The following is a 72,089-nucleotide window of genomic DNA, read 5'->3' on the forward strand; positions in this document are numbered from 1 at the left end:
ATAAAAAGTGAAAATAACTAGAATATTTTGTGGTTGATTGTTTTTAAAAAATATGGAAGAAAAATTAAATTTTTTTGTGTTACTAGCCAAACAAGGCCTTAGAGCACTAGCAGCAGTTACCTTATATTGATTCTCTTTCTTATATTTATGAAAAATTTAATGAAAAACATTAAAAAACTTTACATAGCAGATGCCTTATATTTAGATGAGGGAGTTGAGAATGAATAATAATTTTTTATGTATATATATCTACTATTCTTTTCCTATGTATTATTTTAATATAAAAAAATATATATTTAATTGATATAGAAAGGAGAGAAAAAGTAGGAAATAGAGAAAAAGAATAAAATAAGAGTAAAAAAATAATATTTAATTGATATAAGGAAATGTAAGAGAATCTATAATGAGATATTTTTTTATAAAAAAATAAAAATTAATTTTATTCCCTAAATATAAAAAAAAAATAATGAAAACTTGCTGCTAGTTCTTTTAACTAAATAATAGAGGAGTAATGCTACACATCATCTTCTTGTCCTCCTTTTATCACCCCAAAATTGATGTGGCTCTTAAAATCACCATTGAATTTTTGATATATCACTCTTGGATTTTAATCCAATGGTAATTTTAAGAGTCACATCAATTTTGAGGTGACAAAAGAAAGACAAATGGATGATGCGTAGCATTACTCATAATAGAGTAACAGCAAAGCACACATACTCGGATCACTGTCCCCAACTAAATAATCTATTTTTGTTTTTCCCTCTCTCTCTCCGATTTTACCGAGTCATGAATCCAACGGCTAATCACGACCCGTTTTCTTTGATAGTATCTCCACTCCACCCTACCTTCATCATTTTTTTTTATTGGTCGACAACCAGTTCAGAAGAGTCAAGGCTTGCGTTTTTGTCAATGGCGTTGGGGAGGAAATGGCTGTGGAGCTGATGCTGGGATATGGGGGCAATAGTGCTCTGGCAGGGAAGATTGAAGAGGACGCTCTTGCCGTGAAGGAATTCAGAGCGTTGAGAAGCTTAATGAGATTGATGTCTCAAGAACAATAATACCAGGAGGCCGTGGCTGATTCTGCCACGAACAAAAGCTTCTACGGAGGTCGGTGCTGTTGCGGATGTGGCTGTCGACAAGTTCGATCAAGAAGGTAATCTCTTGGCTGATCGATTCTCAAGTTTACTAAAAACCAAAAAGATTAAATAAACTGGTCTCAGGGCATTGTTGTCAAACCATGTCGTTTCACAACACCATTGTTGCTGTTAGTCTAAAACTATGTCGTTTTTAGACTAACAGCATCGAAGCCGGATCTTTAGGGTTTTAGCTCGTATTCTTCTCTGACCAAACGGCAAACCCACTCACACGATGAGATCTTCACTCACTTCTTCTCCGATCCCTCCATGTCTTCTCCGCTCTTTCTTAAACCCTAAATCTCTCTGCTCACAACCACAATTTCCCAACGAACCGTCCATCCCAGAACCTCCATTTTCCGAGAATCCGAATCCAAACACCAATTGTCACGAGAAAATCACTTCAGAATCCAACTTTCCGGCGATACCCACTTCAGACCCTGAATTTTCTGTCGCCCCATTTTCCCCAGAACCCAAACGCGCCGACTTCACCGCACCAATTTCACAAGACTCGGTTTTGACTCAAACCCATGTGATAAACACTCTTCTGAGCCACAAGAGCGAGCCAAGATCGGCTTTGAAGTACTTCAACTGGGCCGAGGGAAAGCGAGGCTTTGTTAAAAGCGTGGATGCCTTCTGTGTTTTGCTTCACATTTTGGTGGGCATTCCCCAGACTCATAAACTTGCTCAAAATTTGCTTAATCAGTGCGTCTCGGGCGATTCGGGTCCCGCGCCGCGTGTTTTTGTCGATCACTTAGCAGAATGCGCCAAAAGGTTTGGTTTTGTGTTAGATTCGCAGGTTTTTAATTATTTGTTGAACAGTTATGTTAGAGCTAATAGAATTGAAGATGCTGTACTTTGTTGTAATAGAATGATAGAGAGTGATATAAGTCCTTGGGTACCATATATGAATATTCTTTTGTCAGCATTGGTTAGGAGAAACATGTTTGGTGAAGTGCGAGATTTGCATGGTAAGATGGTATTGAAAGGAATTAGTGGCGATTGCTATACGGTGCATGTGATGATGAGTGCATTTTTGAAGGAAGGGAAGGCTGAGGAGGCGGAGGAATACTTCAGAAAGGCGAAAGATAGAGGGGTTGAACTTGATGCAGCGGCATATAGTATTGTTATTCAGGCTGTTTGTAAGAAACCCAATTCGAGTTTGGCTTCCGGGTTGTTGAAGGAGATGAGAGAAATGGGATCAGTTCCTTCAGAGGGTACTTATGCTTGTGTTATTGGGGCTTGTGTGAAGCAGGGGAATATGGTAGAGGCATTGAGGCTTAAAGATGAAATGGTGAGTTGTGGGAAGCCAATGAATTTGGTCGTGGCAACGAGTTTGATGAAGGGGTATTGTGTGCAAGGTGATCTGAATAGTGCTTTGGATTTGTTCAATAAGATTGGTGAGGATGGGCTTTCACCAAACAAGGTTACATACTCAGTCTTGATTGAATGGTGTTGTAAGAATCGGAACATGGAAAAGGCCTATGAGCTTTACACCCAAATGAAAGACAACGGTATCCAGCCTAGTGTCTTTAACCTTAATTCCTTGTTACGTGGATTCTTGAAATCTGGGATGCTGGAAAATGCGTCCAAGTTGTTTGATGAGGCAGTTGAATGCGGTATTGCTAATCTTTTCACATATAATAACTTTTTGTCATGGCTCTGTGAAGAAGGTAAGGTAAATGAGGCTCAAAGTCTATGGGTAAAGATGATTAGTAAGGGTGTGGTACCTACTGTAGTTTCATACAACAACTTGATACTTGGCCACTGCAGAGAAGGGAATACGGATGTTGCAAATACATTATTTCTGGAGATGGTAGAGAATGGCTTAAAGCCTAATGTGATCACGTATTCAATTTTGATGGATGGGTATTTCAAAAAAGGTGACGCTGAGCGTGCCTTAGATTTGTTTAACCAAATGTTGGATGTAAATATTGTTCCCACAGACTTCACATTTAACACTATTATCAATGGCTTTTGCAAAGTTGGCCGCACAACTGAGGCAAGGGATAAGTTGAAGAGCTTTGTTGAGAAGGGTTTTATTCCCATCTGTTTAACTTACAACAGCATTATAGATGGATATGTCAAGGAGGGTGCCATAAATCCTGCACTGGCTGTTTATAGAGAGATGTGTGAAAGTGGAATTTCCCCCAATGTTGTAACTTACACCAGTTTGATTAATGGGTTTTGCAAAAGCAATAATATTGGTCTTGCTCTGAAAATGCGGAATGAGATGATAAATACGGGTCTTGAATTGGATGTTACGGCATATAGTGCTCTGATTGATGGATTTTGCAAAAGGCGAGACATGGAAAGTGCACGTGAACTGTTTGCTGAACTCCTTGAAGTTGGTTTGTCTCCAAATACAGTTGTGTACAATAGCATGATTAGCGGATTCAGGAATCTAAATAACATGGAAGCAGCCCTTGACTTGCACAAGAAAATGATAAATGATGGGATTCCTTGTGATTTGCAAACTTACACTACATTGATAGATGGATTGTTAAAAGAGGGTAAATTACTCTTTGCATCAGATCTTTACTCAGAGATGCTTTCCAAGGGTGTTGTGCCTGACATCATCACATATACTGTTCTGATAAATGGCCTTTGTAACAAAGGACAGCTAGAAAATGCACGCAAGATTTTGGAAGAGATGGATAAGAATAGCATGACTCCTAGTGTTCTTATTTATAATACTTTGATTGCTGGACACTTTAAGGAGGGGAATCTGCAAGAAGCGTTTAGACTACATGATGAGATGCTTCACAGAGGTCTTGTACCTGATGAAGCTACTTATGATATTCTTGTAAATGGGAAGGCCAAGGGAGTAAATACTCTTGCTGGAGCCTTGCAAGTGTAAATAACTGGGACGGTTATTGTTTCAAGTTGCTTTCAAGCTTTTGCTTGGTCCTTCAAAGGAGAAATATATCATGACCTGCAATTTTGTTATATCCTTCACCATCAAGCTGGGAAGGTAAGGTCCACGTTGGCGTCACATGACTGTTTTTAATTCAGTACTCTGATGACTTTGTGGATGTTTATAAGGTATGCATTTTCTTCTTTCGTTGACTAGGCCTAGGATCATCATCACTCTCTGGCTTACTAGAACATAAAGCAAAAGTACCAAGTTAAAACCATTTCTTGATCTTCAATTGCAGTGCACTCTTTAAAGCACATTAAAAGTGTAAAAAGCGTGTGTTTTTTTGTAGATATACCAGATGCAGAAAAGCACCTTATTTATTTATTTGTTTTTAATGTTAAAATAATGACTTGTCAGCAACCAATTGAAAATGACCATTGCTAGAGAAACTCCCGCTATGTTTCTGCACTTTTTTGGTTATGTTTTGTAAAACCGTTTGCTTGAATTTGACCTTTTTAATATAGTTGGGTATATTTCCTAATGCACATAAAAAAAAACTTCTGTAAAGTACAAGATAATGGTATCTGCTGTTATGTTTAAGTTTATTTGGTTTGTTTAGTACTTTGCTGCGCATTGATGATTTTATTCAGATGTGTTTATAGATATTTTAAGAAATTGAGGGCTCGTTTGGATATGCTTTCAATTTTGCTGCTTTTGAAAAGCTAGTTCTGAAGGAAAAAAAAAAAAAAAAAAAGGTTTTGAGATGTTTTGAAACATGACAAAGTGGTTGGCAACTATTGAGAAAAAAAAAACTGATTGTTTGCGCAAAAACCAGGAAGTGCATTTGGATCCAGACTGGTTTCCCCGTTTCTTCAAGTGAAATCCATTTTTAGGTTTTGAAAACATCTAAAATATGTTTCCAGTTTCAGGCCATTTTTTGGGAACTGGTTCCAGAAAACCAGTTTTCAGAAACCCGAATGCATGTTCCTTTTCCCAAAAACTATTTTAAAAAGAGAATAACTTATGTTCGATCGTGGCAGAAAGGAAGGGTATTTTGCCAACCAATAAGAAATCGACAAATCAGCTAAAACTCAAAAAATGAAATTCTGCTGCCCAAGAAAATCATGATCCAGCCTGAAGAAATACTCCCCCAAGGCCCCAACCGGAAGAGCACCATCACCGCAGCCCCAGGCCGGAAATCCGCCGCCATCGGGCTGCGCGGCCACTCCACAGAGGCTGGGAGTGGCCGCGCGGCTACCCCTGGTCCATGGGGCGGTCGCGCGGCCATCCTCGGGGTCTGGGGGTGGCCTTCGGGCCAATCCTAGATCCATCTAGGGCTGGCCCGATGGTCACCCCAGGCTCTGCGCGGCTACCCCCGATCCATGGGGCGGCTGCACGGCCACCCCCGGGGTCTGGGGTTGGCCCGAACCTGGGGGTGGCCTTCGGGCCAACCCTTCTGTCCGGGCATCACTCATCGTCGGGTTTGGCCTGACTGTGACGGCGTCTTCCGACCTGGACAGTGGCGGTTTTCGACCGACGGTGTGGTCTGGCACGGGCGTTGGTGGCGTTTTTTGACCTGGGCGTTGTCGGAAGCGTCCAGACCCACGCCGGAGGAGTTGGGGTTGGCCTAGCTGTGGCGGCATGTTTCGACCCGGCAGGTGGTAACGTGGTCCAGTACGGGCGTTGGCGGCGTGGTCTGGCCTGGGCGGTGCCGGCGGCGTCCGACCTGGCTGTGGTGGTGCGGATTTGGGCAGGGGCGTTCTCAGCGTGGTCCAGATTCGGTGTTTCAACAACACTTTAGTTTTTTGAGTTTTTTTTTGTTTTGAGATGATGTGTCAATATATTATTGGTGGACAGAAAACCCTTGGTTTTTGCCATGACCTGACAGAAGGGGCTTTCTTTTAAAAAACGAAATAGAAACATGATTTAAATAGCCTAAAAACTATTTGACCTAAAAGCTGAACGCGAAATAGATATTACTGCCTATATTTCAAATAGAAACTCACTGGAGCCACTACTTTATTCGTTATTTGAAATATATAGACATACATCTTATATGATTCACAATATAGTAAGCTAACAAAAAAATAAAATAAAAAAGGACGCATAATAAAAAATAAAAATAAAAAATCATTTTTTAATCCAATACAATTGATAAGGGTCATTGTCAGATCGAGATAGACTATAATTTGTTAATCAAATTGCAACTTGTTGAGCCCCTAGGGTCCGAATGTGGCCTATATAAGTGCACAAAGAGCTGCTCCAGCACATAAATCTCGTTAGAACCTTCTCTTAATTCACCACAATCCATTAGAAGAAATTCTAGTTCCTCATTGTCAATAGTATAGTAATTCTTCTCCCTTAATAATAATAATAATTTTTTTTTTTAAAAAAAAAAAAAGAAAAAGAAGAAAGAAAAAAGAAAAAGAAAAAAGGAAAAAGGAAAGTGTTAGCACCGAGCATGTGCGCACTACACACCCCTCTTTTATGCTTGAGATTTAAACTTGACCACCACGTAAAAAAATAAAAAAAAATAAAAAAAATACAATATATAAATTCATGACAATTTATTATAGTAATTAATTATGCGCATTCTTGTTCTCTCAAACCTTAGCTTTTAATTTCCCCTTTCAACTCACGATCGCAAAAAATTAGGCTTGGCAATTTTGACACGACCCGCGAATCCAACATGAACACGACACGAATATATAGGGTTTGGGTTTAGGTTATAACTCGTTTATGATCCGTCAACCAGTTTATGACACGTTTATGACCCGTTAATGACTCGTTTATGACCCACCAACCTGCTTATGACACATTTATGATCCGTTTATGACCCATCAATCCGTTTATGACGCGATAATTACACAATTTTTATCAAATTAGTTAAATGAGTTTACATGCTAACTCGATGGATTGACACGCAAACCAAATGGGTTGACACGGCAATCCGAATTGTCAAGCCTTCAAAAAAACATAAATCTGATAGATGGAGAAGCAGAAATCGATCAAGAAAAGCAGGATTCTTGAGTGATCGAATTAAGCACGATCATCGCACGTGTATTTTTTCTAGAGACAGATGGACTCACTTTCATGGGCCAGTTTGGCCTAAAAGCGTTCTAAGCCCAGGTGGGCTTCGTCGGCCAAGCAGCCCAACATTTAGTGGCCCTGTCCATTTGTAGCCCAATAGGGTTTAACGTTCTAAAGATCAAAGATCAGGGCAGGGATTCAGGATTCGGCTCCTCCATTAACATACTTTCCGGTCTCTGCTTTTCTGTCATTGAAATTCTCTTCCTAGAACTTGCTCGTAGCACTATAAGGGTGCATGTAGGCCAGAAATGTCATCAAAGAGAGCTACGATTCTGAGAAACAACTTCCTCATAGCACTATCCAAGGTATGTTCTTCACGCAACTCATCATATTCAATCAAAACTGTCACTTTGCTGAGAAATCTCAGCACTGACGCTGAAAGATCAGATTTTCAAAATGCTAATGGATATTACTCAGATAATTATTTAGAATATCCGCAAGACCCTAGCGGGTATTTCGGTGATAGCCGAAATACTAGAGCTTTTCACAATAAATCAACTGGTTCTATTGGTGGAAGCTCAGTGGAGGTTCAGCGTGGCTCAAATCCCGTTGGCACTTGTAGGGAAAGCACAACATACGATTCTGTGGAGAACCCAGTTGGGCAAGCTGGAAGTTTTGGTGGGGTTTATGGGCAAAATTCAAATGAATATGATCAGAATCCTAGTGGGCCTTATAGGCAAATCTCTAGCAGTACATATCAGAGCAGGCCAGTTGAAGGAGGAGGAAACTTTAGTGGGAATAATGGTCGAAATAGTGGAAAGGCGCAGCAAAACCCAAGTGGGTTTTATGCAAATAATTTGAGAGGGTTCGAGCAGAATTCAAGTGGGTTTCATCAGAATAATAGTGAAGTTTATAGTGAACGCACAATAAATGAAATGCAGAGCAACCAAGTTCAGCAAAATGGAAATTTTAGTGGGCATCATCGGTATAACAATGGAGAGTTCTCACAGAACTATAATGGGGTTAACGTGCAGAGTACAATGAATTTACAACATAGTATGAATGGGTTCAATGGGAGAGATAGAAATATACAAAATTCATATGGGTCTTACCAGGAGGGACCTGGAGAAGTGAGGCAGAATCCTTATGGGTTTAATTCCCAAGGCCTTTCAGAATCTCATGGAAGCCTAAATGGGAATTACATCCAAAATTTTGGGCAAGCTCAGCAAACCCTGTATGACCATAACTTGGGGAATGTTGGACTGAAGCAGCAAGTTCAAAGTGGGTGTCAGCAGAGCTCTAGTGCTGGTCAATATCTGCCTAACTCTAATGCTTTTCATAATATGACAGGGATTTCTCAATTATCAAGTCATACAACACCTGAGGGGGAATCGGTTGAGACATCTGACAGTCACCCAAATGTTGGTACTCTTGAGGAGCTAGATGTCTTTTGCAAAGAGGGGAAAGTGAAGGAAGCTGTGGAAGTTTTGGGGTTGTTAGAGAAGCAGTGTATTCCTGTGAATTTGCCTCGATATTTACAGTTAATGCAGGCATGTGGTGAGGCTCAATCTATACAGGAGGCAAAATCTATTCACGAACACATCTTAAGATCACATTCCCCTCTCAAAGTGAGTACCTATAACGGAATCATAGAGATGTATTGGAAATGTGGTTCTATGGATGATGCGTTCACAGTGTTTAACACAATGCCGAACAAGAATTTGACATCTTGGGATGCTATGATAACGTGGCTTGCTAAGAATGGTCTTGGGGAGGACGCCATTGATCTCTTCACTAAGTTTAAAGAAACAGGACTGAAACCTGATGGTCAAATGTTTATTGGGGTTTTCTCTGCTTGTAGTGTTTCGGGAGACATTAATGAAGGAATGTTGCAATTTGAATCTATGAGCAAAGATTATAGCATTGCCCCATCCATGAATCACTATGTTAATGTGGTAGACATGCTAGGTAGTACAGGGTATCTGGATGAAGCTTTTGAATTCATTGAAAAGATGCCATTGGAACCAAGTGTTGATGTATGGGAAACCTTGATGAATCTCTGCAGAGTTCATGGGCACATAGAGCTTGGTGATCGTTGTGCTGAGTTTGTTGAGCAGCTGGACCCCTCACGTTTGAATGAGCAATCGAAGGGTGGCCTTCTACCTGTGAAACCTTCAGACCTTGCAAAACAGAAAGAGAAGAAGAAACTAGCAAGTCAAAATCTTTTAGAAGTTAGGAGCCGAGTCCATGAATATCGGGCGGGGGATAGATCTCATCCTGGCACTGATAGGCTCTATGCGGAACTTAGGGCTTTGAAGGTACAGATGAAAGAGGCTGGTTATTTACCAGATACTAGATTTGTGTTGCATGACATAGACCAGGAATCCAAGGAGGACGCTCTTCTTGGGCATAGTGAGAGACTTGCTATTGCTGATGGTCTTCTTAATAGTCCTGCTAGGTCGCCTATTAGGATAATCAAGAATCTTCGTGTTTGTGGTGATTGCCACACTGCTCTGAAGATCATCTCAAAGCTTGTTGGCAGAGAACTCATTATACGAGATGCCAAGAGATTCCACCATTTTAAAGACGGGTTGTGCTCTTGCAGGGATTATTGGTGAACAGACTGAAAATTGAGGTACTATTTTATCATACTTTTATTTATTTTTTATAATATATTATTATAAATTTTTTAAGAAGAAAAGAACATATTGAAGCTTCTATTGTATGTTCATGCTAGCTTCTGAATGTGGTCATATATTCTTGTTAAGCTTGTTAGTAATGCCTGCTCTTGTTAGTAATGTCTCCTTCCTTCTTGTTGAGATGATTTGTTTCTAATAATGTAGCTGGGTTATTATACCTTTAGCTTTAGTTTTCTACGATTTTATCTAAAGTATGCTTCATCTTCAGCTGGACAATTCTGAGTAGAGAACAAATGGAACTGTCTGGTTGCTTTTATCAAAATGTTGATTATATATTTGATGCCTGTGTGAGATTGCTCTTTTTCGGTGTTTGCCTTTTGTGGTGAGAATTGAGTTGCATGTAATTGCAGTTATGCATATGCAAAGCCCATGGGAAGTGCTACTATTTGAAGCAAGTTTTTGAGTACTTGGAAGTCAGATTTTAAATTGACTATGACACCGTTTATAGGTACTGAGGAGGGTGTCACCGTGTCGAGTTTGTTGATTTGTAGTATTGACGTGCATGAGTTGGTTACAACCAGTGTTGTTAAAATTGTGCCTAGGCTTGCTTAAAGCGCATAGTACCAAGTTAAAAGCATTTCTTGATCTTCAATTGCAGTGCACTCGATAAAGCGCATTAAAAGTGTAAAAAGCATGTGTTTTTTTGTAGATATACCTGATGCAGAAAAGTGTAAAAAGCATGTGTTTATTTATTTTTAATGTTAAAAATAATGACTTGTCAGCAACCAATTGAAAATGACCATTGCTAGAGATACTCCCGCTATGTTTCTGCACTTTTTTGGTTATGTTTTGTAAAACCGTCTGCTTGAATTTGACCTTTTTACTAGTTGGGTATATTTCGTAATGCACATGAAAAAAAACTTCTGTAAAGCACAAGATAATGGTATCTGCTGGTATGTTTAAATTTTATTTGGTTTGTTTAGTACTTTGCTGCACATTGATGATTTTATTCAGATGTGTTTATAGATATTTTAAGAAATTGAGGGCTCGTTTGGATATGCTTTCAATTTTTCTGCTTTTGAAAAGCTATTTCTGAGGAAAAAAAAATAAAAAAAAGGGTTTTGAGTTGTTTTGAAACATGAAAAAGTGGTTGGCAATTATTGAGAAAAAAAAATTGATTCTGTGTGCAAAAATCAGGAAGTGCATTTGGATCCAGACTGGTTTCCCCGTTTTTTCAAGTGAAATCCATTTTTAGGTTTTGAAAACATCTAAAATATGTTTCCAGTTTCAGTTATTTTTTTGGGAACTGGTTCCAGAAAACCAGTTTTCAGAAACCCGATGCATGTTCCTTTTCCTGAAAACTATTTTAAAAAACGAATAGAAATAGGACTTAAATAGGCTCAGGTGCTGGAGCGTTGAATGTTCCTTGCGGATTTTTGGCTTAGGGCTTTGGTTATTGTGGGTTTGTTTGGGTTTCGTTCGTGTAGCTTTGAGTGCTCTTTGTGGGTTTCGAGTTGAGGGTTCAGGTTTGAGGGATTTTGGTTGTTGAGGGTTTGTTGGGTTTCTTTCTTTTTGTGGGTTGTCTCGTTTTTCGCTTTCTTGCTAGGTGATTCCTCTTGTATACTTCCGGTGTATTTAGGGGCGCCTTACGCTTTTAATAAGACCAGTTTATTACTTAAAAAAAAAAAATAGCCTACATTGGATTCAACATTTGGGACCTAAAACCTGCACATATTTGAGCTAATAATCTAAATAAATCATTATTTTGATTCTTTTCTAACTTTTCTGATCGTATATTATAACTATTTTCCTTGGAAACAAGTAATACTACATTAAAAAGATGTGTGCTTTACTTCAATCAGGTGCATGCTTGTACTTTGTTTTCCTTTAGAATAGGATATTCCATAATAGGCTTGAATGTCCTCACAAATCATTGTAAGAAGCAGGAGGAATGGTTGCTTTTTGTAGGATTGGTCTTTCTGTAGGATTGTATGCAGGAATGAATTTTTTCAGGCTCATCACAGTGTTCTTTTATTCCCTTTTCTTCTTTTTCCTTATGTGTATTCATTTATTTTTGGGAGGATTTTATTATATCTAATTATATTCAGATAAGATCTTGAAGTTCTTTCGAATCATTAGAAAGGTTTGGCTGCCATATCATGTGAGAAAATTCTTATTGACTTCTCTATCTGCAGCTCTTGGTTTTTGAAATCTTGCACCCAAAAAATAAGAAAAAAAAAATTGAATTATTCTGTATCTGATGTTCTGGATATGAGGATGACAAAGTTGCGATCTAACTATGTCTTTTTGCTTGCATAAAATGTTTGCCTGTCCTGCCTTTATTATGTTGGCTGGTTGACTAATTTGGCATTTATAAGAACATGGAAGCTCTTCGGTTATTTACTAGGTAATGATGGAATTTAAATTCTGACTATTGAGATTTTCTTCTATCCACTGGCCTATGCAAATTGTGCATATCCCTTCCCCCCATTATGTCTATTCCCTTTAATTTCATTCTGGTGATGTTATGACATCAATTGATTTGTTATGCATGCAGAAGAGTAATAAGAAAGCTATTTTTTGCTCCACTGTGTAAACCTTTTGTTGGATCTAAATTATACTATGGCTTGATTCTCTCACCATTTTGCACTGGGAGTTGTCTTTCAAGAATGCTATTGATGAATCCCCTACTTTTTCCAGGGCCAAAGTTGGCGGCTAGCATGTCTTGCTTCCAAAGGTCTAAAGTTGAAGTTGGGTTTTGCCGCCTTTCTCTTGGCTTAAACAATGGGGCTTTTTACATGAGACAATAGATGACCAGTGAATGGCATCATTATTTCATTTGATTCAATGATATAGTTCATTTCAGGTATGCTGGGAACCATGGACACATGTGCCAATGTAAAACCCAATCTTTAAAACCGCTGCAAGAACAATCTTGATTAGGAAGGCATTCTTATCAAACTTCTACTTCAGATAATGAACATCAGTATAGTTTTCTTTATATGGTATATTTATTTAGTGCATATTGTTTGTCTTTAATCACTCTGGATAAGTTTCACTTGTTTTGCTTAATTTCCTGTTATTTCCTCAAAATTGGAAAACAGGGGTTTGGATTTTCCCAGTTTTATGTTATTTTTAATATTTGAGAGATGTGAAGCTACTCACAGTGATTCTACATCCATATGATCTGCTTAACTGGTGACCGGTTGTTCTAGAAGTCCTATTTTGTTACCGGAATTGACCCTTGTTCCCTTGCTGTTATATTAAAGAATTGGGAGAAAACTTCAGTGCTCCTTTGGAACACCCTACTACCCACTTTCTTTCTTTTCGAGGACCTTTCCCCTTTATACTTTCTCTTGGTGTTTAACTGCTAATCACTAATCACTAGTGGCACACGGCCTGTTTCACTCTGTAACTTAGGCATAATGACTTGTATGTATGGTCGTAATTTGGATGCCCATATAGAATAGCAGTGCAATGCATTTATGGGACTACTGATTGAGCAGACATGGCATGGAATTATTTGGGAGTTCATAAGAAAGATAAACCTATTATTAAAAAAATTATCTGACTGGCTTACAAGTTCCATACAAAATTAAACTGCATCCAATGTATTTTTCATTCTCAAGAAAGTGTGATTAATTGAAGTTAGTACTTTTGAACTATGGCTGCTGAGTGATCTACTCAGGGTTGATTATGGAATTTCTAGAACACTTGCTGTTAATTTGCTTCACAACCTCAGAACATAATAACAGCTGGAGAGGGTTAACATTTCTTGAAGATTAGTGACGAACAATAGCCTGGTAGGAAAGAAAGAAATAGAAATATATTGAGTTTCAGGAATTGTAAATGTATGTTTGGAGACCAGGGGCACAGGGTATTTTGGTTTTCTGACTTTTACAAGTGATGGTTAACTCAACTACCCTTGCAACTACTCTTTTGTCCTTGTTACAAATGTCCATAAAGCTACTACATGATGAGATGCTTCACAGAGGTCTTGTACCTGATGAAGCTACTTATGATATTCTTGTACATGGGAAGGCCAACGGAGTAAATACTCTTGCTGGAGCCTTGCAAGTGTAAATAACTGGGACGGTTATTGTTTCAAGTTGCTTTCAAGCTTTTACTTGGTCCTGCAAAGGAGAAATATATCATGACCTGCAATTATGTTATATCCTTCACCATCAAGCTGGGAAGGTAAGGTCCACGTTGGCTTCACATGATGTTTTTAATTCATTACTCTGATGACTTTGTGGATGATTATAAAGTTTTTATTTTCCTTCTTTCGTTGACTAGGCCAAGGATCATCATCACTCTCTGGCTTACTAGAACATAAAGCAAAAGATGTCCAAATTTACTCAAAAGTATTTGCTGCACTTCTGCACTCTTTTGAAGTGAGAGTCATAAGTCAAATTGCAGGGTGTCTTTTTGTTTTTTGTATGAATTACAAGGTGTTATGACTGTGTCTATATATGTGGCTTTTTTGAAAATTTACTCCATTCTTAGTTTTCAGCGCGCACCCTAAGAATGTTCTTAACTACCCAAATTTTTTAACATTTGTTTAAGCTACCTGATTTCCAGGTGTGTAGAGTGATTGGCTTTAGGTTGAAGTTGAGTGATTGTCAATTGAATATTGTTGAAAAGGATGTCTGCTTGTTATATTTGATAATAATAAGTGTATAAGACATTTTTGGCACCTTTGGACCTACCTAAGGAGGAGAAACTAATCCTTGGACTTCACACTAGACATCTTTAATGTGTGTGTGTGTGTTCTATCTTATAAAGGTTTTTCCTCTTGGTGATCTGCTTGCTTTCACATGACTTTTTATGCAATCTTTGCATACTCTATTCCTTTGAAAGCTGCTTCTTTTTTCCTTCTTCGTAAATGACTCTTATCCTTTAACATGAAATATGCAGTTTAAGTTTTTGCATCTTGATGAAGATTAGGATATGATTATTGTGGTATTTAAACTTAAGTGACTCTATCAAAGGCTATATTTATTTGTTTTGGAGTTGGCGCCCAAACATGCCATTTTCTCAATTTAATTCCTCAATAACTTAACTTTAGCTTTGATTTTCTGTATCAGAGATGTTCAGATCACTGACCTTACTATAGTTATTTTTATTAAGTTGGCTATCGCACTTGCTTTCTTGCAAATAATTTCTCAATCTTTTGCCATTAATATTCTTCTTCTCTCCCAGAATGCCAAAATCAGTTCGCATGCATCAGTATTGGCTCAGTTTTCTCTTGTGTGGACATGGAAGTTTTTGTGAAGCTCAAAATGTCTAACCTCTAGCCTATTGTTGTCTGTTGGATTCCATCTTCAGTTCTTCTGCTATGAGAGGAGATCTAAAGGAGCTTCATATGGATTGTTATGGGTGCTCAATTTGCTCTATAGATTGTGGAATAAGCTATGCTTACTGGAATAAGGCATTTGTGTAATCATTTATTGAGTGAGATATTGTCCACCCAATTGAAGATATCAAAGAATCTCTCTCTCATTTTTCCTCAGTGGAGGTGGTGCATGTCTGTCGAGAGTCTAATAAGGCTGCTCATGTATTGGCAAAATGTGCAATATCTCAACTGTTGAACAACACTTGGGTGGGGGAGTGCCCTTCTTTCATCAAAAGTGTTGTAGCAGCAGTGTAGTTTTCCTGAATGAGCAATAATATTCATCTATATTTTCTTCAGAAAAAAAAAAAAAAAAATCTTAATGGAAAGGCCATGGGAGGTATAGGATGGTAGAAGATTCTATTATCCTACTGTCTCGGATAAGGTTATTTCAACTGTTTGGTAGTTTAATTAGTTAAAGATTATACATTATAAAGCGGGAGTTACTAGTTTGAATCTCTTATTTTCTCTCTCTTTAGAGTCAATTACTTATAAAATAAACTTCACTGAGTACGTGAAAGTTTATTTGAAGCTGAAAGCTATTGTACGCAAATCTCTTATCCCAATCTTCATCTTCTAGTGGTGGCTTCAGTCTGGCTAGTGCTTCTTGTTGTGAATGATTATAGATCATTGATATTGTATGGACATGTCAATAAGTGATTCAATAAAATTTAAACGATATTGAGTGTTTTAATAAAAGATTAAACGTCTTAAAGAAGTAACTCAATCGGCTGGAGACCATGCCTCATGAAGCGGAGGTCACTAATTCGAATCCTCATTCCCCCTTCTTGTATGGACATGTCAAAAAATAAAAATAAAAATAAAAATAAAAGATTAAACCTAGTTAAGAGCAACCATGCTAGACACATTAAAAGAGTCGTAAATACAACGACACATGGATTAGCAAAGGTTGCTATTAAACAAGTTATAGATCAGATCTAAATGGAAGAAATTTCTATTTGTATCTATGATACTGTTTTATTAGAGCAATCTTCTCTATTCTTTTGATTAACCAATGAAAGCTATTAATTCTTATAAAAAAAAAAAAGAAAAAAGGAACAATGCTTTAAACTTTTGTTTTGAACCCATTTCAAAGGAGATTTCAAAAAAAAGAAAAGAAGGCTAAGTCATGCGCATTTTGAGGTTTAGTCTACCTCAGTGAACGTAATCTGAATTATAATTTTTTTTTTTAAAGTAAAAAAAAAAAAACCTATTTAAGTTTAGAGAGCCCATTCTATAAAGATGAACTGTAAAAGTGTTGTTTTACAGTTTCCAATAAGAAGTTGACACATCATCTAAGAAGACTAAATATAATAAACATGAAAGCACCTAATCTCATGTAACAAAAAAGAAAAAGAAGAAGTAATTTCTGGTTTTTCCTTTCAATAGCCCAACCAGTCCTAAAAAATCACTACCTCCTCAGCCCAACACTGCTACCGGATTCCGTTGAAAGCCACCGTCATCCACGAATAGAGTCACCACAGAAGGCCACTGCCACCCACGAACAGAGCTAGTACCGCCGAAGGCCTAAGCTTTAGCCCACCACAAAACAAACCACCCTTGACTAGGAGTGAGCAATACCCACAAATATTTGCCTCGACCCGCCCCATCTACCAGCAAAACCGCACCCTTGGTGTGGGCCACTGGACTTTATTTGGGCCCTCCGCACGGTGCGAGGTGCGGGTGGGCCATTTGAAAAAAACTGGGGACCCACCCCGCATCGCCCCTACCCGCATGAATTATATATATATAATTAAAAAAACCCTACCCCCCTTCCTTAACCCTAGGCCGCAGCCGCACCCCCACCTTAACCCTAGGCCGCAGCCACACCCCCTTTTTCATGTTTCTCTTATTTTCTTCTCCTTCTAGCTCTTCATCTTCTCTTCATCATTGTTACTAATAAAGGAGGATGGCAGACCGGAGCCTGGAGGATTTGCAAAAAGAAGAATGGAAAAGAAGAGCCGAAGTTGAAACGGTGAAACCTGAAGGAAGAGAGAAGACTTAGAGACCATTGGACCACGTGTCACATGTAGGGTTTTTTTTTTTTTTTTTTTTAAAGTGTGATACAGCTATTAGTCATTATACTCCCTACTCCAAATGGTGCGTGATAGACGTTAAATATTGCACATTCAAGCCCCTTAACTTGCATATGTTAATTCCTTAGCATTGTTATTTGTTTGATTTTATGTTGTTTTATTGTTTTCAAGTTTTAAATAAATATGCAATTAATTTCATTAATTTTGGGCTTAAAGCACACTTTGAGAAGACCTATAAGATATGTTTAAGCTTAACCAATCATAATAGAAGACCTATATGATGTAGTTAAGTTTAATCAAATCAAGTGAATAATTAAATCGGAATTTCTCCACTAAGAGTCAAAATCGGATTGGATTCAAATTTGGATTCTGCACATGTCTCAGTATTTTGATCATAACTTTTGTCTCAGATATTGGATTATAATGAAATTGGTGGCGTTAGAAAGATAATAAAAAGTGAAACAAATATTCCAGAAATATCTTTTTCCCAATTTGAAAATTTACTATGCCAAAATCGCCTCTCAATAAAAGACTGCAATTCTTAACGAATTTAGAATCATTTTCCTACTTGGATTAAAGTTTCAATCTCCTATTTGGATAAGAAGACTCAAGAGACGATTTTTCTGAAATTCCAAGAACTTCTAGGCCTCTCCAATTCTCTATAAATAGACCCCTAAGCTTCAAGAGAAAGTGTTCTTGTGCTTGTACTTAGCTTTAGATATAAATTCTTATTAGATGCTTGACAAGTTGAAGAGGAGAAGAACATGGCAAGATGCCATCCCAGCACCACGATGAGCGGCTAAATTCGTACTAGGGTGTTGATGTAGCTATTTCCAAGTAACAATGGTTTAATTGTATTTTAATTTAGTATTTTCTATATGCATGATGGTTGTATAACTGTGAGAATTGATCTTAATGTTTATATTCAATCATTATAAAATTATTATCTTGTCTTAGAAAGTCTTTTATATTGATCGAACTCAATCATTCATATTTTCTGTGATTATGTGAATGATTGTTGTACAACGATTTTAATTGACATATGATCAAAAGGGTTAGATAGGCCATGCCTAGAGAAGACGGATTGTACTACACTCTAGTTTATTATCTTGTCTTATAAAGTCTTTTATATTGATTGAACTCAATCATTCATATTTTCTGTGATTATGTGAATGATTGTTATACAACGGTTTTAATTGACATATGATCAAAAGGGTTAGATAGGCCATGCCTAGAGAAGACGGATTGTACTACACCCTAGTTTAGTGTAATTTAGGTAGACAGTTCGTACCAACTGAAGATGGGTTATACTATTCCATTGATTGTGTGTATCCTATTAAAGACGTAGCTAATCTATACCTAGGGAAGACGGGTCGTACCGCATCTTTGTGGTTAGGTGGACGGTCTGTGCCAACCAAAGATGGATTATACTTATTCTTTAGAGGTAATTTATTGACTACTCGAGTGAGACGAGTCCTATATCATGCATAATATGAATTTTCCTTGTTAATTTATGATTGACCATTGTTATGCGGTGAGTGGTGAAATCAATCCCTAATTCTTTCTCTCATCCCTACTTTATTTACATTTATGTCTTTTACTTTTATGTATTTATTTTTAGAAAACAAAATCAAATCAAACATCTTGTAAATTAAGTTATATTTAATCTCAAAAAGCTTGATAATAACACATACGCAGTCATTGAGGTTCGACACCTTCAATATAGCCTTATCCTACAAGGGTTCGTTCTATTGCGAGTGGTTATTTTTTATTAATATATTTTGGTAAACAAAAGACCATATCAGTGCGTTTAGCCTAAATACTCATACGGTGCGTTTAGCCTAAATAGTAAAAACGCAACACTCCAGAAAAAAACCCTAAATTTTTCATCTTCCATTTTCTTCCCCTACACCACATAGAGTCACAACCTCGATCGATTGTTCCCATCTTCGCTGGCTCCGCCGGTCATGTGGCCTGTGGGGACGTCATGAACATGCGGTTTCAAGACTGGGAAGATCGACTTCAAGACCTTCAGTTGTGGCTCTGTAATTGCATCCTCGTCCATAGGTTAGTGTTTCTCTCATTCTCTGGCCTCTGTTGCTATCATTTCTTTATGAATATGGCTTGAATCTAGGTATTGATTCTATTGAATATGGGTATTGAATCTTTGGTAGCTTTCTAGGTATTGAATTTGGCTTTGGTTTGATTTTTCTCATGTTTTGACCTGAATCGGGGATACCCGCACAACCCACACAATCCACCCTGCACCACCCCTCCCCACACCACCCTCGCATTGCACGAATATCAGTGATTTTCAGCAGGCCACAAGTGTGAATTTGTGAGCCCGCAGGTGTGCGGGGCGGGGCCAAAAAAGGGGGAAACCTGCCCCCCCACCCCATGCTCACCCCTACCCACGACCCACAACCCATCACCCTCCTTAGCCCAACGCAGCCGCCGAATTTCACCAAAAGCCACTGTCACCCACGGACAGAACCACCGCATTTCCTAAGAGCCACCCCTAACCCACAACCCTACAGGATCATAAAATACATATAGGAGAAAACTATCTATGCCTAAAAGAAAATTACAGACTTGAAGTTGGAGCTAATTTTCATCTAAAAATAAGTTGGAGCTAACTACAGAGCCACACCTGACCCACAACCCTATAGATCCACAACCACAAAGCCAACCACAAGTAGCCGATTTTCGATTTCAAAAAAAAAAAAAAAAAACACCAAGAGTAGCATATGCTAGACCTATAGACCCAATACCCTCTCCGTAGTTCCTTAACATGTGGATCACTACGAGAAAGAGATCTAAAGAAAGCCTCATGTAGTACCAGTTGTTTCTGTGGGGTGGTTAGGGGCAGATCCGGTGGGGTTGAAAGGTGAAAAATTGTCTTATGATACTGTGTTTTTATGTCTACTTTATGTATACTATATTTGGTGTTTTTGGATAATGAGGCACCCTTTTATTGGAAGCAGTAAAACTGAGGTTTTACTGTCCATCCAAATTGAAGGATTTCCCTTAAGTTTAATGGATATGAGATTCTCATATTTTATATATATTTATTTATTTTCTTTCAATTCGGAACTCCACGGCACTAGGTGATTTTGTCGTGACAATTCTCTAACATCAAAATTAAAAGGTGAGATTTACCAAATCATAGTCTCAAAGTACCTAAATTTGAGGAGATTTATTTGATGTGATAACATCTTTTTTTTTTTTTTTGACATGTCCACACAAGAGGGGGATGAGGGATTCGAATTAGTGACCTTCGCTTCATGAGACGTGATCCCTAGCCGATTGAGCTACCCCTTGGAGACGATAACATCTTTTGGATTTGAGTATGATTGGTGAGTTATTATCTTTAGTTGGTGAGTTATTATCTTTAGTCTAGGTTTGAATTGTAAATTTTTTTTTACCATATGTAAATCTTTATGTATATCCATTATAATTATCTTAAACCGTTTTACTTAAATCTTTATGTAAATCCGTCTTCAAGGGGTAACTCAATCAGCTGGAGACCATGCATCATGAAGCGGAGGTCACTAGTTCAAATCCCCCCTCTCACCTCTTGTGTGGACATGTCAAAAAAAAAATCTTTATGTAGATCCATTATAGTTATTTTTTTATTCATCTCATATGCAAGCCACTCTCCACCACTTTCTTCTCCATAACCCAAACCTTTATTGTAATCTCTCTGTTTTTGCTAGAACCTAAGTTCTCGAATCTCAGCCCACACTGACCTTCGTCAATGCCTTTGTGCCAGCCACTGTGGCTAACCTCGGCTTCCTAGAGCTGCGCTGTCGATGATCTTGACAACTTCTGTCGCTCTCCGTCAACCTCAACGTCCACTCAGACCTCTCTTCTGTGCTTTCATTGTGTGTAAATATTTTTGGAGAAATAGATCAACAAAGAGAGCAAAAAAAAATCAATAAGAAACTTGTAGAGAATCCTAAGAGCAACTCCAGCAAACTCCAAAATTAGTAGAGCAATGGATAGTCTACTGTGGATGTGAGTTAAAGGGTTTTAGCCCATCTTTGGCTAAAAAGCTAAAAATTTTAGCTAGTGCAATAAAAATGCTCTAAAACCTTCATCATGCCTTTAACTTAGCATAAAGAAATACTAAACACAAAAAGATCAAAATGTTCAAGCCAATTTTGGATCTGTTTGTTAACGTGTTTTGAGAGATCTTTTGTTTTTTATTTATAAAAAAGTTCTGATATGACATAAAGATGAAAATGATTTTTGTGTTTTGATTGTGTTTGTTTTTAGAACATAAAACGAAAAACATAGAAGAAAATTTTAACAAACAGTTTATTTTTTTTTATGTGAGAGAATGCCATTTTTGAAGGCCAAGTTTGGTATGGGCACCAATCAATTCCCAAGACATATTACTCTATTGTTTATATTGCTAGGACCTAGTGGTAAGATATTCCATCCAACAACCAATGTGGGTAGCCCTAAAAATTTATTTGATATAAATTTTGAATCTGTGTAAAATATGCAAATTGAGAACATTTGAGAATTTATTTTCATAAAGTTTTCTTTGAAATTGGTTTCAATCTATTAAACTGTCTTTTATCCAAACGGCATATAATTATCATATACATTTTGGACAAATGTCAGTTTAATATATTGGATTAAGAGATTATTCTAAACCCAATTTGGAAGAAAAATTCACCTTTTGTTTTATTAGAGTCCGTTTGGCCCTACAATTTTGTAGGCTAAAAGTGCATTTTTAAACAAAATCACAAAAAGTATCTTGTTTGGAAGTGCATTTAAAAAAAAAATGACGGTTTGAAAACATTAAAAAATTCAAGTTTTCAATTAAAGACCATTACCGTAATTTTAAAAGTCAAACCACGATTTTATCAAATGTTTAAATTTTTTATTTTTATTTTTTACGTTTTCAAATTGTACATTTCGAAACTGCAAAACCAAACGGACTTTAAAGTAACACTCTCAAATACAATCAATTGTATTATGAAGAAAAATTAAATATCATTAAAATCTATGGAAGATTCTTCTTAGATTAGGAGTGCAATAGAAACAATGATCAAATTCTGTGCATTAAATTTGAGGGCAACGCAAAGATTTTGGTATATTTATGTTGTAAACATAGATAAATTTAGTGTCACGCCCCCGTTTTGGGATATAAGGGAAACGTGAGTTTGAGTACTAAAATCATATAAATGGAAGCGTGCATTTACAACATATAAATTTAAATCTCCTATTTTATTAAACCTTTCTATTAATAATTCTTTACAAGGTCATGAACTCCAAAAAGAACAAAACATACTATACAATACTAGGGTTTGGCCGGTTCATCACGAACTATCGCTCTCAGCGAGGTCTACGCCCTTACAAGGAAAAGACTTCGTCTTACTGTTGTCATCTGGAAAGGGGTGGAGGAAAAAGGGGTGAGTTCGACAACTCAGTAAGGAAAATACAACACTAGGGGAATAAAACATGTTATAAACCTTTATGCCATAATCTTTAATCATGCATAATGACAGATTTATTCTACTCACTGATAAGATTTATTTTCACATATGATATGATGAATTGCATAATGTAAATTGATTTATAATCTAAACCAATAGTATGTTGATTTTAATTTATTTTAGATGAATTAAGTGTTTTTGAGTATATTAAAATTTACGATGATGTTTAAAAGTATGAACATGATATGTGATTTTAGACTGAGTATAAATTGGAGGTTCAAGTTATGAAAATTGTCTAATAAGTGTTATGCTAGGCTGTTTATGTTTTATAAGAAAACACATATTAAAGCATGATTCATGGAATGTATTGTTTTAGGACAGGTGGCATAGCATATGAACAATGGTATAAGAATGACAGTTTATGCAGATTAACAAGATGAACAATTAAACAAATTTCTAATGATTCAGTAAATTCTTTTTATCAGTTTTCTCTTTAATCCTTTGTCTGTGGTTTAACCATTTACAGACTCTAAACCGCTGTTAACCGTGAGCGGAGCACGTTGGCTTTTGTCACACAGACCTATGGACTTAGCCTGTCGTCACAGGGGAGAGCCATTCCGAGTTGGGGATCTTCCCTAGGTGAAGGCCAACCTCGGCTAGTAGCACACACCAACTTATGGTATGCTTGCCATGCTACCCTATGGGTACCAATCCTAACTGTAATAGTGCCTCAGGGTTAAACAATTACTGCACATGGACGTTTTTCTGTAATACTGTAGGCTCTGCTTTATCTGTATACTTTATTTCAAAACTGTAAGAGCCGCTTTCATAACTGTAGTCATGCGCAGAATTTAACTTTAGAATCTCTTTTCTTTCAAAACTGTATTCATGAATAGAGTCATATACTTTGGAATGCTCTATAGTCATAACTTTCAAATGCTCTATTTTCATTATTGTAAGTAAGCATAATTCATAATTTTTGAAATGCTCTTAGTCTTAACTTATAATTATGCATAAATCATAATTCTTAAAAATGATCTTAATCAAAACTGTGATTTATGCTCAAAATTCTCAAACAATATCATATGAGTAATAAAGCTTGGCATTAAAAATCACATGAGCAACGCTTTGTAAAATTCCCCAACACTTTTTCAAAAGATTTGTAATAAAATCTTGTTGGGGTTTTTCGGTGTTGTATCCCCTTACCTGGACTTTCCATTAGCGTCAGAAACGACTTTTTACCTAGATAAAACACAAGGATGAATTTAACGGAGCGTTTTGAAATTCAGTTTCTAAGACTTTAAATAGACTATCTTATTCATATATTCTATATACAAAATCTCTATCCAATTACATCATAATTTATAATCATAAATCAGCATCACTACTTTAATAGACCAAAACCTCAATCCACAACCAACACCCATAGCCAAAGAATCAGCTTAAACTATTTTACCCACCAATTCACCAAATTCCTCAAACAACATCAAATCCAATATACCTAATCCAAAACCCTCACTCCAAAATTATTCCAAAATTATTCCAGAATCCTACTAAAAACATAATAATCCTTTACAATAAAATATGCCAACAAAACCACTACTAGGGTCATTTGGTTATCAAAACAACGTATCATAAACTATCTTTTATCAATTTTGAATACAAAGCCTACCAATTCAACTAGAACCCAATATACTTAATCGGATCATCAAACACATAATCTAAAACAACTGAAATTTATTAATATTTGGCCATCATCAAAACATGGCTTAAAATCATCATCAATCAAATACTTCAAATAAACCCAACATCACAGTAATTGGCCAGAATTTATCCATTATCATCACACACAGTCTATCAACAGAAACAATTGTAACCTCAAAACCATTTGGCCAACATCACCCTAAATTCAAACACTACAAAATCGGTTAAGTTACACAAGAAACCCAAATCTGTCACTGCCAAAATACAACCGACCACAACACCCCAAAATAATCAAATACCCACTGCCGCCACATACACACACACAAACAAGAATAACCCAGAATTTACAAGTGATTACCCAGAGAATTTCTGAGAAGACCCACCGGAAATCATCTATGATTTTGCCGGAAAACGGGCTCGGGTCGCCAGAAAACGCACAGGAAGAACCGGGTCTTCCTCTCGGGTCTTCGGGTCACAGGGTCGAGTTTTGGGTCACGGGTCTTCGGGGTTCGGTTGGGTTGCTGCACACAAGTCACGGCTCACCGGAAACAGCTACTGGGACCGCCGGACATGGAGGATCGAACCTCCGGAAGGATCGGGTCACACGGGTTCTCCCGGATTCGTCGGGTTTGGCTTGAGGGTCGCGGGTCCAAGCTCTTGGGTTAATGGGTTTTAGCCCACGGGTTCGTCAGAAGTCGCATCACCGGCGTTCCCTGGTCTCGCCGGCGTCACCCAGCTCGTCCACCGGAAGATCGGGTCCGATTTCCCGACTTCTCTCCTTCTCCGTTCGGTCTCTTTCTCTCTCGCTCAGACTCTCATCTCTCTCTCAACATCTCTCTGATCTCTGTCTCTATCTCCTGATTTCTGCTTCTCTCTCTCTCTCAATCTCCAGCTCTCACTCTCTGTGTCTCACTGTGTTCGTGTGAAAAGAAAGAAAGAAGAAGAAAGAAGGAAGAAGAACAAAAGAAGAAAGAAGAGAAGAAGAAATTAATAAGGAAAAACAACTTGCTCAGCAAGTTTATAAACTTAAGAGTTAAGTTTATTAATTTGAGTTAAAATAAAATATCTACTTAACCTAAGTTAAGTTTTATCCTAATTAGATTAACCTGAGTTAATTTTTTTTAAAAAATCTAGTTAATCTATGGTTAACTTTTATCTAGTTAAATTAACTAGAGTTATTTTTTAATAAAAGCTAATTATTAATAATATTAAGCCAATTAATAAATTTTAAAAAAAATATGGGGTATTACATTTAGTGTTTGATTATTCACTAATTTTATTAAGGAATATTCAGAATATTATTGAAGAAGACCAAGTTTTAAGGTTCACACCATTCCCATTGTCCAACAACTCGTATACTATATATAAAAAATATGAATTTCTCTAATAACTCATATATTTGTAACGAAAGGGAATTACAAGCAGATCACACTGTTGGTATGGTCGAGACCTTTTAATCGGTCTGTTTTTTATAACTAGGGTATGGACCTACTTAATTAGGTTTACTACTTCTACTTAAACTATGAGTGCTTGGAGTCTGATTTGGTCTCTGAGTCCAACTCTCATTTTGTTGATTAGATTATTCAAAAAGTTCTTATCGGATCCGGATTAGGATTACTACTCCAATTCAACTTAAAATAGGATTATTCCCGACCCACATAATCATCAAAATTTTAAGGCAAAAATATTGGATGTAAAGAGGATTCACTTTAACAAACAAGAATCAAGATCTAGTTATAATAATTTATAATTAGAAGTGAACTAACACTTGAAAAATATTAAACATTTAAAAAAGAAATTGAAGTTAAAAGTAGTTTCATATTCTACTTAATATTGGAATATAAATGAGAGAGAAGTTAAAGTAAGAAAATGGAATCTATTTATCAATTTTTTTTTTAATTTTTTAATATAAAAAAATGGCTTATATGATTCACAATATAGTAAGCTAACAAAAAAATAAAATAAAAAAGGACACATAATAAAAAATAAAAATGAAAAAAATCATTTTCTAATCCAATACAATTTATAGCTGTCATTGTCGATCGAGAAATAGCAATTTTTCTAGTTCCTCATTGTCAATAGTATAGTAATTCACTAATTCTTCTCCCTTAATAATAATAATAATAATTTTTTTTTTAAAAAAAAAAAGAAAAAGAAAGAAAGAATAAAGGAAAGTGTTAGCACCAAGCATGTGCGCACTACGCACCCCTCTTTTTTATGTTTAAGATTTAAACTTGACTACCACGTCAAAAAGAAAATACAATATATAAATTCATGACAATTTATTATAGTAATTAATTATGCGCATTCTTGTTCTCTCAAACCCTAGCTTTTAATTTCCCCTTTCAACTCACGATCACAAAGAACATAAATCTGATAGATAGAGAAGCAGAAATCGATCAAGAAAAGCAGGAATCTTCAGTGATCGAATTAAGCACGATCATCGAGGCAGGTTAGGGAATCCTCTCCGCAATTTTGAGTTCTAGGGTTTCGATTCTCGCTCTTAATACCAGTTTATTGTTGTCCTATCTGCATTTTTTTTTTTTTACCAATTTTAAGATTTCTTTTCTTTTTTCTTTCGGAGATTGACGTTCTCTGAACGCTTAAGAAATCAAATTTTTTATTTTATTTTTTTGTGGTAAAAAATTATTATTATTATTATTATTATTTATTTTTATTTTTTTGTGTACTTTGTAGTTGCATGTGATCTGTTTGGTTCTGCTTAATGGATTTGTTTTGATTTATTGAATGTTATCTGGGATTTGGATTGAGTACTTTTTGTTGTATATTTGGGGTTTAAGATTCTTTTGTGGTTAATTTGTTATAAAGTCGGTGTTTTTGGAAACTGATTGTTCTGTATTTATCTTTCCTTTGATTTTGTTTTGCTATACTGTTGGTTCTCTTTGGAAAAAGATTGCGTTTTCTATATCTAGTTATTCTGATATATGTCTGAATGGTTGCTTTTTTGTGATGAAAAATGTTTTCATATGTTCAATATTCAGAATTACTGCTAAATAGTTCATATAGCATTTGTGTAACTGCTCTTGGGGTTTTTTCTTTTTAGGGCATTCAAAGGGTTATTGGACAAAAATTGTAGTTGGGGAGTAACATATTTGGATATAAAGAGATTTTATCTGATTGTGACATTTACGTTCTTGGTTCTTACAGGTTTTGTGATAGCATAGCATAGCAATCATGAGATTCATAAAGGGTAGTAAAGTGGAGGTACTACAGAAGAAAGAGGTGCCTCCAGGCGAGTGGCATTGTGGTAAGATTATCTCAGGTAATGGGCACACTTACAGTGTTATATATGAAGGTTCTTTTGGCATGAGAAGCGAGGCACTTGTTGAGAGAGTGCCAAGGAAAGCCGTTAGGCCCTGCCCTCCTTCTGTGGGAACTGTGGAGAGTTGGGCGGTTGGAGATGTTGTGGAGGTCTTTGATGTTGGTTCCTGGAAAGTAGCTATGGCTTTGAAGGTTTTGGGTGGGGATTATTGTTTGGTCAGGCTACTGGGATCTTGTGAGGAGTTCAGAGTTCAAAAATCCGACATCCGGGTGCGTCAGACTTGGCAGGATAACAAATGGGTTGTGATTGGAAAGGTATATATATATATATAATTTTTTTTTTTTTATTATTTTTTTATGTTATTATTATTTTTTTTTGTCTTGCTTTGGTTTGTTATTATGTTTAGTTTCTTAGTTACACTTTAGTGAGAATGATTATTCTTGCTTTTCTTTTACTTGTTCTCTGGTTAGATTTTATCTTGAGTCGCTAATTGGGTGTTAATAGTCAGATGTCCAATTTCTGTGTAAAAGTCACTGAATATTTGTTTACTTCTAATCGAAAAGCACATCACCTATCATAGTTGACACTGTTTTTTCTCGCAAACAAAGTGAGACTGAATCAGTTTATGCTGTCCTTACCTTTACGTTGACTAATTTTATGTTGGCTTTTGGTCACAGGGTTCGGGAAGTTGCGAGGCTGTGAAATCCAACAAACCATCCAGCTCAAACTGTTATCTGATGAACTCCGAGTTTCCGCAATTAATTACAGCCAGAAAGAAGCAGACAGGAAATGATCATTTAGCTGCCAAAGACAATACTTTTTTTCAGGAGTCTTGTGTTGTCTCATCTAGAACATTGAAGAGATTGTCCCCTTATTGCTCCTCTCATATTGAAGAATATACCAGAAAAATGAGAGCAGTTGAGAAAGAGGGTGAGCGTCAAAGATTCATTTCAGAGTCCCCATCCCCCTTGCTAAAAAAGGTAGATGCTGTTGCTTACCCACGAGTAAAACTGGGTGAAAAATACATGCATGCTTCCTCTAATAATCAAACAACTGGATATTTTGAATTGGAGAGGGGAAATCAGAATGATTCTGTTTTGTCTTTTCATGAAAGAAGTTCAGAACCTTCTGATTGTGATAGCGTGGCATCTTCTGTTGGTAGTTGTAGTGTTGTTAGTAACAGTCCAAATAAGTTGTCTGGTCATATTTTATCAGGTCCTACTCAAGATGCAAATACCCTCTGTAGTGATGCAGATTCCTTTTATGATTGTGGAGATGAGGAAGGAAAATGTCCCCTTTCTCTACAAGAGGATGTAGCAGAAAAAATCCATAGACTAGAGTTGCATGCTTATTGCAGGACTCTAGAGGCAATATATGCTTCTGGGCCCTTAAGTTGGGAGCACGAAGCTCTATTGACAAATCTCCGTATTTCACTCAATATTTCAAATGATGAACATTTGATGGAGATAAGGCATCTAAAATCAGTTGGAACTGGCCTTCATCTTAGTTAACTAATAATCAAGGGATTTTGTTTTCCTTTAGAATAGGATATTCCATAGTTGGCTGTCCTCACAAATCATTGTAAGAAGCAGGAGGAATGGTTGCTTTTTGTAGAATCGGTCTTGGGAGTTTCAATCTGTACTTGGAAATTATGTAACAAAAAATTGTATACAGGAATGAATTTTTTTCAGGCTCATCGCAGTGTTCTTTTATTCCCTTTTCTTCTTTTTCCTTATGTTATTCATTTATTTTTGGGAGGATTTTCTTATATTTAATTATATTCAGCTAAGATCTTGAAGTTCTTTCCAATCATTAGAAAGGTTTGGCTGCCATATCATGTGAGAAAATTCTTATTGACTTCTCTATCTGCAGCTCTTGGTTTTTGAAATCTTGCACCCAAAAAATAAGGAAAAAAAAATATTGAATTATTCTGTATCTGATGTTCTGGATATGAGGATGACAAAGTTGCGATCTAACTATGTCTTTGCTTGCGTAAAATGTTCGCCTGTCCTGCCTTTATTATGTTTGGCTGGTTGACTAATTTGGCATTTATAAGAACATGGAAGCTTTTCGGTTATTTACTAGATCCCTTCCCCCCATTATGTCTATTCCCTTTTATTTCATTCTGGTGATGTTATGACATCAATTGATTTGTTATGCATGCAGAAGAGTAATAAGAAAGCTATTTTTTGCTCCACTGTGTAAACCTTTTGTTGGATCTAAATTATACTATGGCTTGATTCCCTCACCATTTTGCACTGGGAGTTGTCTTTCTAGAATGCTATTGATGAATCCCCTACTTTTTCCAGGGCCAAAGTTGGAGGCTTGCATGTCTTGCTTCCAAAGGTCTAAAGATGATGTTGGGTTTTGCCGCCTTTCTCTTGGCTTAAACAATGGGGCTTTTTACATGAGACAATAGATGACCAGCGAATGGCATCATTATTTCATCTGATTCAATGATATAGTTCATTTCAGGTCTGCTGGGAACCATGGACACATGGTGCCAATGTAAAACCCAATCTTTAAAACAGCGGCAAGAACAATCTTGATGTGGAAGGCCTTCTTATCAAACTTCTACTTCAGATAATGAACATCAGTATAGTTTTCTTTATATGGTATATTTATTTAGTGCATAATGTTTGTCTTGAATCACTCTGGATAAGTTTCACTTGTTTTGCTTAATTTCCTGTTATTTCCTCAAAATTGGAATACAGGGGTTTGGATTTTCCCAGTTTTATGTTATATTTAATATTTTAGTGATGTGAAGCTACTCTCAGTGATTCTATCATCCATATGATCTGCTTAACTGGTGACCGGTTGTTCTAGAAGTCCTATTTTGTTACCGGAATTGACCCTTGTTCCCTTGCTATTATATTAAAGAATAGGGAGAAAACTTCAGTGCTCCTTTGGAACACCCTACTACCCACTTTCTTTCTTTTCAAGGACCTTTCCCCTTTATACTTTCTCTTGGTGTATAACTGCTAATCACTAATCACTAGTAGCACATGGCCTGTTTCACTCTGTAACTTAGGCATAATGACTTGTATGTATGGTCGTAACGTGGATGCCCATATAGAATAGCAGTGCAATGCATTTATGGGACTGCTGATTGAGCAGACATGGCATGGAATTATTTGGGAGTTCATAAGAAAGATAAAAATATTATTAAAAAATTATCTGACTGGCTTACAAGTTCCATACAAAATTAAACAGCATCCAATGTATTTTTCATTCTCAAGAAAGTGTGATTAATTGAAGTTAGTACTTTTGAACTATGGCTGCTGAGTGATCTACTCAGGGTTGATTATGGAATTTCTTGAACACTTGCTGTTAATTTGCTGCATAACCTCAGAACATGATAACAGCTGGAGAGGGTCAACATTTCTTGAAAATTAGTGACGAACAATAGCCTGGTTGGAAAAAAGAAATAGAGGAAGGAAATATATTGAGTTTCAGGAATTGTAAATGTATGTTTGGAGACCAGGGGCACCGGGTATTTTGGTTTTCTGACTTTTACAAGTGATGGTTAACTCAACTACCCTTGCAACTACTCTTTTGTCCTTGCTACAAATGTCCATAAATCAAATTCTGTGAACATAAGTTTCCTATATTGGTGAAGGAAGACATGGATTTTTTATTTTATTTTTTCTGTCTTGATTACCTTGTTAGAAGCCATTCTAGTGGACTTGGGAGCAATGGGAGGTTGGGTATCCCTTTGGCATGCTGGTGGTAATGTGGATTATCACCAAATGAGAGTGATATTGGTCTCTGAAAAAATTTCTGTTTCTTTTCTTTGTCTTCAGGGTGTTGTATAGTAATTTTGCTCCAAAGAACTTGGACCCTTGTTTGAGTAATTCTTCGTCTTCTTATTTTTAATTGTTCCTTATTTTATTTTCTTTATATTTGGACAGTTGTGTTTGTAGCTCCTTTGGAGTGTTTCTCTTGTATGCTTCTTGTGTACCTGAGTTGCACTTGCACTTTTGTTGTTGTCATTGCTGCCTGTATATGCTGCACATGTACTGGAAGGTTTCCTGGGGACTTGATCCTCCCATACTCAACGCTGCTCTTCTTGTACTCACATCACTACATACGAATCACTTCATGAACTGAGTGTTTTTAGGAAGGTTTGAGAATGTCCCAATTTAACTGTTGATATACTGTCTTGAGATTTAGCAACAGTGGCATGAAAATTGAATTTGCAATATTTCTCAGGCTCAAGGCCTTTGGCTTATCGAATTCATACTTATCTTGAATTAGATTTCTGCAGGAAATTTGATTCATAATGGAACAGTGATTATGATGCTCACAAAGATCTTCAAGTCAAAAGATGGAGTTCCTCAGGATGTGTTGATGATGAGCACTTTAGCTGATCCTATGGAAGGTGAATTTCATGAAATCTGAGTATTCAGTCAATTTGAAGTCATGAATCTGCGTAGTCAGTGAATTTGACTTGAAAGTAATTGAATCTCCTACCTTTCTTAAAACCCCAGTGGTTTTACTGACTTGAAGAAACATGGTATTAGCATTTGGATAAATGTTTATATGTGAAACATGCGGACATGGAAGCAGTTGCACCTCTAGAGCAGATCACTAATTCCATTACTAATACAATGATACATGGTAATGGAGATTGATATCCTAACTTAAAATGTGCTACTTGATAATGAGAATAGAGTTTTGTTTTACAGATCTATGAGCTGATCAACGATTCAACAGCATTGTCTTGCAATTTTGCGAAGATAACTTGGAAGGGGTGGCTTTGATCGCCATTAAGTTGGGTTCTTGTGAGGGCCTTTTCTACTAAGAATGATATGAGTGCAGAAGCCTATCCCGAAACCCTTACGCCTCATTCCTTCCCCTGTCTGTCTCTCTTCTGAGAGACCCTCTATATCCCACCATCCTCCACCCATGAGAGCCTTCGTGAGGAGGTGGAGAGATCCTCCTCCTCCCCACCCCCACTCCCTTCTTCCTCTTCCTCTTCTCCTTTCCTTTTTCCTTCTCATTTTCTCTCTTCTGATTGTTATTTTTCCTTTTTCCCTTTTTTGTTTCTTCCTATGTGCTTGCCGCCCTCACCCTACCGCTACCACCTTCAGCTTCTCCACCGCTACCACAATAGCTCTGCCTCCCATCTTCCCTTGTCCCTGGCACATTCTCCCCAGACGTGTCTTCAGGCGTGGCCCTTGCTCTCTATACTCCCCATCTAACCCACCTAACCCCTCTCCATGTGTGTCATGCGTCCCTCAAATGCCCATTGCCCCCCATGTGTCCTATTTTTCTCTCTCCCCTCTCCTTTCCCTGCTTATCCTTGCCCCTCTTGGTTTTCTCTTCTCCCCCCACCGTCATTTCCTCCACTCACCACCACTGGGTGAGCATTGAACCAAAGGATACAAGGATTTCCTCCTTTTGTTTTTGAATGTCAAATTTAGCGAAACAACTTGCACCGACGGAAAATACTTATCCAAAAGGACCTCTCCCACGGCTTCTCAACAAACTAGTACGAGCACATGCCTCCCCATCGTCGCCCTGCCTCCGTAGTTAGTTGTCATGGACCCATATCCCGCAGCCTCTCAAAGCCTGCTTGTTCGGCCAAACCACCGTCTATGGTGGCCCATTTCTGGGCCTTTGAGCCAAAAAGCTTTTGGATTGGTCTTCGGCACATTTCTTGTGTTTTTTTTTTTCTTTCTCTGCAATGTATAGGTTGGGTTGGCCGCTTGTGTTAGGCCCTTTCTTGCTTTTGTTGGTTTGTACCCCATGTACTGTTTTCTGTTGAAACGATTTTTATCCCAAAAATAATAATAATAAGAAGAATGATATGTGAAGTTCGTAAGAAAGTTCCAAGCCTCTTTCAACTACTTGGAATTTGATGTGGAAGGTGCATCTATCCAGTCTGAACTTTCTCCCTTTTCCATCTCATGTAATATATTCTGTTACAGGCCAATGCTAGAATTGCATCTCTAGCGTCTTTTTCACATGATCTAGCAGGTCATACAAGTAAAAATCTTGGTAGTACGTCTGAGCCTCGGTTGTTTGAGCAACTGTAATTTTTTTGCCTTTTTATTTCCGAGGTGTAAATATTATATATATATAAAATAAAATATAAAAAAACAGAGAGTTTTAGCCTCAGAAGTTGAATATTCTTGTATTGTTGCTGATTTTGGAGGGTGATCAGGCTGCATCATCCACCTGACCGAAGAAACCAGGGCTTCAAGCTGATGTACTACAAACTTAAACCTACCACAACCAGCCCTAATGTACATAATAAACCGAAGCAACATTGCAGAGTAAAAAACTTTCCTAAAACTGCCAGACCATGAGTGTAGCAAACAGGCAAGCAAAGTTCAGGAACAAAACCCCACTAGTCAATGAAATCATCATCTTCATCAGGAAGAGGCTGTGCAGCTGCTTTGTACAACTCAGCTTCATGCCTGAACAGAAATTCCACCATAATTTGTGTTAGTATGAGGTTGTTCACCAAGGAATCTGGAAAGAAGAAGCAGTAAACAAAGCTATTCACTGATGAGGGAAGCAGTAAACAAAGCTTGGAAGAACTGTCTTAAAAACTAAACGAGTAAAATTCACATAAAAAGTCCACAAGAATTAAGCCCAGAATTTTTTTTAACAATTTAGTCACTCCCAGCCAGTAGTCTCTTTATTTATGGTGCATTCCTTTTAATGAATTAACTAGCATGTTTAAAAGTCTTCAAAGATCAAAAAGGAAAAGCCGAAATGAATATGGGAAAGAGGCACTATCACTTACTGTGCTTGTGCAACCATGTCAATCAGAACTTCAGGAGGAGCAAGAGCAGGTGATTCAACAAAGTGTAGATCAACATTTCTGCACTTACAAGTGAAAAGTTAAAACTCTCTTTCCAACATCAGTCTGCAGATGCAGTAAAGAACCAAACCCAAAATGGGGAAAAAAGGAGGAATTAAATAACATAAATAGACCAGAACATTACCCAGCTAGCTTTCTGGCAAGGTACAAGAAAGGTTTCTCAAAGTTGTAATTGCTCTTTGCAGAAATTTCATAGTACTGAAGATTTTTCTTCCTGTGAAAGGTAACCTGCTTTGCCTTGACCTGCCTGTTTTTGACATCGACCTTGTTACCACACAAAACTATGGGAATGTTGTCACAGACCCTGGTAAAATAGAAACAGAGAAATCATATTTAGAAGACCATTTTTACATAGCAAAAGATAAATGTGGAGAGGAAGCAATTAATGAAAGGGACAGTAGCAGTAGTAGCTGCATTAATGGCAAATTAAGGGAAACAGAAAATGAAAAAGAAAAAACATCAATGACTCACCTGCAGAGGTCCCGGTGCCATGTTGGTACATTTTTGTATGTCAAACGAGCAGTGACATCAAACATGATGATAGCACATTGTCCATGAATACTGAAAATCAAAAGAGTCCCAAATGAATCAAAATTCAAATCAGTGAAAGTACATATACCCAGACATTCTTGGTAAACACAAGAAGAAACCAAACCCAATTTAGCTATCACATTCTCACAACTAGAAATTGGGTTTCGTTCTAATGCCTTTTAGTGTTCTCTTAGAAACTTTTGAGAATCTTTTAAAGGTCTCAAAACCATTTGACTTAAAACTAGTGGTTGAGATTTTAAGAATTCCACCGCAGAGTTGCCCTAGATGGAATCTTGATCCAATTATTTTACAAGATAAAATAAAATAAAAAATAAATAAAGCCATAAATCATAATTATAAGCACTAATTGAATATGGTAAAAGGGGTTAACGGAAAACACATACTAGTAACCGTCTCGGAGTCCACCGAACTTCTCCTGACCGGCAGTGTCCCAGCAGTTGAACCTGATCTTCCCGTAATTCGTGAAGAAGTCCAGCGGATGAACTTCCACGCCGATTGTGGCTGTACATAGTAACATTCACAATTTCAAAACAATAATATTATCATCATCATCATCGATTTTAACACACACACACACACAATCACAAACAGCGAATTCTAGAAAAGAGAAAGAGATCAAAGAAAGAGTTCCTACGCTCATATCTCTTCTCAAACTCTCCGGTAAGGTGCCTTTTAACAAACGTAGTCTTGCCTGCACCGAATCAAAACGCTTGAATTCAGGAAAAACAAAATGTAAAAGAGCAACAATTAACGCCTAGAATTCTCAAAGCTCCGGTTGGTTGCCAAGAAACTGCAGAAGCAAATGAAAACGAACTATATTCTCGAGAAGAATAAATAATAATAATGACAGCCGAAAACATGACATTCGAGAATATTCCATCGAATTCTTTTTCCATTCCCAAATTTTACCGGCAACCAAACACCAAAGAAATAGAGAAAAGCGAGAGTGCATATATACCAGTTCCGCCATCGCCGACGATGACGAGCTTGAAGCAAGGGTAATCCACACTCTGCTGAGTCGGAACGGCCTATAAACACAACAACAACGTCACCACACAATAAGATCACAAGAAAAACGAAACCCTAACAACATATATCAATTCATGCATCTACGAGAGAGAGAGAATCACCATTGTTGAGATGGTGATTGGGTGAGAGCTTTTGGTGTTTTGAACGGAGCACATGGTGGTGGTGGTAGTGGTGGTGGTGAAGGGTATATATACGTATAAGATTTGGAGGGCGGGCTGGACTTTTGTTCGACGCGATTTTCTACGCCGTTGGATGGAGTGCCCGCTTAAACTTTAAGCTTCAATTTCAGCCGTCCACACCCCCCACTACAGTGCTACTAGCAAAAACAGGATTTGAATTAATTTTATTAAAAAACTTTGTTTTTTTTTTTTATTATTATTTTAAAAAATATGTACTTATCACATGTTGATAATAAAAATAAAGTAACAAATAAAACGTAAATATATTCAAACATATCATGTTCTACCAAAAGAATAGCTTGTGTTTGCAACCCGATGATTCGACCGTGGAACAATGGGTGCACCTAGTATGATTGCAATGAGGCGGTTTTTGACCATCTAATTTCCTGCATTTATGGGCAAATGAGCATGCTCCACGACAACTCTAAAAAATGGAAATAAAATAAAAAATTATTTTAAAAAAATATTCTTATTTTTTTTTATATATTTTGACAACTAGTCAAATGTTATGGAGTTATAATATTTTTTTTAAAAAAATAATAATAATAAACTATTATAAAATGCGAGTGCCGCTAAGAATGGATAAATAGCCATGTGTCCATTAAATATGTTTTTTTTTTTTTTTTTTTTTTTTTTTTTTTTTTTTATATAATAGCATTAAAAGAATTTGAGAAAATTCTATTGAAAAGGCATGTGTTTCTTTTAATGCTAAAAGTCACATGCCAATTTTATAGACTTGATTGAAGAAAATTCATACATAGTACTCAACACGTCAACCACTAACATGTGAGCTGTCGCATTGTAGTCCACCACGTGATACTTATTATATTTATAAGTTGACATGACAATTTATATAACATTTAGTCATTTCTCGCGTCAATTATTAAAAGATAATAAATTGTCCTGTAAAATATGAATTTATAAATAAATTATAATAAAAAGTATAGAATCAAAACTTTTTCCTAAAAAGTACATATCCAATAATCCAAAGTCCACCATCCGCGTCAGCATCCAGTGTATGCATATCCAACGCATATAAAATATTCCATGTTACTTGAAGAATCACCTTTTTAGAGCAATAATAGCTAGGGGACACTCATCTGTCCCTCTTTTTAATAAAAAAATTATTTTTTATTATAAATGGGTGCTGGGGGACGGATGAGTGTCCCCCAGCAAGCATTTCCCAATAACTACCGGCGGAGTTTTACCTATTTTCATAAATTAATACAAATTTTAAAAATATATGTGGAAATGAATAGCCTTTCACACCGTCCTATCATAATTGATTTTTCATAAAAATAGTAATTACACTAATTAATATAAACAAATTATCATAGGACAATTTCTCATCGAAATTGACTAATTAACCATTCTTTAACCGTTTTGTTCGACGTAATTCTTTTTTACTCATATTCATTTATTAAGAACATAATTCTTTTTTACTCACTTAACCTTTCTTTTCTCGTTTTATTACACATTTTATTCTTGAATTAAGGTGATTTTTCTCATGACCAAGCACTAGACCGGTATCAAGGAGCTTTAGAAATTGTAACCCCTCTCTCTCTCTCTCTCTCGGCTTAATACCACAGACGGAGCATGGTTTTTACCGGGAGGGGTGGCCTCACGCCTCCCCCTCCTGGTGGTGATTTCTCTCTAGCTCCTTGTGAGTCAGGGTATTTTTGTTCTCCCTGGGTTGGTCCAGTTGGGTTAGTTTTTTCTCCCAACCTCTAGGGTTGTGGAGCTTTTGTTCCCTCCGGCTAGATCCGGTGGTGGTTGACTTTTCCCTAGCCTTTTTGGACTGTGGTGGCTTGTTATTTGCTTTTCTTTGTTATTTCTTTCGTTTTGGCAGGACAATTCATCTCAAGATGTCTTCTTGGAGGAGTGGCCGAGCCAACGTGTCGTCGATGGGGTGATTTTTGGCCGGTTTTTTTTCACATTTTTCTTTGATTTTGGAAGCCAGATCTACACTTCTCCGCCGACTTCTGACTAACACGCGCCCCCCAGCCACATTCCTCGGCGTCTTCCGCCCTTATCGCCGCAAGCTCTGGTCGTGTCGGTCATCGGTGATCAGCGCGTGGCGCCCACGCACCTAGAAGCTCTCTGCTCTGTGGTGCGCGTGAGGGCCACGCTCTTCCTTTTTCAGGCTGGGCTCGGCGGCAACGGGTTATACGGCATCGGATCTCCGTCTGGGTGGCCCCGGTGACGGCGCGTGTACTTCATGCGCCGCCGTCCGGCATAATGGCTTTTTCCCCCACTGCCGGCAGCTTGTTTTTGGGTGTTTTTTTGTGTTTTTCTTTTGTTTCTCCAGGCTCAGCCTGTTTATGTTTGGATCAAATTTTATGAGAATATTTGTTGGCTAAGTGCTAGATCAGCCCTCTTTCTTTAGAGAATGAACGTTATTGTAAGAGAGGTTCAAGTGTCATTCTTGTAAAATTTGTATTTCTGCTTAGGCAGTTGTTTTACTAAGCCAGATCCTTCTGGCTTAGAGAGTTGGGGGGTCTTGTCCCTTACTTTCAAGTTGTAAGCCTATGGGTTGTTTGCAGTATTAATGATAGCACATGCTATTTTGTTAAAAAAAAAAGACCGGTATCAAGGAAAAAATTAATAAAAACATTAACAAAAACATGACTGAACATCATATTGACTCCACAAAAAAGTGACTAAGCACCGAACCGATGCCATAGGGAGATCAATCACAACATGATCTAACACTAGAACAACGCAGGTGTGATTTCCACATGACTAAACACCTGATCGACACCATGGGAAAATAGACAACAACATGATCGAGTACCAGATCGAAGCCACGTGTGATCCCACAAACTCCGACCTTAAATATTTTATCTTGAATTCACTTGAAGCTCTTTCGTCTCAAAACTTGTCTTGCTTTCTATTTATGTGAAACAATTCTTTAAAAATTCCCTTGGCGAAAATGGGGGTAGCCGGCCACCCCCATAGTGGCCAAGGGGGGTGGCTCAATCACCCATCTTCTTTCTTTTGCTTTTTTTTTTTTTTTTTTTTTTTTTTTTTTTTTTCAATTTTTTTTTTTTTAAAATTGTATTATTTTATTATTTTTATATAATTTTTTAAATATTTTTATTTTTTTATATAGTGCCACATGTCAACCTCAACGGTTAACACATGACAGACCGTTAATTTTAGGACGAAAAATTTAACATAGGTATCAAATGGATTTTTACCCCTAACTCAAATACCACTTATAATACAAATGAAAACTCAGGTACTAAATTTAAAAACGCTTGAAACTCAGATACCAATGGAGTATTTAATCCTTATTTTTATTGTTCTTTGCTCTGTAAGAAGAAGTAGGAGTTGTAGTGGGTAAGAGAATTTGGCTGCAAATGACTAGGTTCATATAGGAGTGGCCAAAACCCGCACTACCCGACTTGACCCCCCTGACTTGCCCTGCAAAAGCTAGATTTTAGGCTTAGAATTGCGGATTCGGGTACGAAATCAGATTATTCGTCCCTGCGCCACTCAGTGAGCTACCCCCTCATATCATTTTCGTTCACCTCTCACAATCTCATGGTCTCACCTTTCTCATTTCTGTGCTTTCGCTTAACCCCGCTCAGCGCTCAGTGCACTCAATACAAGATTGAGAGGTTACCCCACCAACTGAGCTCCTTCTCGCTTTTCTTGGCTTGCTGATCCTGTCATATATAAAGTTCTTCTGTCTTCCCTAATTGAGCCTAGCGCTTGAGCTTCGCATCTATAGAGAGGTAAGCTTTTCCGTGGTTTGGTTTTTGGGGATTTGGTTTGCATGCGGTAGTTGGTACCATTTTTAACTAAACGGTATCGTTTTCAAGTTAAAAATTTTTGCTTTAAAAACTTAATAATAACAAATTTATTAAAACTTCAAAATTATATAAAAAATAATAATAATAATAATTAAAAAGCAAAAAATATTAAAAACTACAAAATTTTAAAAACTTAATAAACAAAAAATTTATTAAAACTCAAAAATTATATAAAAAATAATAATTAAAAAGAAAAAAATATTAAAAACTAAAAAATAAAAAAGGGGTGGTTGGTTGGACCAAGGGGTGGCTACCTCCTCGGCCTATCTGGGGTGGACAAACCACCCCAATGTTCTTTGGGCCACCCCCATGAGGCCAAAAAAAAAAAGGTTTGGGTTTTGGGGTGGCAGGACCATCCCAAGGGCTTGGGGGGTGGTTGAAGCTGGTATGGAGGTGGCCGAGCCACCCCAAGGCCTTTGGTGGTGATTTTGTCCACCCCAGATCGGCTATTGGGGTGGCTCGTTCATCCAATGGCCAAATCCTCTTAATTTTTTTTTCTTGCTCTTTTTTTTTTTTTTAATTTTTTTTAATGCTTTTATTTTTTTTAAAAAGTTTTATTATTTTTCAGTTTTATTATTTTTTTATTAATCTTTAAAGCTTTTTATTTTGGGATAATTACGTCATTGGTCCCTGTGGTTGGCGTAAATTACAAATCACTCCCTATGGTATCAATCTGAATTCAGAGATCCTTGTGGTTAACTTAATTTACAAATCGATCCCTAGAGTTAAATTTCGTTAAAATTTTTAATAGATTCTGTTAAACGCCACATAAACGCCATGTCAGCCAATAAGATAGTGGCACGTGTCCATCTTAATAAAAAAATAAAAAAATAAAACTTTTTTTTTTAAAAAAAAAAAAAAAAGAAGAAAGAAGAAGAAAAAAGCAAAGGTGGCAGCCACCCCCAAGGAGGTCGGGAGTAGCCCCGCGACCACCCGCCAAAGGGATTGGGGGGTGGCTGCCAACCTTTTTCTTCTTCTTTTTTTTTTTTTTTTTTTTTTTTTAAAAAAAAAAAAAAAAAATAAGTTTTATTTATTTATTTTTAATATATTTATATTTTTTTTATTAAGATGGACACGTGTCGCCATCTTATTGGCGCTGACATGACGATTAACAGAATCTGTCAAATTTTTTAACGGGATTTAACACCAGGGATCGATTTGTAAATTAAAACAGCTACAAGGATCTTTGAATTCATGTTGATACCACGGGGAGTGATTTGTAATTTAAGCCAACCACAGGGACCAATGATGCAATTATCCCTTTTATTTTTAGTTTTTTAATTTTTTTAATGCATATGACACGTGTCAACACTTGAGAGTAGACACGTGGACAACTGTTAGTTTTTTTACGGAGGTACTATGTTCATCATTTCTCATAGCCCATGTATCATCTGTAATACAAATTGAAGTACAGAGGACAAAAAATAGAGACTTTAAACTACAAGTATCATCTATGTCACATGGAGTCATGGACTGTTGTATTAAATTCATAAGAGATCATTACAAAAAAACTAGTTTTTAGTGGACTACATTTAGTGGCGTTTTTGGTGGTTTGACATGTCACTAACTGTTAGTGGCGTGTAATTTGTAGCGTTTTTAATATGCCACTAATTTGGTTGTCACTAATTGACATTTAGTAGCGTGTCCAGGTTGCTAGGCCACTAATTAGTGGCGTGCTAACTTAGACACGCCACTAATTTCAGTGTCGTGTCAATTTTTAACACCTCACTAAATTCTAATATAAAATCTTTTAAAATAAAAAAGAAAAGAAAAAAAGTCGGGAACATATGAGATGGGCGGCTCTGTTTTTGAGATTAACGACACTTATTTGCATATTACCCGCACCTAAAAGGCTTGTCTTCATTGCCACCAATGAAGCACCATTGTGAGATATACAATCAATCAAAGAAATCAAATTTCAGCTTTACTCATCAAAAGACCATAAATTCACCAATACCTGCTTCGCTCGAAAATTGAAAGCCGCCCAAAGATGCAATAGCAGCAGGTCAGTCTGGAGCAGAAAATTTTTATTAAAAAAATGTATTCTTACATGCTATCAACCAAAATATGCGATGAATCCAAACAGATTAAACAGAGATAAACTAGAACAAGCACAATTCTACTGGAAGGATCATAGATCAAGCATTTTAACAAAGAAGAGAAGAAGAAAAGAAGAGAAGAAAAAAACCTAAAGCCATGCGTGCGTGTACCTGAAAACAAAAGCCCTGCTTCCTTCTCTCAACCTTCAGGTACCTAACATTAAAAACAAAATGTCAAAGGGATTAGAAGAGATGAAGAAAAGAAGAGAAACAGAAAAGGGGCGGGGGAGGAAGAAAAAACGGGGGGGAAAAGGAAAGTAAAAGAGTAATGATTCATTACTACCCAAAAATACAAATTTTCACCACTTTATCTACGTCGAATGGTGGTCCCTCATTACTTTTTGAGTTTTTTTTTTAAAAATAAATTAAAGTGAGGGACCATCTTGCCACATAGGCAAGGTGGTGAAAAATTGTATCTTTAGGTGGTAGCATTACTCAAAGTAAAAAGAGGAGAAAAGAAAAGAAAGAACGAAATGGGAGGCAGTTGGCACATGTATTCCCGATAAGATTTAGTGACGTGTCTCATTGGCACGCCACTAAATACTGACACGTCAATTTAGTGACGTGTCATACTGTCACAATTTAGTGTCATACGTCAAATTTGGAACGTCACTAAAAATTTAAATTTTATATATATATATATATATATATATATATATATATATATATATATATATATTTTTAAAAAATAAAATTATATCGACTTAATATTTAGTGACCTGTCAAATTTGAAACGACACTAAAAATTTAAATTTCAAATATATTTTTAAAATAAATTATATCGACTTAACATTTAGTGACGTGTCAAATTCAGTGAGGTGTCAAATTTAACACGTCACTATTTAGTGAGGTGTCACACCTCACTAAATAGCGACGTGTTAAATTTGACACGCCACTAACTTTGTAACTTGTCAGCATGACACGCCACTAAATTCTGGCGTGTCAATGAGACACGTCATAAATTTAGTGGCCTGTTAAATTTAACACATCACGTATTATTTTAGTGAGGTGTTACTTTTTAACACGTCACTAATTAATAATGTGTCAAAAAGTACACTACTGTTGACACACCACTAATTGCAGAATTTTTCTTAATCGATTGATATAAAAAATTGTAGTACCCATATCTTGTTACAAAATGTAAAGAAGATTACGAACTTTGGTGTCCGAGTTTGTCTTTTTTTATTTATTTATTTATTATTATTATGTTAAAAATGGTGGTATTTTTACACAGTAGTGATAGATAACAATAACTTTATCATTGTTTCAGACATCATGCGTGCACGTGATATGCAATTATGCAATGCTAGAGAGTAGAGATGTTCTTAGGGCTGGGCCCTATACATCACTCAGGCCCAAGTCCATGGTGATGCTCAAAGAATCCTATCCTCTGTGTTTTTGATTCCCGACCGTTGCTCTTCTCGGCGTTCTCGAGCTTCATTTAGGCCTTTAAGCCGAATCTCTTGTTGGGCTGGGCTTTGGGTTCATAACTATTATCATCGTAGTTTCCATTGTAATTGTGTCAATTTTTCTCTCAGGAGGGCCTTATGACTTACAATGGGCCAAAGCTATTCTAGGATTCAATCTAAACGGTACATATTGTACTACAAAATTCTTTTTGAATGTGTTAATAGTGCGCCGATGCTCAAGCCGAGGCGAGGGCCAATGTTCTTAAAGGTGTTTATCGGGAACAATGGCCTATGATAGGTCAATTATTTGAAACTGATACGTGGAAGGTAAATATATCTTATTAAACTGAATAGTGAAATAATATTTATATGAATTGCATATAGCTGTAAAAAATCAAATAAATATTTTGTTTTTCATTGAAATTTTTCCAGCTCGGTCTAGCCGGAATATGGATAATAGAAGCCTCTTGCTAACAAATTACATTGCTAAATGCTAACACCTCATCATTCATCAACGTCATTCACATGCAACAAAGTAAGAATTGTATATTATTATCAAATGGGGTGGCGTCGGTTCGGTAGGCGGTTAAGTCGGTTAATTCAGTCGGTTAACCGACTTTTGTCGGAATGTAGTCGGTGAATTTATTTCGGTTAAGTCGGTTAAGCGGTTAATAGGCGGTTGGTTTAGTCGATAAAGTAGTTAATAGGCGGTCGGTTAAGTCGGTAAGACGGTTAATAGACGGTCGGTTAAGTCGGTTAAATCGGTTAACATTCGGTTAAAATCGGTAATGAAACGACGTTTTGATTTTTTTAAAGGAAAAAAAATGATCATACGTTTCGTTCTTACTAAAACGACGTCGTTTCGTTCTTACTAAAACGACGTCGTTTCGTTCTTACTAAAACGACGTCGTTTCGTTTTATGTCGGTTCGGTTAACTGGTCGAAATAGAATTCAGTTCGGTTCGGCTCGGTTACTGCTTAAAAGGCGATTTGATTCGGTTCGACTGCCCCTTAAAAGGCGGTTTGGTTCGGTTCGGCTGCCGATCCGGCTTTCGGAATAAAATTTTATACTGATTACCGAACCGAAATTAGCTGGTTAAAGTCGGTAGGCGGTTGATGGCGGTTTGGTTCGGTTCGGTAAGCGGTCTGTAGGCGGTAGGCGGATAATTTGCCTACCCCTAATTATCATAGTAACGTTTTTCAGTGTGACCGTTAATTATATTATGTGTAGACAAAGTTAACTGATGTCAAGCCCAATACTATCAAATTTTATTGGGACACCTATACGAAAAAGTGCAGGTCTTTTGTGAACCCAAATGTTATTTGTAAGTAAATTAAATGCTTATAAAAAAAAATAATAATAATGAAGAATATGTATCGGCTATATCGGAAGTAGCTTTTGTTACCTTTTGTCGTGTCGATCTGTCTCTATCACAGTAGGTAATCATGTGTCGACAGCAGGTACTGTTACACAACTAATCGAATATCGATCATTAGATATATAGTCAAATATATATGGGTTTAAAGGCGTAAAACACAAAAATAGATGTATTACGTACGTACGTGGGTCATTGGGTCAATGATTAGAACACTTAACGCCGGCCTCAACGGAAAATCTGGTATTTTATTAGTTATAAAAGTTAAACTTGTTAAATTAGACATATATTTAGATGTGGTACTTGTTGCGTACTCCGAATAAGGCCAGGGTTGGTGAAAAACATCAGACAAACCCCACCATGGTCGACTGGATAAGATCGATCACATGATGAACTAATTAATTGGTGTATACATATTTGTTCTAGAAGCTGAAGATTAGCAATGTGGAGGGGTTTTCTTTTGGAACATCTAACTCATTTTTCTTTTATATCGATCTCACCAATCACTTCTTAATTATTACTATTTAAACAAAAAATCAACAAAACTCATTACTAAAAAAACCCCGTCTAGCTTTAATGAAGCAACAAGTAATTAGGTGGAGAACTTAATTAGTAAGGGCTTGGATTAATTTAAGTAAAGCATTAACTAAAAAAGACACTTCTTTTTAAGTAAATCATTAACTCAGAAAGTAATAGACACTTCTTTTTAAGTTAATAACATTAACTAAAAAAGTAAAAACTTTTTCTTTATTGTTGAATAGACAATTCTTTTTAAGTAAAGCAAAAGTTAATTTTTTTTTTCAAAATTTTTCTACTGACATAAAACATAAGATCTTTACGAAAATATATAAATTCTCATTCGTAACATGTATGTAGCATTTTTATTAGGTAGTATTTTTTACGTTGTTTTATTATTATTTTTTTTTAAAAAAAAATGCATAAATTCAGATGATTTAAGAATTTATAATTTATCTAAAATTATAAAAATCCTTATCTGGAAATAATTATATGGGGACTGATTTGGCAACCCGTTCTATTTTTTCTTTTCTTTTCAACTTAAATAAAATCATGGTTGGTGAAAAGAGGCAGCGTACGTGGGGCGCGCGTGGAGCACAAAACATCAGACAAACCCACGTGGAGGGGTTTTCTGTTGGACGATCTAACTGCATGCTGTCATGCAAGTGGACGTAGAAATTAAGCAGAGCATTTTTTTTTTTTTTTTTAACGTAATTATTGCGTCTATCTAGCTTGGTCGTTTTAATATCATGCATGCATATTCGGCAGCATGTAGAAACTAGAACGTATCCACAAAACAAAACCTTTTGACCTCAACTTAATTGACACTTAAAGTTTTGTCGTTGAATTTGAAGACCATTATAGTAAGATCTAGACAACCCATATATATATATATAGTCTGCATGCGAGACATAAACATACAAATATTATTCTTTTTAAAGAAGCCACATGCATTACATACCCCAATTAAGGAAGCGACAAATTAATTAAGCAGACGAGAAACTTAACCACAGCCCTAGCTAGCTATGATCATAGACTAGGAAACGAAAATAGCACAAACGTACACATTGCCCGCACCAAATTAAAACATACATAATAAAACCCCAAACCATCCGATCAATGTCGGTCTTTGACGTAAAATCTACACAATTATCCGTTGTCCGAAAAGTACCGTAGAACGACAAATCATGAAGAATCTCTGTCCAGTTCCACTTTTGCACGTGTACTCAAGGATTTTGATAGTATGATCTCCTTGCCTTAACTTATTAGCTTTAAAAAAATCACGCCACCCTCGGCCGGTGAGATAAGGTTTGCCATCTCTTATAAGGAAGACCATTGTCAAGGGATTCAAGCCAGCATCAAGGAAAGAAATATCATATTCCTTTTTACAATTAGCCTGTTCACTTTCATTTGAAGGAGAACCAAAAGCTTGGGGACAGATTCTGTGAGCAGCTGAGCCCGTTACGTAGAGTCTAGAGGATTCTTTCTTGTCATTTTCTGTCAACTCCCTGACGTACACCTCTTCAGGGTCAAAATAATCACTTAGTACTACTACTGGAGCCATGGTCGAATTCGCTTTCTGCCGATACTACAATTAATTTTCAAATCAGAAGAACAAGACAGATTAGTGACAAAGTAAGTAATAAATGAAGTGATTTTAATTAATTGAATAAACAACGTTTTCTTTCTATTCTTAACTTTTCAAACCGTACGGACATTGCAATCAATTACGTTGTCTTCCTTAAAATCTATACAGATATAGAAAGTCAAGCTACGAAGCATAAGCTACCAAGATATCCATGTATATATAGTAGCAAAGCCATCATATATATCAAAATATGAAATAATGCATGTAAAGCATCGATCTAGAAAAGATGGATGGAGAGACTCTCGTTCTCGTACCAATTGATAAACGAATTAAGTGGCCTCTAATCCGTAAGTAGTCGAATGTACGTTTTGCAACCTTACTTCGATCTCGATCTATTTATAATAGCCCTGTGGGCCTGTGGCCACCTAACCCGACGTCAAATCATGCATATGCGTTTGCAATGAGTAGCAATAGGAAAATTTATTTGTCAAAAGCCAAAGCCAAAAGGTGCATGTAATTTTGTATTTTTGCAAAGAGTAGCATTATTAGCAAGTGACCGTACAATTAATGTAGTCGGCGGGCTTCTAGAATTTAGAAACCCATCAGCATCGATCTTTAACCATTCGCACAACAATCGGACTTACGGACAGATTGTAAAGCAGTAGACCTTTTTCTTTTTATTTTCCAATTAAGCACTTAACGTTAAAGTATTAATTATTAAATTAATATACTAAATTCACGCTGTCGATCTGCTATCAATCATACAAGCATATTTTCTAATGTACAAGGAAAATAAAATACAAAAACTAAATTCGATCACGCTGACGTACATGACTTACAAGTGACAAAATAATGAAGCGCACGTGTGGTTGGATATATATATATATATAAAACCAAACCAAAGGATCGGGTCTTTGTGATCAACTCCAAAAAGTTGAACATGCACGTCCATTACAAGTTACTAGTACTACAACCATGATTAATGGCTTTTTGGTCGGTTCTTTTGTGGGACTTGAGAGCATCTTTAATGATTTCTTTAAATTTTAGCTCAATTTTTTTTTTTTTTTTTTTATTTATTTATTATTTTTAAAAGGGTTCTTACGTGCGTTAAACTCTCTTTATATTTTTCTACTTCAACTAAATATTAATATTTTATTGATTTTAAGCAACAACTCTTAACAAATATATGAGGAGAGATTCCGACAAGAGTCAAAACTAGAGAATTTATAGAGAGCTTCTTAGAATGAAGTTTTTTGAATTTTTCACCAAATTTTAGTAAAAAATTTAAAATGAAAAGCTCACTACAAATGTTGTGAGTTCATAAAATCACTTGGGTATATTGACTGGCTCTATGAGACTATGACTTTCTTTTGAAACACCTGTGGACACCATATATTGACTTTGGTGGAATTCGATCTCTTTCTTTCTTCCGGTCGTAGCCTATGACAAAAGAATAAATCAAGTGCTTTTCAATACCAAACACTTTCTTTCTTTATAATTTTTCGATTTTTGCAATTACGCCATTAAAGCCATATATATTTGACTATCTAATGTTTAGTTGTGTAACAAGTGCTGTCGACACATGTTCGGCAGAATAGGACAAAGAACTTTACACCCAAAAAAAATATAAAAAAAATAAAAAAAGAAGAAGAAGAAAAGAAGTAGCAATGTGGAAGATCTAACTGATACTTCACGTGTGCAGCGCACAGACCTAATTACATATTACTTTTTAAAGTTTTTTAATTATTGTTTTCATAAAAAATAATAATAATAATAATAATAATAATATTTTATTAATGTACGTAGTGTGCTAGAGGCTATGTTTGGCAACGCCATGAACGTGATTGTACTTTTTTTTTATTTTATTTTTTCACTTTTCAATAACAATCCTCATTAAAACATTTTAACTTTTTCTATTTTTTATATTACATTAATAATTTTTTTGTTACTATTCAAACAAAAAAAATTCACTACAATACAAAATTTTTTCACTTTTTTATATAAATTCGTTTTACTTTATATCACACCTATCACTTTTTACTAATTCAAAATTAATAACTTCCTACTCTGATCTGTTCCTTTACTTGCCAAAAAAGGCCAAAGATGTTAGTGTGAAAGTCAATGCTGCAAATAATTTACTTTAAAGTACCGGTTAAAATTGCTCTGATCATATATATATATATATATATATATATATAATAGGGGAATCAGTAAGAGGGGAGCCTATAATCGTGACAAGTGGCTTCTCATACAATTGACAAGTGTTCTTATTTTTGTGTAAAAACAATTTTTTACTCTAGAAAAAAATTGTATCCTATTTACTTTTTTTTTTTTTTTTTTTTGTAAAAACAGATTTATCCCTACAAAATAATTGTCATTTGTACGTGATATTTTCTCCTCCTCTCATGTGGCATTCTTTAGTGAAACGTTGAAGTCAGTTTTTAGCAAAGAACAAAATAACTGTTTGTAGACTTCCTTTTGTAATTTTGCATATGTATATTGAAAAATAACCTAAACACCGGCCACTCAAGAATTTTGTTTGACTCATAGCCGATGCCACCATTTTGGGACGAAAGGAATCCCTCTCAAACTCCACTAAAAACTAAAGTATTGTATTATTATTAATACAATACCTAATCTTATTTCAATTTTAAGATGATGCATTGGATTCAAAAAAAAAAAAATAGAAATAAACAAAAAATTAAGATGATGCATGAAACAATGAATCGCCAATTGATCTGCAACTCTCATAAATATATAGTGGTTTTTGTTTGTGCCGAACAATAGCAAAAATTGTGGTACCTATACACTCATATGTGATGTTTTTTGTTTGCTTTCGTTCGCATTGCCTTGGATTATGTATCCAACAGGCAATGCCCACAATATAATCCTATCTCCAAAATCTTATGAATTTTATTGAAATAGAGGAAAGTATACAAAAAGACATTTTTTTCTATTGTATTAGTATTTTTTTTTTTCATTTTCAATTTGTTTTTATTAACTGTGGTTCTGTTCCTCTGTTTCTGTTAACCACCACAGATCATGAGATACCATCTAAGGATACCGATAATCAAGCATGCACCAACACCATCGCAGATCTTGGAAAACCTTCCATGCATGGAGAGACATCGTCAATCAAGCACCAATCATGCAACCGAACCATATTGAGCAAGATCTCATGACTGGCATACAAACACACAAGGAAAGAATATGCAGACATCAATCATGCAATGAAGGCAATTCATATTGAAGATATTTGGTCGATCATCTAGATTAGGAAACCTTTCAATTATTGATATTTTCCATGTAAACCTACTGTGTATATAAAGACATGTATACGGCTATGTAAATCATCGAGTAATTCAATCACATTGTGCAACATTCTTTCATGGCACTACAAGAAATTCGTTCATTAGCGTCGACCCTTAGTGGACGCTAAAAGTCCAAAAGTAGACGCTAATACTCATTAGCGTCGACTTTTGGACGCTAATAAGTCGACGTTGAAAGAGCGACCCTGATGCTCATTTGCCGATCATCAGTGTTGACATAAGGGTCGACGCTGATGATCGTTTATTAGCGTCGACAAATGTCGACACTAATGGTATTTTTAGTCGACGCTAAAACTTATACCACATTTATCAGAAGTCAACGCTGATAATAGACTATTAGCGTCAACAACTATGTCAACGCTCATAGTCTATCATCAGCGTCGACCATTGTGGACGCTAATAACCTAAAAAAAAATATTTTTAATACCCCATTAGCGTCGACAAAGTATATGCTAATAACCTAAATTTAAAAAAAAAAAAAAAATTAAATTGCCTATTAGGGTCGACTCAGTCGACACTAATAACATAAAAAATTTAAATAAATAAATAACCCATTAGTGTCGACTTAGTCGACGCTAATGCTCTATAAAATAAAATAAAAAAATATTTTTTTAAGAGGCTATTAGCGTCGACATGGTCAACGCTAATACTCTAATTTTTTTTTTTTATATATATATATATATATATATATATATATATATATATATATATATATATATATATATATATATATATATATTAAGAGGCCATTAGCGTTGAAATAGTAGGCCCATTAGCGTTGAAATAGTAGGCATAAACTAATATAGCCAAATACTTTAACAAATAGTAGGCACTCATCTTTCTAACATAGCATTACTTCATAAGCATGGAAAACAACAAAATGATTCGTCATAAAAATAAAGACGATCAACTTAGAAATGAATAAGAAATGCCAAAGGATCTTGTACATATGGAGGTAGCTTAATGGGATAGACAAGAAACAGAGCATCGGCTACTAAGCTTCATCGAACCTGCAGTTTATGACATTCAAATCCTCTATCTGCCCCAGGGACATATGATCATGCAAATTTTGTGATGGAATTAAATGATAGGATCATACTTACTTTGTAATGGAGGTCACATCTCGAACCCAATAACAAATTGTAGAGTTATTTGGACAAAATTAAATTTATATAATTTTTCCTTTCCAATTGGCTACACTACAAAAAAAATCGAAAATCGCCACATGCAGTTCGCCGCGTGTACAGTAACTGTACACGTGGCAAACAGTTCGCCGCGTGTAATTAGCCGCGTAGATACACGCGGTGGACCTGGGCAATGCTAATTGCACATTTGGCAGCGTGTATTTTAATACACGCGGCCAATTTGCCACGTGTATATTAATACACGCGGCCAGATGTTGGCCGCAGTATATTTTATATATATAAATATATATATATAAATTCTATTTAGTAATTTCTTTTTATTTAAAATATATTTATATATTTTATATAAATATTATTTTATATATATATATATATATATATATATATATATATATATATATATATATATATATATATATATATATATATATATATATATATATATATATATTTTAATTCTGTTTTTTAATTTCTTTTTATTTAAAATATATATATATATATATATATATATATTTATTTTTTACTAAAATTCTCCAAATTTATTTTATCCAAAAATATCACAAAATCAAATTGCACAAATTAATCAAAACAACGTTTTTTAAAAATTCGAATACCATGTACTAATAAATATATTCATTACTATATATAACTACTTTCACAACAATATCAACAAATTTGAGATTCTTAATTTAATAAAGTTATTCGGTACTAAAAAAAAAAAAAATACACAAAATATCTACAAATCTGGAGGACGTCTCTGCGGATCACGAGGTGCAGTCCCGGGCGTGAGCTCGCCAACTGTCGATTGTCCCGCAAGAGATGGTGTAACGGGCGAAGGAGTCCCGAGAGGGGATTGTTGGGTCAGCAATTGTCCAGAAGGCGACAACGGACCAACCGTTGTCGCATTACCTGCAAGTACTAAAAATAATTAACCTACATAATATTATATGCAAATTTAAACAAGTAATGAGAACAAATTAAAAATAAACCTAAGTGTATACATAATATGAACCATACCTGCAGGCGCACTACTAACAGATGACGTACTACCGACGTGTGCAGGTGAAGACTGCTGAGCACCAGGGCATACGAACGATAATCCTGTAGAGGACATGAAGGCCTCAAAATGTCGCATGCGCTGCTCCATATCATCAATCTGTCGTATGCGCTGCTCCATGCTGTCAGCCCGCTCTCTCTCGGCCCGCACTATGCCCTCCAACTCCGCAATTTTGTGAGCAGCCCAATCCTGAGAAGTGCCCTCGGCCGGTCCCCCCCGTGTGCGACCCCTATACGAGAAACAAGTCCCGCGAACAGGAATAACGTTCGGCCCAACCTGCCGAACCCTACCCGCATACTCGGGTCGCCCAACCGCTTGCTCGTACGCGTCGCCAGGTGCCCAACGCACCGTATCTGATGAGACGGGGTCCGAGGCAGCAGGATCAGTGGACAAACTCTGTGTCATCCGCTCCTGTACGTCGTCAACATACAAAACAATGGTAATTAATAAATACTTTATCACACGCATAACTAATAATAATCGATAACCTATAACAGTAGCATACGCATAGGTCCCGTGTCCGCTCGTTCAGGAAAGTGCCGTCTTTCCTTGTGTGCGTCTTCACAAACGACTCGGCGCGAGTGGGGGGCGTGCCAGATATAGATGCCTGTCGCCATACAGTATAAATATATAACAAACATTGGATATTCATTTAACGTTAAGAAAGAACAATTATGCACAAATAAGAATTAGGGTTTTTACATATTGTTCCATACCTCATCGTGATTAAATCTGGCATAACTTTTGGACCCCAGACTATGGGGGATGTCTTGCTTCTCCCGCAGCCGCTTCATTCGTTCAGACCTCTCCTTTACATTGAACATTCCCAAAACAAATGTCAGAATTGATACTTTTAATTACTTATGTGTTATGATTTGAATGAACTGTTTATTAAAAAAACACAACATTATAGTAATACATTCAAAGACCTACATACCACATTTACTTTTGTGCACCACTCGTGCAGTACGTCCTCCACATCCGTTTGGTCATACTTATCAAAAAACGTCTCTGGCATTCTCGCACGTACTGTCAATGGCGTGTCACCGTCTCGAATATTTAGCTGGGTCCTCAACTTCGACTTCCACGAACGGTGCTTACGGCCCATATCACCCCAGAATTCATTCTGTGCCAGGCGCTGGTCGACGGATACGGGTACATAAAATTCTTGCTGCACATTCAATCTAATGATTAATTTTAGCAGTTCAATAAAGAAAAAATCATCTTAACTTTAATTTCACAAAATACATATATTAGTTTCATACACATACCATTATGGCATCCCACATAGCCTGCTTAACCTGTTTATCTACCTTTCCCCATTTGTCCCGCAAGTGAATATGGGACCCGCTCCGTAACAGCTTGCCCGCAGCCCGTCTATAACGATTGCATGCTCGTCCCACTGGTTGTGTTGCAGCATTGTACTGCAACACAACTTTCTTACCCCTCGGGAGCACCCAATTTCTCTCAGGGTCCTTAATCATCTCAAAATATATGCTCCCGTCTGGGTTATACCCTAGTCAATAAATATAAAACGTTAATATATTAACACTAAATAACTTAATTATATCAATAAATTAAAAATTCAATTTAAATATTATATGAACTTACTAAATTAATTAGTTTATAATAATGTATACAAATGTACTTACCCATCAGCCGAATATGGTCGAACGCTATGTGCTCGGTCGCTGGGTCACCAGCATGCTCCTCGCCTGCCTGATCTTCTGGGTGATGCTCATCATCATGATCGTCATCCGAAGGCATATCCTGGGGGACATCATGTGCTAACTGATCAAGCCCCAACATCACATCATCCCCCTCGTGGGGCAGCTGGCTCTCCCCCACATCTGGGTCCTGACTCTCCCCAGGAAGCGGCAACTGGCTCTGTCCATAAACATGCATCTGGCTCTCCCCAGGTGCCGGGCCCTGGCCCCCAGCCGGTGACGACAGCTGTCCCGACCGCATAGCCGGCATAGGCATCCCCCCCCGCTGTGACAGCGGGAATCTGTCATCCTGAGTCTCACTATCAGGAATGACTGGCATAGGTGGTGGAAGGGGGTATGGATAGTACAACGGAAATCTGCTCAGATCATGACAGTCTCGCGCCCACCATCGATCAACATGGCCCGGTGAGGTCAGCCCCAACTGCGATAACGTCGTGAATGGAGAAGGAGAATATCCAGCTGAGCTCGTCTGGCCGGGATCTGACCTGCTCATCCCCGCCGTACCCGGGGGCAATGGTCTATAAACGGCGTCCAGGTGGTGTGGCCACGGTGTAGTATGTAGTGCCGCTGACATCGCCGGTGTTGACGTAGGCGGGTATAGAGAAGGAGAATATCCAGCTGTGCTCGTCTGCCCGGGATCTGACCTGCTCATCCCCGCCGTACCCGGGGGCAATGGTCTGTATACAGCGTCCGGGTGGTGTGGCCACGATGTGGTATGTAGTGCCGCTGACATCGCCGGTGTGGATGTAGTCGTGCAATGCACGGGCTGGCGTGGTGCACGATGTGCGCAAGTAGGGGGTCTCGGGTCCATCGAAACCTGCGAACAAATGTGAGACAAATTACTTGAAATTCGTTTTAATTTTAATATTAAAATAAAATATGCATAATATACAATGAGCTCTATGCAAAATAAGAAAGTATTTTGAGTTTAAGCAAATTGTACCAATAATAAATATAGCAATCATTGTATAACATGAGCTTCAATCGGATCAATGTCGGGCCTGTCGTGATCGAATTCATCATTCGTATCATGCAGGTCATCAGTGGGTAATACGATCGGTACACACTCGTGATATGCATTATCTGCATCACTACTCCCTTCCCCCTGACCAACATCGTACACGTTGCGCGGTTTAGTCCTCACGGCACAAACCCAGTTTGGGTTCCTTTCATCCTCGACATAAAACACTTGGTCTACCTGAGATGTAAGCACGTACGGCTCGTCAGTTAGCAGTTCTCCCCTGTGGACGAGGTGAGTGAAGTTGACAAACGCTAGACCATAATCGTCGACTCTAAATCCTCTGTCCATCGTGGGGTCCGCCCAATTGCACTTAAATAGGACGTACGTAGTCCTATCGTAGTACTCGACCTCAACCACATCGGTTAACTGCCCGTAGTAGGTTTCGCATTCAACGGTTGGCACACATACCCCCCTGTTCTGAGTCCTCCTTCCCACATCATGGGCTAGCGTGCAGAACAATTTCCCGTTTACCACGTACCTGTTATACTTCACTGCTGTCTCCTTCAACCCTCTACTCCGCATAACCAATTTCAGCCCCAATTCCTCCCTACTTTGATCGTCAAGGCCATCAACCTATGTTATCATTTCATATATTAAAAGAATACATCGGTTAATAGCGGCATATTGTCGAACCCTATCTTAAATTGACACTGAACATAGGTAAATATTATATACGAAAATACCACTACTTCCTTACATATGCGCGGTACCACTCGCAGAACTGCTCGTGATGTTGGGCTTCAATCAGAGCGTCCGTGATGCGACCCCTAACGCATGATCGCCTAATAGCGTCTTTATGCATCCTACATTCAGCGGATATAATTAAAAAACTAATTATTATCAATTATATCATTTGAATCCGGTTCAATATGTAAACACTACTTACATCCGCAAATTGAGAAACTCGTCAGAGTTGAACACAATATAACGATGAATCTGATGCATCGTCAACCGGTTCAATCTAACTCGCGTTCCCGCCCCCTTGGAACCATCAGGGTTTCTCAAAGGTCTGCTGTGGAAGGTTGGTGCATTTTCTAGATATCTCGAACAGAACGTTACTAGCTCGGTCGCTATGTAACCTTCCGCAATGCACCCCTCAGGAGCCGCTTTGTTGCGCACATTCGACTTGAAACCCCCAAGACTCCTGGTGCACACACAAACATTAAAGACTTGCCCCCATTTAATGCCATGAGTTACATGAACAAAAAAAAAAATTTATATATATATATATATATATATATATATATTATGTTGTATTTTACCTCTCTGCCGGGTACATCCACCTATACTGAACGGGTCCGCCGAGTCTACATTCGCGCACAAGATGCACGACCAAGTGGACCATGCTAGTAAAAAACCCAGGAGGAAATACCTGTTCTAGCTTGCACAGTGTGATACAGACGTCACCCTGCAGTCGGTCCATCTCGGCTTGGGTTAGCTTGGTTGAGCATATGCCTCTGAAAAATGCTGACATCTCAACGATAGGTCTGACCACTTTGTCTGGCAATGACTGACGCAATGCAATTGGTAGAAGCTGCTGCATCAGTATGTGGCTGTCATGACTTTTTAACCCTGAAATTGTACGGTCCTTCATCCGAACACACCGTGAAATGTTCGACGCATATCCGTCTGGAACTCTCACATTTCGAAGCACCTTTAAAAAGCTTTCTTTATCCTCCCTGGACATCGTGTGACAAGCCGCGGGTATATATGTTTTACCATTTGCGGCGGTGAACGGATGCAATTTAGGTCTCAACCCCATCTCCTGCAAATCCAGCCGAGCTGCCAAGTTGTCCTTCGTTTTCCCTTTGATGTCCAAAATAGTGCCAAGTATATTGTCCATGACATTTTTCTCTATGTGCATGACATCAAGATTGTGCCGAAGCAAATTGTCCTTCCAGTACGGCAATCTGAAGAAAATATTTTTCTTCTTCCATACAACATCATCAGCACCCCGTGCACCGGTCTTCCGCTTCTTCCGTCTCGTCTTACCCGCATTCTCATTCCCAAACGCAACTCCGTCCAACTGTTGGAGGATCTCGTCCCCGCAAGGCACATCCGGAGCACATTCTAACTCCTCAGTCCCGTCAAACGTTCTTCTGTTCAGCCGCCACAGATGTTCGGCTGGCAAGTACCTCCTGTATCCCATGTAACAAAATTTACAACCGTTCTTCAGATGTTTAGAACGTGTCGAATGCATGCAACAAGGACATGCCTTCACACCTTTGTTAGGCCAACCGGATAAATCTGCATACGCCGGGAAGTCGTTTATTGTCCACATCAACTGAGCACGCATATTGAAATTCTCCATCTTCGCAGCATCTAGTGTTCGTACCCCTACATCCCACAGCTCCAACAGCTCATCAATCAGTGGCTGAAGGTAGACGTCGATATCCATACCAGGTGAGCTCGGTCCGGGGATAACCAGTGACAGGATGAACGACGTCTGTTTCATGCACATCCAAGGAGGCAAATTGTACGGTACAAGCAATACGGGCCATGTGCTGTGGGATGTACTCATGTTCCCAAATGGATTGAATCCGTCTGCTGTCAGTCCCAGCCGCACGTTCCTACTATCGGCCATGAAATCCGGATGTAGAGAGTCGAACGATCTCCATGCCTCACCGTCCGCGGGGTGCCTCAATACCCCGTCCCTAGTGCGGCCTTCTGCATGCCACCTCATATTGTGCGCCGTGTGCTCCGACATGAATAACCTCTGTAACCGTGGGATGAGTGGAAACCATCTCAACACCTTCACTGGACGTTTTTTCCTCGACGATATTACCTCACCATCCTGATCGAAATGTATATCAGCCATCCACTTAGATTCTCCACATACGGTGCAGATATCTAGATCTTTATTGTCTTTCCAGAATAGCATACAGTCATTACGGCATGCCGGAATCTTCTCATACCCGAGACCCATGGAACTGAGGAATTTCTTCGCCTCGTACGTATTAACCGGCAATGCATCATCGCAAGGAGGCAATAACTGACAGACAAGGTCCAGAATATCAGAAAAAATCTTGTTACTAATACCTCCAATGCACTTCAAGTTGTAGAAATGTACAGTAGCACTCAATTTACTGTGCTTTGTACCGGGGTGAAGTGGCTTGTCGGCAGTCTTCAACAACTCAAGGTACTTCAATGTGTCCCTTGCAGAGGTTCCTTCATTTACTTCTCCGGGCTGGCCAACATTATCAGTGTCACCTACTTCGTGCACGCCGAATGCGTCACGCAATATTGCGTGCATGTCACCACCTTGTTCCAGGTCTCCGCCTTGTTCTGTGACTTCTACATGTTCAATGCCACATGCAGCCGTATCTGTGACACTGGGATGGTCGTGACCCCGAACAGGACCAGCAGGGTTTAGGGTTGTCTCACCGTGCATATACCAGAAACCGTATCCCGTGGACATTCCCTTCCCCCCTGTCAGGTGTGCAAGAACGTAATCTGGGGGGTGCCACTGGTTATTCCGGCAGTACTTACATGGGCAGTAAATTTTGCCATCACCAGACCTACAGTTACGAACGGCAAATGCCACGAACGCTCTACACCCGTCGTTATACTGTGTTGTTCCTCTAGGTGCTGACATCCACGACTTATCCATATTCCTCTGTACGCGAGATAACAGTCTGAAACGAAATATGTTATTTGATTACAGCAAATAAAATGCTTGTTTGTTTACTGTTTGTTTTAAACAGTTAACTCAAAGTATCATTTTCTCATACTTTTTTTAGGGGTTAGGGTTTTTCCTTTTTAGGTTTTAAGGTTAGGGTTTAGGTTTTTAAGGGTTTAGGTTTTTAAGGGTGTAGTTTTTACGGTTAGGGTTTAGGGTATAGGTTTTAATATTTGTAGGGTTTAGGGTTTAAGGTTAGGGTGTAGGGTTTTAGGGTTTAGGGTTTAGGGTTTAACTAAAATAAAATAGTTAAAAAAAAATAAAAAAAGATCTCGAACCCTTTTCTTTTATATTTTTTAATAATCTTCTTTCTTTTTTTTGGGTTTAGGGTTTTTTTTTTTTTCTTAGGGTTTAGGGTTTTAGGTTTTTACGGTTTAGTTTGTAGGGTGAGGGTTTGGGTTTGGGTTTACCTGACCATAAAAAGTAATTAAAAAAAAAAGAGATCTCTCCCTTTTTTAATTTTTTCTTTTTTAATATTCTTCTTTCTTTATTTATGGTTTAGAGTTTTAAGGTTTCTTTTTTTAGGGTTAGGGTTAGGATTAAAAAGGTTAGGGTTTAGGGTTTTAGGGTTAGGATTTTAGGTTGTTAGGGTTTAGGGTTTAGGGTTTAGTTTTTAGGGTTAGGGTTTAGGTTTTGAAGGTTTAGTTTTTAGGGTTAGGGTTAAAAAGGTTAGGGTTTAGGTTTTTAGGGTTAGGGTTTAGGTTTTAGGGTTTTAAGGTTAGGGTTTAGGGTTTTACGGTTTAGTTTTTAGGGTTAGGGTTTTAAGGTTAGAATTTAGGGTTTAGGGTTTAGGTTTTAGGGTTTTTAGGGTTAGGGTTTAGGTTTTAGGGTTTTTAGGTTAGGGTTTAGGTTTTTAGGGTTTAGTTTTTACGGTTTAGTTTTTAGGTTAGGGTTTAAGGTTTTAGGGTTATGGTTTTAAGGTTAGGGTTTAGGGTTTAGTTTTTAGGGTTTAGGGTTTTAAGGTTAGGGTTTAGGGTTTTAGGGTTTAGGGTTTAGGTTGTTAGGGTTTAGTTTTTACGGTTAGGGTTTAGGTTTTGAAGGTTTAGTTTTTAGGGTTAGGGTTTAGGTTTTGAAGGTTTAGTTTTTAGGGTTAGGGTTTAGGTTTTAGGGTTTAGTTTTTACGGTTTAGTTTTTAGGGTTAGTGTTTTAAGGTTAGAATTTAGGGTTTAGGGTTTAGGTTTTAGGGTTTTTAGGGTTAGGGTTTAGGTTTTAGGGTTTTTAGGGTTAGGGTTTAGGTTTTAGGGTTTTTAGGGTTAGGGTTTAGGTTTTAGGGTTTTAAGGTTAGGATTTAGGTTTTTAGGGTTTAGTTTTTAGGGTTAGTGTTTTAAGGTTAGAATTTAGGGTTTAGGGTTTAGGTTTTAGGGTTTTTAGGGTTAGGGTTTAGGTTTTAGGGTTTTTAGGGTTAGGGTTTAGGTTTTAGGGTTTTAAGGTTAGGATTTAGGTTTTTAGGGTTTAGTTTTTACGGTTTAGTTTTTAGAGTTAGGGTTTTAAGGTTAGAATTTAGGGTTAGGGTTTAGGTTTTAGGGTTAGGGTTTAGGTTTTAGGGTTTTAAGGTTAGGATTTAGGTTTTTAGGGTTTAGTTTTTACGGTTTAGTTTTTAGAGTTAGGGTTTTAAGGTTAGAATTTAGGGTTTAGGGTTTAGGTTTTAGGGTTTTAAGGTTAGGATTTACGTTTTTAGGGAGAAAGTATTTTAGGGTTAGGGTTTTAAGGTTAGGGTTTAGGGTTTTAGGGTTAGGGTTTCAAGGTTAGGGTTTAGGGTTTAGTTTTTAGGGTTAGGGTTTTAAGGTTAGAATTTAGGGTTTAGGGTTTAGGTTTTAGGGTTTTAAGGTTAGGATTAGGGTTTTAGGGTTTTAAGTATTTTAGGGTTAGGGTTTTAGGGTTTAGGTTTTAGGGTTTTAAGGTTAGGGTTTAGGGTTTTAGGGTTTAGGGTTTAGGTTGTTAGGGTTTAGTTTTTACGGTTAGGGTTTAGGTTTTGAAGGTTTAGTTTTTAGGGTTAGGGTTTAGGTTTTGAAGGTTTAGTTTTTAGGGTTAGGGTTTAGGTTTTAGGGTTTAGTTTTTACGGTTTAGTTTTTAGGGTTAGTGTTTTAAGGTTAGAATTTAGGGTTTAAGGTTTAGGTTTTAGGGTTTTTAGGGTTAGGGTTTAGGTTTTAGGGTTTTTAGGGTTAGGGTTTTTAGGGTTAGGGTTTAGGTTTTAGGGTTTTAAGGTTAGGATTTAGGTTTTTAGGGTTTAGTTTTTAGGGTTAGTGTTTTAAGGTTAGAATTTAGGGTTTAGGGTTTAGGTTTTAGGGTTTTTAGGGTTAGGGTTTAGGTTTTAGGGTTTTTAGGGTTAGGGTTTAGGTTTTAGGGTTTTAAGGTTAGGATTTAGGTTTTTAGGGTTTAGTTTTTACGGTTTAGTTTTTAGAGTTAGGGTTTTAAGGTTAGAATTTAGGGTTAGGGTTTAGGTTTTAGGGTTAGGGTTTAGGTTTTAGGGTTTTAAGGTTAGGATTTAGGTTTTTAGGGTTTAGTTTTTACGGTTTAGTTTTTAGAGTTAGGGTTTTAAGGTTAGAATTTAGGGTTTAGGGTTTAGGTTTTAGGGTTTTAAGGTTAGGATTTACGTTTTTAGGGAGAAAGTATTTTAGGGTTAGGGTTTTAAGGTTAGGGTTTAGGGTTTTAGGGTTAGGGTTTCAAGGTTAGGGTTTAGGGTTTAGTTTTTAGGGTTAGGGTTTTAAGGTTAGAATTTAGGGTTTAGGGTTTAGGTTTTAGGGTTTTAAGGTTAGGATTAGGGTTTTAGGGTTTTAAGTATTTTAGGGTTAGGGTTTTAGGGTTTAGGTTTTAGGGTTTTAAGGTTAGGATTTAGGGTTTTAGGGTTAGGGTTTTAAGGGTAGGATTTAGGTTTTTAGGGTTTAGTTTTTAGGGTTAGGGTTTAAGGTTAGGGTTTAGGGTTTAACTACAATAAAAAAGTAATAAAAAAATTTCACTCTTTTGTAGGGTTTATGGTTTTTAGGGTGAACGGTAATTTGGGCTAGGGTTTAGGGTTTATGGTTTATGCTTGTTTTTTAGAGTATAAAGCTTAGGGGTTTGGTTTTGAGATTTGATCATAGGCATTTTTATATTGGTTTTGATTTAGGGTTTAGGGAAAATTGTTTACACCTTTGTTATAAATTGAATAAGAAAAAAAATAATTATAAATGGTAGACGGTGGCCAAATTTAATTTTCTGTATCTATCCAATAATCGTTAGATACGATCATTTTATTGTGAAATGATGGCGAGTTTACTTTGAATTGGTTTTTTTTTGTTTGTAAAAAAATTACCTGAAATGAACAATTAAACTTTTTTTCTTTGTTCTTAAAAAACCCAAAAATTGTTTTTTGTAGTACCGAATACTTATTTATATTTTATTGGTTTTGATCATTTATTTTATGATTAAGTTAATAAAATAATTGTGACAAATAATAATCCACACACAAATTCGTAGTACAGTAAAACATTACAAAAAAAATAAAAAAAAATACCACAACTGTAAGAATATTTTTCATGCATAACAACCAACCACATCAAAACACATAAAATTACACAACAATAGATATTCAAACCCAACAAAATTAACAGCATTGCATAGACCATTATTAATTGCTAAATCCACAATTATTATATGAAACTATTAAAAAAGTTAGAAACAGATTTTAAACAAATTAATTTAAATGCACCAAGTTTATTATAGCCAAAAGATATCAGAAAAAAATTTAATGCTAAAATTACTCACAATTTTTTTTTTTTTTTTTTTTTTGTGATTTGTATGCCCCTTTGCCAAAATGTACCTGCATTAAAACATATTAGTCCCAAAATAATATCCCAAAACAATTAAAAAAATACTAATCACGTACAAGGCAGAGAGAGAGAGAGAGAGAGATAGAGAGAGAGAGAGAGAGAGAGAGAGACCGGGAGAGGTTTCAGAGAGAGAGAGAGATGTAGAGAGAGATAGTGTCAGAGAGAGAGAAATCTAGAGAGAAAGAAAGGGTTAGGGTTTAGTCTGTGGTTCGGTTAGAGAGAGAGAGAGAGAAAGCTAGGGTTAGGGTTTAGTATGTGGTTCGGTTAGAGAGAGAGAGAGAGAGAGAGAGCTAGAGAGAGACAGAGAGAAAGAGAGAGAGAGAGAGAGAGAGAGAGAGAGAGAGAGCGAGAGGGAGATGTAGAGAGAGATAGGTCCGGACCTAGGGTTAGGGTTCCTGGTTCGGTTAGAGAGAGAGAGAGAGCTAGAGAGAGAGACAGAGAGAGAGAGAGAGTGAGAGGGAGGTGTAGAGAGAGATAGGTCCGGACCTAGGGTTAGGGTTGCTGGTTCGGTTAGAGAGAGAGAGAGAGAGCTAGAGAGAGACAGAGATAAAGAGAGAGAGAGATAGAGAGAGAGAGAGAGAGAGAGAGAGAGAGAGAGAGAGAGAGAGAGAGAGAGAGAGAGAGAGCATGCACCGTAATAATTGCTGAACACGGGTGGTGCAGTCACGGCCGGAGAGGGAGCTGGCCGGAGATCCTGGTGGTCGGTGGACGGAGAGGGAGAGAGAGAGAGAGAGAGAGAGAGAGAGAGAGCTGAGTGAGCGAGGGAGAGATGAGTGAGCGAGCTGAGAGAATCGAGCTGAGGGAGAGAGAGGGAAATGCGAGGATCGAGGGTAGCTTCCTCTGGAAGCTACCCTTTTTTTTTTATTTTTTTTTTATTTTTTTTATTAATTGAAATATTAGCCAGGTGGCGCGCGGGAAATGTCCCGCGCAGGTCACCTGGCCAAAAATTGGCCGCGTGGCGTAATGCCACCCGGCCAATTAGGGACGTGTATTATTATACACGTCTCTATCTGTTTTTATTTTTTATTTTTATTTTTTTTAAAAAACGAAAAATGGTATATATATATATATATATAGTTTTGTATTTGTAAACACAAACACAAACCCTAATCCGACCCTAAGTGTATGTAATATATATAGTGTTAAGGTTTACGTAAACTCTAACCCATAAAACTAAACCCTAAACGGTAACCCTAAAACTAATTCTTAAACCTTAAGTCTGTGTTAAGTTTCATATATATATATATAGGTCCTATATATATATAGGGTTAGGGTTTTATTAGATTACTATTCCATTAACGTAAATCCTAATTAGAGTTAGGGTTTACTTATAAGTATACCATATATATTTAAAGTACTCAACACGTAAAACGTAAATATACTATAAACATATTGCACGTAGCCCATACCCCTAACCCTATGTCTATATACTATATATAGTCATAAACCCTAACCCTAAGTGTATGTACTTTGTTATGTTGCATATTTTTATTTTTGTTCCTCGCCGTATAATTATGCATATATTTGTAGCCCAAATTTGGGTATATACAACGTTATTATATATATCTATAAACTCTAACCCTAAGTGTATATATATACTATATATAGCTATACACAATATAGGTATATAAGTATACTATATATATATATATATATAGCCATAAACACCAATGTTAGGGTGTATACAAGTAACTATAAAGGTATATAGTTTCGGCACGCCGTTTACATGCATGCATGCATATATTATATATATGTATGTACATAATATGACAAGATAGTTTTGAAATACAAATACAAATACAAACACAGACACATGCAACCCTAAGTGTATGTAATGTACATTCTTGCTAAACCCTAAGTCATAAAACTAAACCGTAAACTATAAATTAAAACTAAATCTTAACCCTAAGTATAGTATATATATATATATATATATATATATATATATATATATATATATATATATATATATATATATATATATATATATACTATACTAAACACTGACTATAAAATTGAACCCTAAAACCCATAATCTTAACCCAAATCTTAAGTGTATGTACCATATATATGTAAGCCATAAACCCTAACCCTAAATATATGTACTATATGTATAGTGATAAACCCTAACTATAGGATCAAATGATAGTTCGACCAAGTTTTGAACATTGAACTCGATCAAATGATAGAGGCATGCAATTTTATACTTGTGTAAGGTATGCCATAATGATCGGGACCACAAGGCGAACACATTCAGATGGATGTTCAACGAACCCTAACCCTGAGAGTATGTACTACACATACAATAAATTAAGTCCTAACGCATAAACCATATTCAAGAAACTCAACTTGCATGTAAATCCTAAAACATAACTATAAGTATGTGTAGCACAAATTTATTGTTGGGGTATATAATAGGAATTTTTAATATAAATAAATTCCAAAAAATTTAAATACAAGTACTGTATAAAACTAATTAGTTTATATACTCTAATTTGGTATAGGGTACATAGCAATTTTATACTCCAATTTATTTGTTTTTTTTTTTTTTTTTTTTTTTTAAAAAAAGGGAATTCCAAAAAAGTGTTTTTCAGTTAGCCACGTGTATAAAATACACGCTGCCATCTGGCAGCGTGTATAAGTACACGCGGCCAGATGGCAGCGTGTACTTATACACGCGGCCATCTGGCCGCGTGTAGAAATTACACGCTGCCATATGGCAGCGCATATTTTATACACGCTGCCAATTGTTTGTACGCTACATCTGGCAGCGTGTCCAGAGAAACACGCTGCCATCTGGCCGCGTGTCTACAGTAACATGTACTGTAGACACGCGGCGATTTACGCCTTTTTTTGTAGTGCTAGGCAGGTTCAAACTTTATTTATTAAAACTTAAGAAGTCTTAGGAGGAAAGGATAGAAGATGTGGTATAAGAACAAAATTATTAAATTCATCTAGAAGTTAAATAAAGCATTTATAATGATTCTGAAAGGCACTAACTTGATTGACATAATAAATAAACTTGTCCAATTGCTGGAACTATGTATGTGCATATTGGTACTTGAAATCTGTTCCCATGGTCCACATGATATGATTTGTGCAAGTAATGTTAGTCTGAAAAGACAAAACTAAGAAGTATTTCAGTAAGTTGTAACAAACTTGGACTCTCTCTTGCACAAAAAATAGTGGCAAAAATTCTTCTACTGAGATTGCTATCCAACTTTATAATTATGCAATGGCACAAAGGAAAATAATTCAAAGAGTCTCATACAATGAATTGCTCCTTCATATTCCAATTCCCATATTCATATCAAGAATCAAGACCTTAGTTTTGTAAATAGCTGCATTTAAGAGAATCTAATGCACATAGAAAAAATTGGAATGTTTAAATAACTCGTGCCATCACTAAGCAACTTTGTTTATATTAGAAGAGTTTCGTCCTAAACAAAAATATACGAGTACAACAATACTCAAAAACTCTTCAATTCTTTTTTCTGCTTGGGATTACTGAAGTTCAAATCTTTCTAGCCAGAATTATTCAACTTTATATTTGAATCTGAGTGAAAGTTAATGATGACAGATTTTGCATGCACAAAGCACAAGATAATAGCATTCATCTTACTTGTGATACTGCAGCGGCTACAAACTCGTTTATGCGCGGAGGGACATTGATATGGGATGATTCATGCTATGTCTATTTGAAGTTCTCTTTTATGTTTTTGATTTAAAATATTAAGACGGATGCCCCCCTTAGTGGCATGTACATGTAAGTGCTTTGTTAAACTCTACTGCTTTTATTCAACTTTATGCATGAAGTTGCTGCAGCTTTTTTATGTTGTTCATTTCCAATTTGTGCAGGACATGCTCTAAAAGCTTGTTAATGGGTCTCTTCAATTAGGATAACTAGTTTGGATGCCTATTAATTTTTATGCATTTGTCAGCCAAAGCCTGTTTTCGTATGCACTATGTGGTATTATATCTTTGTTCGTTTGTCTTTGATTGAATTTATTTATTTATTTTTTAAATTTTGTTGCCTTTGTTGAATGTTGTTAATGGCTGTAGATAATGGCAGAACATTGGAAAGAATACAGACTTGCATTACCTGTTTATCCAATTAATTTTTCTTTACTGATGTTTCCCAGATGTTGAAGGAACCAAAATTTGTATTTGGTGTGGACATGGATGTCAGTAAACTCCTGAGTCTAGAGCCTCGTACTTGGGATTTCATTTATCAGCTGGAGCCTAAAGTTGGACTAGTAGAACATATGCCTAATGAAAGAGTCTCTGGTGATTTGATTAGTATAATACATGATGGAAAAAAGAATGACACTGAAAGTGACGCTAACTTCAAAACTAAAAAGGACAAGGCATGTAGACCAATAGACAAGATTGATTCGTTTTTTTTTATCAATAGACAAATAATGACAATTTCAACAATTTAGACAAATAATTGTTGTAGATCCTTATTCTCACTAATCTATAATTTCAACAGGCCAAGAAACCTGTAAACTAAACAGAGCTCAATATAACTACAGCTTTTAGCTCCAAAAACATCTGTATTACCTGAAAAACATTATCCCGACCGACTTACATTGTACAAAACAGACCAAACAACGAAAGTGTCCAAATCTCAGAATTTGATCCACACAAACACATATTAAACATCATCAAAAATCCGGAAATTCCATAAAAGTTTGTCACATCCTAAACCCCTCTTTCTCGCCACCATTCCCCTTTCTCTCGTAGTTCTCTTTGGTTTTCTCTCTAAGTCTCCCACTATTTATGTCTCATTTTTTTTAATCATCCGACCTTTTAATTTTTCCCTCTAAAAAAAAAAAAAAAATTCCAGTCAGTTGCAGCTAGCCATCTAATTTCAACAAAACTCAACCTTTAATCTTCAAACGACCACACAACAGAGCAACCCACAAAGAGACACTCGACCCACCTCCACTTTCGGCCAAGAGGAACCAATATCAACAAGAAAACCCAAACAAAATCCTCTCAACCCATTGAGTCATCTCTGACCGAATCCAAAGCAAACCAAAAAACCATCAAATAAAAAAAGGGGATGAATAAGGAGAATAAAATTCAATTCTTGTGCATTTCATTGTTTAGGACCCAAGACAAAAAACATTCACCACCTCCAACAAGAATGAAATTGTATTCTAGAATGCCCAGCTGAAAAATCAAATCCTCACCCAAAAAATTAAATTTTCCATACAAAATTTGTTACCGGTGCAACTGAAGTGCAAATCTCAGACAAATGAGTTGGCTAGAGGCTGCCGAAGAAGCAGGCGCCAGAGCTGGAAACGGCGCTGGAGGTCAGTGGTGAGCGGTGGTACGACTGTTGATCGAGGGGAAAAGAGAGAGCGTGAGAGTAGCCTAGAGAGAGAGAGCGTGAGAGAAAGATTTCTGAAAGTGCCAAAAAAAAAACCTAGCCTCTGAAAAATGATAAAAATTTCATCTGAAAAAATTCCATAGCGCCAAGAAATCCCGCCTAATTTTTTTTTGTCAAAATGATGTATTTCTGATACGCATACTATCAGCGTCGACTCATAGTAGTCGACGCTAATAGTAAATAAAACATATTAATTTATGCAATATAAAATTTGTTTAAATCAAAATATATATATATATATATATTAATTACGAATTATTCACTGAATTCGTTTTTCGTCCACGAAATTAACAGTTTTCATTAGTTTGTCACGTCATACCTAATAGGAAATCGATACGTGGCCACCACAGGCCTAGGGTGAGGATCAATCAGATTGATCTTCTTATTATTGATCAGACTAATGCACAAGGATAATTTAAAAAAAAAAAAAGAAAAAAAAAAGCTAAATGTATAATAAGTCCCTAGGTTTGTGCAAAAATCCTAAAAGACCCCTAACTGTTTTTTTTCCCAACATTCAATCCTTTAGTTTTTTGCGAATTTGAAATAGGTCCCTCCGCTAGTTTTCCGTCCTTTTTTCTCCCTTCCGTTAGTGCCACGTCAACATTTTCGCCACCTCATCTTAAAATATTATTATTTTTATTATATTATATTATTTATAATTAAATTTATTATTATTATTATTATTATTATTATTATTATTATTATTATTATTATTATTTTCTTTTTTTTTTTTAAAAAAAAAAAAAAAGGAAAGATGGGGGTTGGCGGCAGCCATCCCCTTAGGGAGTGGGGTGGCCAACGAGCCACACCCAGGGCTTGGGGGTGGCCGCGCAGCCACCCCCGGCCACTAGGGGTTGTCTTTGGGCCACCCAAAGAGCTTTGGGATGGCTTTCGGGCCACCTCTATACCCATTTTGGGGTGGCCGCGCAGCCCTTAGGAGTGGCCTTCGGGCTACCCTTATGGCTACTATGGAACTCTACTGGATTCGGATGCAGAGTACCCGGCTATGGCTATGGTTATGGCTACTATGGAACTCTACTCTCTCCCTGTCCCTCCCTCCATTCGGTGTGACAATCTTGGGGCCATGGCTCTTGCATCTAACCCCGTCTACCATGCTCGGACCAAACATATAGAGGTCGATTACCACTTTATTCGGGAAAAAGTCTTGAACAAAGACTTCACCCTCGGCTTCATCTCAACCTGTGATCAACCGACTGATATCTTTATTAAGGGTCTTACTTCCTCCAGGTTTCAACTTCTAACGTGACAAGCTCATGGTCTGTCCCCCTCCCATTCGCTTGAAGGGGGATGTTAACCATTGTACCACAAATCATGAGATACCATCTAAGGATACCGATAATCAAGCATGCACCAACACCATCACAGATCATGGAAAACCTTCCATGCATGGAGAGACATCGTCAATCAAGCACCAATCATGCAACCGAACGATATTGAGCAAGATCTCATGACTGGCATACAAACACACAAGGAAAGAATATGCAGACATCAATCATGCAGTGAAGGCAATTCATATTGAAGATATTTGGTCGATCATCTAGATTAGGAAACCTTTCAATTACTGATATTTTCCATGTAAACCTACTGTGTATATCAAGACTTGTATACGGCTATGTAAATCATCGAGTAATTCAATCACATTGTGCAACATTCTTTCAGTTTCTTCTTTTTGTTCTTATTTGCAGTTCTAATTTATATATCATTTTTAATTTTTGTTCTAAAAGTAGTATATATATATATATATATATATATCAATGATGGTAAAAAAAAATAAAAAAAAAAAAAAAAATTCTCTATTTCAAAGGACTTCTTCCTATACCTATCAATTTCTTTGGAATAGGGAAAACTATATAGAAAAGATATTTATTTTATGTTATATTAATATTTTCCATTTTTCATTTTTCATTTTTTGTGATTTTCTTCTTCCTTTCTTTTTATTTTTTCCCCCCTTATTTTTTTCCTTTTGGAAATTTTACATTGAATTCAGTAAAATTATGGTGAGAGAGAAGATTCTAATAAGAGTTTTTTGTATGAGGTATGACGATTTTTTAATTTACACTGTTATTTATTATTATTTTTTTAGAATGTAATACACATTGTTTACGTACTTAATTGATCGACGACATTGCTTTCAAGGTTTCATTGGAACAAGAAAAATTATACATAAAATACAGTTATTTTCTATTATATTAGTATGTTTCATTTTTCATTTTTTGTCTTTATTTTCCATTGAAATAAATAATGCTCTTACTTTCTTCTTCTCTCATATAAGTGGTTTTCGTTTGCTTTCTTGGAACAGGGAAAATATATAACAATTATTTAATTTCTATTATTTGAGTAATTTCTCTCTTCTTTTCTTTTCTTCTTTTTTTTTTTTTTTTTTTTTTTTTTTTTTTTTTTTTGTCTTTATTTTTTATAGTCAATTGGTCATGTTAGTTTGTTATCATCTTTTGTTCTTTTTTTTTTTGGTATAATTTATATATTATTTTTATTTCTATTCTAAAAAAGTATATATATATATATATTTTAACATTATATATGCAAAGAATGATCGTCAAAAAAAAAAAAAAAAACTATTTGACATAACTTATTGCTATACCTAGAACCAAAGAAAGTATACCAAAAATATATATATATATATATATATATATATATATATATATATATATATATATATATATATATATATATATATATATATATATATTCTTTTTCTATTATATGAGTATTTTTTTTGTTGGTCGTCCGTTTTCTTTTTCCTTAATTTTATGTCTTAATTTATATATAAAAAAAAATACAATTCTTTTTTATTATAAGAGTATTTTTCCAGTTTCTGTTTGTTGCCTGATTTCATATTTTGTCCTTATTTTATGTTCAAATTTATATATTATTTTTGTTCTACAAGTAGGGTTTTTTTTTTTTTATTATTTTATTTTATTTTATTTTTTTTTTATTTTTTTTAACGTTATATAGGCAAAGGATGGTCGGGGAAAAAAAAATCTCTGTTAAACATAACTTTTTCCTATACCTATGAGGTTATGAATTCATTGGAATCAGATAAAATATACAAAAAGAAGAAGACAATTATTTTTATACCATATGAGGATTTTTCTTTTTTCACTTGTCATTTGTTTTTATTTTTTGTCCTTATTTTACGTTCTAATTTATATATTATTGTTTCTTTTTGTGCTAAAAGTATTTTCTTTTATGATATAAATGTGAAGGACGGTGAAAAAAAAAATCTCATTTTGACGGGACTTCTTCCTATACCTATCAATTTCATTGAAACCGAAAAAGTATATAAAAAATACGATTCTTACGTTAATTTGAAATGGCCCTCAATTTTAAAGGTGACATGTATATAATAATAAGAAAAAAATATTTATAATATTGACAATATAATATTTCACTTCATGTTTGGTGGTTTATAAATTGTTAATTATTCATTAGTTGATTACAATGAGTGTGCGACGTACCACTGCCTGAGTCCTCCGACATTGAGGACGATCATGCTTGACAGATTTTAGTTTCTGTTGTAAAATCAAAGAAAATAACAAGACAAGATAAATAGATTGTAAATATGAAACTAGTTCTTCAGGAACTATGTATGATTCTTCTCTATAATTGTGTGTCTTTACATACAACTCAACACTCCATTTTTATAGATATGAAATCATAATGGGAGGTTAAAGAATATGAAAGGATAATACATGAATTAAAATGGTACATCAATGTATTACATGAATGTTATGGAATTCTAGAAGATGACATGAATGTGTAGAATTCCAAGAGATAAAACTAAATGGTCATCCACCAAATGCATGAATGCATTCATAACACTCCCCATTGGATGACCATACACTAAGAATATGTCTCGTTAAAACCTTGCCAAGGAAAACCCAGTGGGAAAAAACCTGTAGCGAAGGAAAAAGAGTACATTATTCTTGTGTGTCGTCATATGCTTTAGGATTGCCTC

The 72,089-nt window shown here is 36.5% G+C and overlaps 5 protein-coding genes across 6 annotated transcripts; 3 read left to right on the forward strand and 2 right to left on the reverse strand.

Annotated features, from left to right (window-relative positions):
• Window positions 1–756: 756 nt before the first annotated feature.
• On the forward strand, window positions 757–4,377 carry LOC133871285 (pentatricopeptide repeat-containing protein At3g54980, mitochondrial-like). The gene has a single exon (XM_062308696.1). It carries the CDS (start codon window positions 1,369–1,371, stop codon window positions 3,991–3,993), a length of 2,625 nt encoding a protein of 874 aa, XP_062164680.1. The 5' UTR covers window positions 757–1,368; the 3' UTR covers window positions 3,994–4,377.
• Window positions 4,378–7,204: 2,827 nt separating this feature from the next.
• LOC133870933 (pentatricopeptide repeat-containing protein At4g32450, mitochondrial) lies at window positions 7,205–12,812 on the forward strand. The gene is made up of 2 exons (XM_062308221.1): window positions 7,205–9,658; window positions 12,363–12,812. Exon 1 carries the CDS (start codon window positions 7,332–7,334, stop codon window positions 9,639–9,641), a length of 2,310 nt encoding a protein of 769 aa, XP_062164205.1. The 5' UTR covers window positions 7,205–7,331; the 3' UTR covers window positions 9,642–9,658; window positions 12,363–12,812.
• Window positions 12,813–26,513: 13,701 nt separating this feature from the next.
• On the forward strand, window positions 26,514–29,239 carry LOC133870341 (uncharacterized). 2 transcript variants are annotated; one of them, XM_062307438.1, is made up of 3 exons: window positions 26,514–26,692; window positions 27,413–27,841; window positions 28,205–29,239. In XM_062307438.1, the coding sequence occupies exons 2-3, from the start codon at window positions 27,440–27,442 to the stop codon at window positions 29,036–29,038; spliced, it is 1,236 nt and encodes a 411-aa protein (XP_062163422.1). In that variant the 5' UTR covers window positions 26,514–26,692; window positions 27,413–27,439; the 3' UTR covers window positions 29,039–29,239. The 2 variants fall into 2 exon arrangements, with proteins under 2 accessions (XP_062163422.1, XP_062163421.1); XM_062307437.1 differs by having other exon boundaries at window positions 26,516–26,696.
• A 4,400-nt stretch (window positions 29,240–33,639) lies between these two features.
• LOC133870342 (GTP-binding nuclear protein Ran1A-like) lies at window positions 33,640–36,174 on the reverse strand. The gene is made up of 8 exons (XM_062307439.1): window positions 36,045–36,174; window positions 35,873–35,942; window positions 35,549–35,605; window positions 35,298–35,415; window positions 34,834–34,923; window positions 34,487–34,666; window positions 34,285–34,362; window positions 33,640–33,952 (listed from the first exon to the last, which is right to left on the reverse strand). The coding sequence occupies exons 1-8, from the start codon at window positions 36,096–36,098 to the stop codon at window positions 33,883–33,885; spliced, it is 717 nt and encodes a 238-aa protein (XP_062163423.1). The 5' UTR covers window positions 36,099–36,174; the 3' UTR covers window positions 33,640–33,882.
• A 15,893-nt stretch (window positions 36,175–52,067) lies between these two features.
• On the reverse strand, window positions 52,068–52,656 carry LOC133870285 (uncharacterized). The gene is made up of 2 exons (XM_062307373.1): window positions 52,419–52,656; window positions 52,068–52,310 (listed from the first exon to the last, which is right to left on the reverse strand). Exons 1-2 carry the CDS (start codon window positions 52,576–52,578, stop codon window positions 52,138–52,140), a joined length of 333 nt encoding a protein of 110 aa, XP_062163357.1. The 5' UTR covers window positions 52,579–52,656; the 3' UTR covers window positions 52,068–52,137.
• Window positions 52,657–72,089: the final 19,433 nt, after the last annotated feature.

The sequence above is a fragment of the Alnus glutinosa genome, chromosome 6, assembly GCF_958979055.1.
Source record: "Alnus glutinosa chromosome 6, dhAlnGlut1.1, whole genome shotgun sequence".
In the NCBI taxonomy this organism is placed as follows: domain Eukaryota; kingdom Viridiplantae; phylum Streptophyta; class Magnoliopsida; order Fagales; family Betulaceae; genus Alnus; species Alnus glutinosa.

Excerpts from the sequence above, each read along its gene's own strand:
- LOC133870342 (XM_062307439.1), bottom strand. The coding sequence starts at position 36,098 with ATGTGCTCCGTTCAAAACACCAAAAGCTCTCACCCAATCACCATCTCA. Across the intron at positions 34,924-35,297 it reads GGACTCCGAGACGGTTACTA|TATTCATGGACAATGTGCTA; the intron begins GTATGTGTTTTC and ends TTTGATTTTCAG. Across the intron at positions 33,953-34,284 it reads GACATGGTTGCACAAGCACA|GCATGAAGCTGAGTTGTACA; the intron begins GTAAGTGATAGT and ends ATTTCTGTTCAG.
- LOC133870285 (XM_062307373.1), bottom strand. The coding sequence starts at position 52,578 with ATGGAGCAGCGCATACGACAGATTGATGATATGGAGCAGCGCATGCGA. Across the intron at positions 52,311-52,418 it reads TGTTAGTAGTGCGCCTGCAG|GTAATGCGACAACGGTTGGT; the intron begins GTATGGTTCATA and ends TAGTACTTGCAG.
- LOC133871285 (XM_062308696.1), top strand. The coding sequence starts at position 1,369 with ATGAGATCTTCACTCACTTCTTCTCCGATCCCTCCATGTCTTCTCCGC.
- LOC133870341 (XM_062307438.1), top strand. The coding sequence starts at position 27,440 with ATGAGATTCATAAAGGGTAGTAAAGTGGAGGTACTACAGAAGAAAGAG. Across the intron at positions 27,842-28,204 it reads AATGGGTTGTGATTGGAAAG|GGTTCGGGAAGTTGCGAGGC; the intron begins GTATATATATAT and ends TTTTGGTCACAG.
- LOC133870933 (XM_062308221.1), top strand. The coding sequence starts at position 7,332 with ATGTCATCAAAGAGAGCTACGATTCTGAGAAACAACTTCCTCATAGCA.